Raw genomic sequence first — 72,089 nt, 5'->3', positions numbered from 1 at the left:
CTAACAAAAAACAACCAAAGGGACAATCGTTGTCACATATCCTGTACGGAGTGTTTACGAAAATGAAGATCTTATTCCAGTTCGGAGTGTATACGAAAATGAAGATCACATTCCAGTACGAAGTGTATGCGAAAGACGAGAAATTATAATAATACATGGTGTAGCTAGAAATTAGATACCAATGATTAATGTAGATGAATGAGGAAATAAACCACTCCTTGCGGACACGGACACGATAGACGAATCAAAACAGAAAAATCTGAATTAATTGGAATGAAATAAGAAAAATAAATAGACGAATCAAAACGAGATAAAAGAGAGAACAACACCCTTAGTTGACTGCGCAGATGAATGAGGAATGGAATCACTCCTAGGACACAGAAGGCCAATTGCAACACGAAATTTTGAATTAATTAATGTGGAAAGAAAAATTATTCAGCTAAATGTTTGATCGAGAGGAAAGATGTAGTGGAGGTGATGGATGAAAAGCAGGTATAATCGATAAAACCCCAGGTACTAAGCCTCACAAAACTATCTTATTAATAGAGTTCTTTTGATCAGACTAAAAAATGAGTCGTGGGGCGCGTGAAATTTCGATCAACAATCCCTTCCGCTCATATATATTAAATGCTATTTTTTTATTATACGCCGAATTTCATTTTAAGTCTTTTCAAAAGGCTCTAAGATCGATGAGAGAGAAGTGTGAAGAATAGTACCTAGGACCAATTACCCATATTACTTTTGTTACATCAATCATACACGAATCACCAATCCATATTCCCGATAAAAACAATCAACGTGAATATAATAGAGAAAATCTTGTGTTTTCTGCACGAGAAAAGCAGGAAGAACAACAACCATAAATTGACTACGAGGATGAATGAGAAATTTAATCACTCCTAGAGGGCTCAGAAGGTCAATCGCAACAGGAAAGTTTGAATTAATTGAAGTGAGAAGAAAAATTACTCAGCAGAATGTTTGATCGAGAGGAAAGATGTAGTGGAGGTGATGGATGAAAAGCAGGTATAATCGATAAAACCCCAGGTACTAAGCCTCACAAAACTATCTTATTAATAGAGTTCTTTTGATCAGACTAAAAAATGAGTCGTGGGGCGCGTGAAATTTCTATCAACAATCCCTTCCGCTCATATATATTAACTGCTTTTTTTTTATTTTACACCGAAATTCATTTTTAGTCTTTTCAAAATCCTTGAATGGTGGAAAGAAGTGTAAAACATAATACGAAGGACCAATTACCCATATTGCTTTTGTTATATCAATCCTACACGAATCACCAATCCGTATTCCCGATAAAAACAATCAACGTGAATATAATGGAGAAAATTATGGTATTTTCGTACTGGAAAAGAATGTCATAGATGATTTGAGAAGACCCACCAACAATTGGTTTCAATATAATAGAGGAAATCTTGTGTTTTCCGCAAGAGAAAAGCAGAGAGAAAAACAACCCTTAATTAACTACGTAGGTGAATAACAAAATGAACCACTCCTAGGGGACACAAAAGACAAATCAAAACGAGAAACAATGAGATAGAACAACACCCTTAGTTGACTGCGTAGATTAATGAGAAATGGAATCACTCTTTTAGAGGACACAAAAGAGGAGTTGAAAAAAGGAAGTTTGAATTAATTGAAGGGAAAAAAAATTATTCAGCTGAATGTTTGATCGAGAGGAAAGATGTAGTGCAGGTGATGGATGAAAAGCAGGTATAATCAGTGAAACCCCAGGTACTAAGCCTCACAAAACTATCTCATCAATAGAGTTCTTTTGATCAGACTAAAAAATGAGTCGTGGGGCGCGTGAAATTTCTATCAACAATCCCTTTCGCTCATATATATCAACTGCTATTTTTTATTTTATGCCGAATTTCATTTTTAGTCTTTTCAAAAGGCTCTAAGATCGATGAGAGAGAAGTGTAAAACATAATACCAAGGACCAATTACCCATATTGCTTTTGTTACATCAATCCTACACGAATCACCAATCCGTATTCCCGATAAAAAAAATCAACGTGAATATAATGGAGAAAATTTTGGGATTTTCGTACTGGAAAAGAATGTCAAAGACGATTTGAGGAGACCCACCAACACAATTGGTTTCAATATAATAGAGGAAATCTTGTGTTTTCCGCACGAGAAAAGCAGAGAGAAAAACAAACCCTGATTAACTACGTAGATGAATGAGAAATGGAATCACTCATAGAGGACACAAAAGAGTGAAAAGAGTGAAAAGAAAAAATATTCAGCTGAATGTTTCATCGAGAGGAAAGATGTAGTGCAGGTGATGGATGAAAAGCAGGTATAATCGGTGAAACCCCAGGTATTAAGCCTCACAAAACTATCTCATCAATAGAGTTCTTTTGATCAGACTAAAAAATGAGTCGTGGGGTGCGTGAAATTTCTATCAACAATCCCTTCCTCTCATATATATTAACTGCTATTTTTAATTTTACGCCGAATTTTATTTTAGTCTTTTCAAAATCCTTGATTGATGGAAAGAAGTGTGAAGAATAGTACCAAGGACCAATTACCCATATTGCTTTTGTTACATCAATCCTACACGAATCACCAATCCCTATTCTCGATGGAAACTTTCAACGTGAATATAGAAAATGTTTATAGACCAGGAAATGAGACTGAAAAGGAAAGGACTCCTTACAATTTATGTAAATGTCAATGATGATTTGAGACCCTCAACTAATTAGTTTTGATTTTATAAAATAGAGAAATTTTGGGGTATATGATTTATTGTGAAAGAACAACCCTATATCGACTACGTAGATTACAGAGAATATTGGGACGATGACAACAATAAGATAAGAGAGCCTAAAGCAAGTCCAACGGTTCCAATTTCAGAAGGAAATAAAATTACCTACTTCATGGGGGGATACAAAATTTGAATTAAAACAGGAAATTTTCAATTGAAAAAAGTGAAAAGAAAAGAAAAACCCATTCTTCAGTTCAGTTAAAAGATTTATAGGGACATTTTTTGCCTTCAATTATAATAAACTACTTTTATTTGTCTTGTAAATAAAATCAAAATAAGGAGTATCTTGAGGTTAAGCATTTCAATTGGTACATGATTATTGAAAATGGTTCAAAATTGATTGAATTTTGGAATCTAGAACATGTAGAAATGAATTAAGGATGTGCCCCATTCTTCCGGAAATGGAATAATTGATCTAAATTTAAGAGAGTTAATGCTTACATCCCAAGTACCTACCGGTTATCATAACATTCATCATCAATCTGGGGTATTGATTAGACTAAAATATGTATTTGTTAAAATAAAAAAAGAAATCTGAGCATTATTATTAATGGCAGTTAATACATATGAGCGATAGAGTATTGATATTAATTTCACGCACCCCACGATTTTAGTCTAATCGATACCTCAAACTGATGAAGAATATCATGATGATTTGTAGGCACATAGAAATTCGATCAAGATAAATGTTTTTGAAGAGTGAAATTTGAAATGATCAAAATGAGTTCGCTAAAACGTTCATAGATATTTTTTCATTTATTATTAAATAGGGTTGGAACTAAAGAGAATATTAAGTTATATAAAATAGAGAGCGGCAATAAATATCATGACCAATTTCGAAGATATCATTAATTTATGAAATGAAATTGTAAGTAGTTCTTGAGCCCCAGTAGTATTAAGATTATTTTGAATACATAAATATATATAGATAGCAACAATACGTATGTCCCATGAAAATGTTCAATATGATGAAATAAGCGGATATTTTGAGTTTTACGTTTACGAGATAATAAGACTGAACTGAAGAACTCTGGAATCGAGAATTTCGGAAAGATTCGAAGCCCTAATTGAATTTGATTAGTTTAAAAATAATACATTTCGAGTATTTTGCAGCACAGAAAACAAGAAACAAAAAACGAGGCTATGTGTATGACCGACCAACAATTTTGGAAAATTGACAAAACAATACTATTATTTACTCCCACTTTGAAAACCGGACGCATCGGCACAGCGACGAAATTGGAAACCCTTAGTCCAATTCACGTTGCCTCGATCCGATGCGGTGGTATTTCACCGGGCGATGCGAGTGGGTCACATCTACCACATCAATGGAGGATGAAAAGAAAATAATGGGACTGAAAAACACTCCGTAGAAAATTGGAAATTTCGAAATATGAAAATTTATATGATATCCTGAAAACATGAATGAATAATATACCTAGAGAATTTTTAGTTTGCAGCACAGAAAAAAAAATTGTTATTCACGGTTTGAGTTTGTAAATCTGTTTTTATGAAATTATTTATTATATGTGATATTTTTCTGTTTAATTAGAAAATCCTTTCTCTTCAGTTTTACCAATTATATAATACACAACAGTGAATATGAATGTTTTTTGACATTAAATTCCTCTATTTATCGGTATATAATAATCTCTGAAATGATGGAATAAATAATAAGAAATACTGAGAATCATAAATCTACTCTACTCTACTCTACTTATTTCTACTCTATTCTATTCTATTCTACTAACAAAAAAAAACCAAAGTGGCAATCGTTGTCCCCTAACTAGTCTCACCTATCCTGTACGGAGTGTGTACGAAAGTGAAGACCACATTTCGGTACGGAGTGTATGTGAAATTGAGATCACATTCCAATTCGGAGTGTTTACAAAAATGAAGATCACATTCCAGTACGAAGTATATGCGAAAGACAAGAAATTAAAATAATACAGGGTGTAGCTAGAAATTAGATACCAATGATTAATGTAGATGATTGAGGAATGAAACCACTCCTTGGGGACACCGACACGATAGACGAATCGAAACAGAAAAATCTGAATTAATTGGAATGGAATAAGAAAAATATTTAGCTGAATGTTTGATCGAGAGGAAAGATGTAGTGCAGGTGATGGATGAAAAGCAGGTATAATCGGTGAAACCCCAGGTACTAAGCCTCACAAAACTATCTAATCAACCTAGTTCTTTTGATCAGACTAAAAAATGAGTCGTGGGGCGCGTGAAATTTCTATCAACAATCCCTTCCGCTCATATATATTAACTGCTATTTTTTATTTTACGCCGAATTTCATTTTTAGTCTTTTCAAAAGGCTCTAAGGTCCATGAGAGAGAAGTGTGAAACATAATAACATAGCACCAATTATCCATATTGCTTTTGTTACATCAATCCTACACGAATCACCAATCCGTATTCCAGATAAAAACAATCAACGTGAATATAATGGAGAAAATTTTGGGATTTTCGTACTGGAAAAGAATGTCATAGATGATTTGAGAAGACCCACCAACAATTGGTTTCAATATAATAAAGAAAAACTTGTGTTTTGCGTATGAGAAAAGGAGGGAGAACTACAACCCTTAGTTGACTGCGTATATTAATGAGAAATGAAATCACTCATAGAGGACACAAAAGAGGAGTCGAAAAAAAAAAGTTTGAATTAATTGAAGGGGAAAAAGGAAAATTATTCAGGTGAATGTTTGATCGAGAGGAAAGATGTAGTGGAGGTGATGGATGAAAAGCAGGTATAATCTGTGAGACCCCAGGTACTAAGCCTCACAAAACTATCTTATTAATAGAGTTCTTTTGATCAGACTAAAAAATGAGTCGTGGGGCGCGTGAAATTTCTATCAACAATCCCTTCCGCTCATATATATTAACTGCTATTTTTTATTTTACGCCGAATTTCATTTTTAGTCTTTTCAAAAGGCTCTAAGGTCCATGAGAGAGAAGTGTGAAACATAATAACATAGCACCAATTATCCATATTGCTTTTGTTACATCAATCCTACACGAATCACCAATCCGTATTCCAGATAAAAACAATCAACGTGAATATAATGGAGAAAATTTTGGGATTTTCGTACTGGAAAAGAATGTCATAGATGATTTGAGAAGACCCACCAACAATTGGTTTCAATATAATAAAGAAAAACTTGTGTTTTGCGTATGAGAAAAGGAGGGAGAACTACAACCCTTAGTTGACTGCGTATATTAATGAGAAATGAAATCACTCATAGAGGACACAAAAGAGGAGCCGAAAAAAAAAAGTTTGAATTAATTGAAGGGGAAAAAGGAAAATTATTCAGGTGAATGTTTGATCGAGAGGAAAGATGTAGTGGAGGTGATGGATGAAAAGCAGGTATAATCTGTGAGACCCCAGGTACTAAGCCTCACAAAACTATCTTATTAATAGAGTTCTTTTGATCAGACTAAAAAATGAGTCGTGGGGCGCGTGAAATTTCTATCAACAATCCCTTCCGCTCATATATATTAACTGCTATTTTTTATTTTACGCCGAATTTCATTTTTAGTCTTTTCAAAATCCTTGATTGATGGAAAGAAGTGTGAAGAATAGTACCAAGGACCAATTACCCATATTGCTTTTGTTACATCAATCCTACACGAATCACCAATCCATATTCCCGATAAAAACAATCAACGTGAATATAATGGAGAGAATTTTGGGATTTACGTACTGGAAACGAATGTCAAAGATGATTTGAGGTGTCCCACCAACAATTGGTTTCAATATAATAGAGGAAATCTTGTGTTTTCCGCACGAGAAATGCAGGGAGAACAACAACCCTTAATTGACTGCGTAGATGAATGAGAAATTGAATCACTCCTAGAGGACACAAAAGAGGGATCGACACAGGAATGTTTGAATTAATTGAAGTGAAAAGAAAAATTAATCAGCTGAATGTTTGATCGAGAGGAAAGATGTAGTGCAGGTGATGGTTCAAAAGCAGGTATAATCGGTGAAACCCCAGGTACTAAGCCTCACAAAACTATCTCATCAATAGAGTTCTTTCGATCAGACTAAAAAATGAGTCGTGAGGCACGTGAAATTTCTATCAACAATATCTTTCGCTCATATATATTAACTGCTATTTTTTATTTTACGCCGAATTTCATTCTAAGTCTTTTCAAAAGGCTCTAAGATCGAAGAGAGAGGAGTGTAAAACAAAGTACCTAGGACCAATTACCCATATTGCTTTTGTTACATCTATCCTACACGAATCACCAATCCATATTCTCGATAGAAACTTTCAACGTGAATATAGAAAATGTTTGGAGTTTATAGACCAGGAAATGAGACTGAGAAAAAAAAGACTCCTTAAAATTTATGTAAATGTCAATGATGATTTGAGACCCTCAACTAATTAGTTTTGGTTTTATAAAATAGAGAAATTTTGGGGTAAATGATACATTTGTGAAAGAACGACTACATACTATATCGACTACGTAGATTACCGAGAATATTGTGACGATGACAACAATGAGATAAGAAAGTCTAAAGCAAGTCCAACGGTTCCAATTTCAGAAGGAAATAAAATCACCTTCTTCATGGGGGGATACAAAATTTGAATTAAAACGGAAAATTTTCAATTGATAAAAGTGAAAAGAAAAACCCATTCTTCAGTTCAGTCAAAAGTTTTATAGGGACATTTTTTGTCTTCAAGTATAATAAACTACTTTTGTCTTGCAAATAAAATCAAAATAAGGAGTATCTTGAGGTTAAACATTTCAATTGATAAATGATAATTGAAAATTGTTTAAAATTGATTAAATTTTGGAATCTAGAACATGAAGAAATAAATTAAGATGTGCCCCATTCTTCCAAAAATGGAATAATTGATCTATATTTAAGAGAGTTAATGCTTACATCCAAAGTACCTACCGGTTATCATAACATTCATCATCAATCTGGGGTATTGATTAGACTAAAATATGTATTTGTTAAAATAAAAAAAGAAATCTGGGCATTATTATTAATGGTAGTTAATACATATGAGCGATAGAGTATTGATATTAATTTCACGCACCCCACGATTTTAGACTAATCGATAGCTCAAACTGATGACGAATATCATGATGATTTGTAGGCACATAGAAATTCGATCAAGATAAATGTTTTTGAAGAGTGAAATGTGAAATGATCAAAATGAGTTCGCTAAAACGTTCATAGATATTTTTTCATTTATTATTAAATAGGGATGGAACTAAAGAGAATATTAAGTTATATAAAATAGAGAGCGGCAATAAATATCATAACCAATTTCGAAGATATGAATAATTTATGAAATGAAATTGTAAGTAGTTTTTGAGCCCCAGTAGTATTAAGATTATTTTGAATACATAAATATATATAAGTAGCAAAACAATACGTATGTCCCATGAAAATGTTCAATATGATGAAATAAGCGGATATTTTGTATGTTACTTTTACGAGATAATAAGACTGAACTGAAGAACTCTGGAGACGAGAATTTCGGAAAGATTCGAAGCCCTAAATGAAATTGAATAGTTTAAAAATAATACATTTCGAGTATTCCGCAGCACAGAAAATAAGAAACAAAAAACGAGGCTATGTGTATGACCGACCAACAATTTTGGAAAATTGGCAAAACAATACAATTATTTACTCCCACTTTGGAAACCGGACGCATCGGCACAGCGACGAAATTGGAAACCCTTAGTCCAATTCACGTTGCCTCGATCCGATGCGGTGGTATTTCACCGGGCGATGCGAGTGGGTCACATCTACCACATCAATGGAGGATGAAAAGGAAATAATGGGACTGAAAAACACTGCGTAGAAAATTGGAAATTCCGAAATATGACAATTTATATGATATCCTGAAAACATCAATGAATAATATAGAGAATTTTTAGTTTGCAGCACAGAAAAAAAAATTGTTATTCACGGTTTGAGTTTGTAAATCTGTTTTTATGAAATTATTTATTATATGTGATATTTTTCTGTTTAATTAGAAAATCCTTTCTCTTCAGTTTTACCAATTATATAATACACAACAGTGAATATGAATGTTTTTTGACATTAAATCCCTCTATTTATCGGTATATAATAATCTCTGAAATGATGGAATAAATAATAAGAAATACTGAGAATCATAAATCTACTCTACTCTACTTATTTCTACTCTATTCTATTCTATTCTACTAACCAAAAAAAACCAAAGTGGCAATCGTTGTCCCCTAACTAGTCTCACCTATCCTGTACGGAGTGTGTACGAAAGTGAAGACCACATTTCGGTACGGAGTATATGCGAAAGACAGGAGAGTAAAATAATACAGGGTGTAGCTAGAAATTAGATACCAATGATTAATGTAGATGATTGAGGAATGAAACCACTCCTTGGGGACACGGACACGATAGACGAATCAAAACAGAAAAATCTGAATTAATTGGAATGAAAAGAGAAATTATTCAGCTGAATGTTTGATCGAGAGGAAAGATGTAGTGCATGTGATGGATGAAAAGCAGGTATAATCGGTGAAACCCCAGGTACTAAGCCCCACAAAACTATCTCATCAATAGAGTTCTTTTGATCAGACTAAAAAATGAGTCGTGGGGCGCGTGAAATTTCTATCAACAATCCCTTACGCTCATATATATTAACTGCTATTTTTTATGCCGAATTTCATTTTTAGTCTTTTCAAAATCCTTGATTGATGGAAAGAAGTGTAAAACATAATACGAAGGACCAATTACCCAAATTGCTTTTGTTACATCTATCCTACACGAATCACCAATCCGTAATCCCGATAAAAACAATCAACGTGAATATAATGGAGAAAATTATGGTATTTTCGTACTGGAAAATAATGTCAAATATGATTTGAGGAGACCCACCAACAATTGGTTTCAATATAATAGAGGAAATCTTGTGTTTTCCGCAAGAGAAAAGCAGAGAGAAAAACAACCCTTAATTAACTACGTAGGTGAATAACAAAATGAACCACTCCTAGGGGACACAAAAGACAAATCAAAACGAGAAACAATGAGATAGAACAACACCCTTAGTTGACTGCGTAGATTAATGAGAAATGGAATCACTCTTTTAGAGGACACAAAAGAGGAGTTGAAAAAAGGAAGTTTGAATTAATTGAAGGGAAAAAAAAATTATTCAGCTGAATGTTTGATCGAGAGGAAAGATGTTGTGCAGGTGATGGTTGAAAAGCAGGTATAATCGGTGAAACCCCAGGTATTAAGCCTCACAAAACTATCTCATCAACCTAGTTCTTTTGATCAGACTAAAAATGAGTCGTGGGGCGCGTGAAATTTCTATCAACAATCCCTTCCGCTCATATATATTAACTGCTATTTTTTATTTTACGCCGAATTTCATTTTTAGTCTTTTCAAAATCCTTGATTGATGGATAGAAGTGTAAAACATCCCAAGTACCTACCGGTTATCATAACATTCATCATCAATCTGGGGTATTGATTAGACTAAAATATGTATTTGTTAAAATAAAAAAAGAAATCTGAGCATTATTATTAATGGCAGTTAATACATATGAGCGATAGAGTATTGATATTAATTTCACGCACCCCACGATTTTAGTCTAATCGATACCTCAAACTGATGAAGAATATCATGATGATTTGTAGGCACATAGAAATTCGATCAAGATAAATGTTTTTGAAGAGTGAAATGTGAAATGATCAAAATGAGTTCGCTAAAACGTTCATAGATATTTTTTCATTTATTATTAAATAGGGTTGGAACTAAAGAGAATATTAAGTTATATAAAATAGAGAGCGGCAATAAATATCATGACCAATTTCGAAGATATCATTAATTTATGAAATGAAATTGTAAGTAGTTCTTGAGCCCCAGTAGTATTAAGATTATTTTGAATACATAAATATATATAGATAGCAACAATACGTATGTCCCATGAAAATGTTCAATATGATGAAATAAGAGGATATTTTGAGTTTTACGTTTACGAGATAATAAGACTGAACTGAAGAACTCTGGAATCGAGAATTTCGGAAAAATTCGAAGCCCTAAATGAATTTGATTAGTTTAAAAATAATACATTTCGAGTATTCCGCAGCACAGAAAACAAGAAACAAGAAACAAAAAACGAGGCTATGTGTATGACCGACCAACAATTTTGGAAAATTGGCAAAACAATACAATTATTTAGTCCCACTTTGAAAACCGGACGCATCGGCACAGCGACGAAATTGGAAACCCTTAGTCCAATTCACGTTGCCTCGATCCGATGCGGTGGTATTTCACCGGGCGATGCGAGTGGGTCACATCTACCACATCAATGGAGGATGAAAAGAAAATAATGGGACTGAAAAACACTCCGTAGAAAATTGGAAATTTCGAAATATGAAAATTTATATATTCTGAAAACATGAATGAATAATATACCTAGAGAATTTTTAGTTTGCAGCACAGAAAAAAAAATTGTTATTCACGGTTTGAGTTTGTAAATCTGTTTTTATGAAATTATTTATTATATGTGATATTTTTCTGTTTAATTAGAAAATCCTTTCTCTTCAGTTTTACCAATTATATAATACACAACAGTGAATATGAATGTTTTTTGACATTAAATCCCTCTATTTATCGGTATATAATAATCTCTGAAATGATGGAATAAATAATAAGAAATACTGAGAATCATAAATCTACTCTACTCTACTCTACTTATTTCTACTCTATTCTATTCTATTCTACTAACAAAAAAAAACCAAAGTGGCAATCGTTGTCCCCTAACTAGTCTCACCTATCCTGTACGGAGTGTGTACGAAAGTGAAGACCACATTTCGGTACGGAGTGTATGTGAAATTGAGATCACATTCCAATTCGGAGTGTTTACAAAAATGAAGATCACATTCCAGTACGAAGTATATGCGAAAGACAAGAAATTAAAATAATACAGGGTGTAGCTAGAAATTAGATACCAATGATTAATGTAGATGATTGAGGAATGAAACCACTCCTTGGGGACACGGACACGATAGACGAATCAAAACAGAAAAATCTGAATTAATTGGAATGAAATAAGAAAAATATTTAGCTGAATGTTTGATCGAGAGGAAAGATGTAGTGCAGGTGATGGATGAAAAGCAGGTATAATCGGTGAAACCCCAGGTACTAAGCCTCACAAAACTATCTTATCAATCGAGTTCTTTTGATCAGACTGAAAAATGAGTCGTGAGGCGCGTGAAATTTCTATCAACAATCCCTTCCTCTCATATATATTAACTGCTATTTTGTATTTTACGCCGAATTGCATTTTTAGTATTTTCGAAAGGCTCTAAGATCGATGAGAGAGAAGTGTAAAACATAATACCTTGTACCAATTATCCATATTGCTTTTGTTACATCTATCCTACACGAATCACCAATCCTTATTCTCGATAGAAACTTTCAACGTGAATATAGAAAATGTTTGGAGTTTATAGACCAGGAAATGAGACTGAGAAAAAAAGGACTCCTTAAAATTTATGTAAATGTCAATGATGATTTGAGACCCTCAACTAATTAGTTTTGGTTTTATAAAATAGAGAAATTTTGGGGTAAATGATACATTTGTGAAAGAACGACTACATACTATATCGACTACGTAGATTACCGAGAATATTGAGACGATGACAACAATGAGATAAGAAAGTCTAAAGCAAGTCTAACGGTTCCAATTTCAGAAGGAAATAAAATTACCTACTTCATGGGGGGATACAAAATTTGAATTAAAACGGAAAATTTTCAATTGATAAAAGTGAAAAGAAAAACCCATTCTTCAGTTCAGTCAAAAGTTTTATAGGGACATTTTTTGTCTTCAAGTATAATAAACTACTTTTGTCTTGCAAATAAAATCAAAATAAGGAGTATCTTGAGGTTAAACATTTCAATTGATAAATGATAATTGAAAATTGTTTAAAATTGACTAAATTTTGGAATCTAGAACATGAAGAAATAAATTAAAATGTGCCCCATTTTTCCAAAAATGGAATAATTGATCTATATTTAAGAGAGTTAATGCTTACATCCAAAGTACCTACCGGTTATCATAACATTCATCATCAATCTGGGGTATTGATTAGGCTAAAATATGTATTTGTTAAAATAAAAAAAGAAATCTTGGCATTATATTAATGGCAGTTAATACATATGAGCGATAGAGTATTGATATTAATTTCACGCACCCCACGATTTTAGTCTAATCGATACCTCAAACTGATGACGAATATCATGATGATTTGTAGGCACATAGAAATTTGATAAAGATAAATGTTTTTGAAGAGTGAAATGTGAAATGATCAAAATGAGTTCGCTAAAACGTTCATAGATATTTTTTCATTTATTATTAAATAGGGATGGAACTAAAGAGAATATTAAGTTATATAAAATAGAGAGCGGCAATAAATATCATAACCAATTTCGAAGATATGAATAATTTATGAAATGAAATTGTAAGTAGTTTTTGAGCCCCAGTAGTATTAAGATTATTTTGAATACATAAATATATATAAGTAGCAAAACAATACGTATGTCCCATGAAAATGTTCAATATGATGAAATAAGAGGATATTTTGAGTTTTACGTTTACGAGATAATAAGACTGAACTGAAGAACTCTGGAGACGAGAATTTCGGAAAGATTCGAAGCCCTAAATGAAATTGAATAGTTTAAAAATAATACATTTCGAGTATTCCGCAGCGCAGAAAATAAGAAACAAAAAACGAGGCTATGTGTATGACCGACCAACAATTTTGGAAAATTGGCAAAACAATACTATTATTTACTCCCACTTTGGAAACCCGACGCATCGGCACAGCGAATATTTGATCGAGAGGAAAGATGTAGTGCAGGTGATGGATGAAAAGCAGGTATAATCGGTGAAACCCCAGGTACTAAGCGTCACAAAACTATCTAATCAATCGAGTTCTTTTGATCAGACTAAAAAATGAGTCGTGGGGCGCGTGAAATTTCTATTAAAAATCCCTTCCGCTCATATATATTAACTGCTATTTTTTATTTTACGCCGATTTCCATTTTTAGTCTTTTCAAAAGGCTCTAAGGTCGATGATAGAGAAGTGTAAAACATATTACCTAGGACCAATTTCCCATGTTGCTTTTGTTACATCAATCCTACACGAATCACCAATCCGTATTCCCGATAAAAATAATCAACGTGAATATAATTGAGAAAATTATGGGATTTTCGTACTGGAAAAGAATGTCAAAGATGATTTGAGGAAACCCACCAACAATTGGTTTCAATATAATAGAAGAAATCTTGTATTTTCCGCACGAGAAAAGCAGAGAGAAAAACAACTCTTAATTAACTACGTAGGTGAATAGGAAAATGAACCACTTCCTATGGGACACAAAAGACAAATCAAAACGAGATATAATGAGAGAACACCCTTAGTTGACTGCGTAGAGAAATGAAATCAATCATAGAGGATACAAAAGAGGAGTCGAAAAAAGAGAGTTTCAATTAATTGAGGGGAAAGAGGAAAATTATTCAGCTGAATGTTTGATCGAGAGGAAAGATGTAATGCAGGTGATGGTTGAAAAGCAGGTATAATCGGTAAAATCCTAGGTACTAAGCCTCACAAAACTATCTCATCAATCGAGTTCTTTTGATCAGACTAAAAAATGAGTCGTGAAATTTCTATCAACAATCAACAATCAACAATTTCGAAATGTTTAGAATGTGGGACCCTGAATTTATCAGTAATTTGATTCCTTATTTTTGACAATCCAATTACTGTACATATACAAATAATAAAGTTGAAGCAGGAAATTTCAAATACCTAAATAAAAGTTGAAAGATAAACAAAACCGTTTGATCAGACTAAAAATTTGTCTTTTGGCGCGTTATAATTTCATCATTCTGACCGCTCAGAATATGAGTAAGTCATTTTTCATTTTTTCATTTTATCGTAAGCCTAAGTGGTGGAAAAAATATTGAAGAGTAGTTCAAAGGACTAACTACCCACACATATTGCTTGACTTTATTGACTATACATTAAAAAATTGCCTTGTAGTTTTCCAATAATTTCAAGTGAAATGACGACGCATTTCTATTGAGAAGAAAAATCATTTTATTGAGTAATTAGTTCTGTAGATTCGACCTACCAATTTTGAAAATTCGATTACATACAATATATAATAAAATTCCAAGTCATTATCCTTAAACCCTAGTACTTAGTATTTAAATTATTTTGTATATATGTTTATTGATATTACTACAATCATCAATCATCCATATATTTCAAAGAATTGCTGTGATAATAATAATCAAGTACCTATATTTTACCCTCAAATTAATAATTGAATATTTTTTATATGGTATTTGTAGTAGACTATTCACTGAAATTTAAATAATTACGTATTTGCTAGTTTTCGAATTTAATGAAGAAAAATTTCATGTTGTGATGATGACATAAAATGCCGAATCCATTGATATTGTCTGAAATGTTGTTATTCAAATCGAGAGGTCCATATGAATTTTCAAAATATAATAACTGAAAATTAAGTGAAATTCCGTGAATATTGTTATCTAATGCATAAAAAAATAACTTGAAATGGTTCATTTTTTTGAAATGGAGTAATTGAACAAAGATATTTCCTAGGTCCCGAGTAGGTACCTATCTACCGGTTATCATATCACTCAACATCAATTTAGGGTATTGATTAGACCAAAATATGAATTGGTTGAAATAAATAATGAAATCTGAGTATGTATTACGTAAATAGCACTTAATATATATGAGCGATAAAATATTGATTTAATTTCACGCACCCCACCCCACGATTTTAGTCTAATCGATACCCCAAATTGATGACTAGTATTGTGATAACTTAGAATAGAATATCTATCAAGATTAGTTAGATATTAGATAAGTTTTTGAAGAAAAAAATGAACATAAGGGGCTAGCTGAAATTTTTTTTCGATTCTACAAAAATTTGATAATTCAAAACAGTTTTCTATTGAGAAGAAAAATAATTTTATTGAGCAAAAAGAAAATAGTTGGGTAAACTCTACGTAAGTACTAATGGCATGACCAATTCAGGAAATCCACAATTTTTGCAAGTCGTTCTTCTTCGCCACTACCATCTAAATTATTTTTAATACGAATACTAATGTATATTGGCTAATATTTTAATAGAATATCACGTGACTCTAGTGTTTAATTTTTAGTCTGATTGAAACGATGATTGTTATGAATGATTAAATACAATCCCCTACCTTTCGATGATATACCTCTGGTGCTTTCATGTTTTTCTTGTTGTTCCTGCTGGTGTTTTCTTGTTTTTCTCACTGTTAATGCCACTAAACTACTTAAAATATCTACTAATTACCTTCCAGCTTTTAAATTTTAGGCTTGTGATTGGATGCTATTAACATCTGTATTCAAATTATTGTCAAGAGAAAATGTGTATTACATTACATAGACGTAAATTATCAACTAAACCAACAATTAAAAGTTCAAAATTAGAAAAAATTATAAAAGAGTTAATTTCATTGAATAGAAAGTAGGATGTCGATTCAATTTTCAATTTTATAAAAAATCGTTCAAGAGATTTTGGATCAATTAATTTTTATGAAGATTGATATTTTGTTTTCATAAGAAATTATTAAAATACAATGGTTAAAACTAAAAAAAGCGCACAACAGAAGATTATTGAACTCAAAGAAGTTGATTAATAATATTGGAAACCTGTCAATAATATTTTAAAAGCCAGAAAGTAATTTAATCCTAGCTACCAGTAATCATTAATCTTAAAATCTGAACTAAAAATTCGTATCATGTGTGATAATAATTCTTAAATACTGTTGATATGTATATGTATATGATTTTATATGTGTGGATTCGCACACCGCGATTCCTTTCTGATAGATGCCAATTATAAGATTACTAATAACTAGGATTTAACTAATCTCCCAAGTTCAGCCAATTTTTGATAACACAAAGTTTTCATTTTTTATTTAATTGGTATAACTAATTACACGTCAGCATTTTTTTTCAGGAGAAAGTAAAAGAAAACTACTTGTAGTCCAACGAATATATGATGGAGGAAAATAAATAATTTCTGTAAATAAAATTAGCAAAAACAAAGCGGGGGATTCTAATTGGAAAGCAAGACAAAAAGGATGTATGAAATAATGTGATAAATTCGAGAAAAAAATAAAAGTATATATGACCCGTTTGATAGTTGATAGAATTTCCAAATTTCCCACGATTTAATTTCTTGCCCTTATTAATGCATTAGAATGATGATGGGTATTTTCCAAAGAAATTTTGTTGAACTAAATATTTCCAAGAATATTTTATTAACCGTAAGTTATGTGTATGGGTATTGTATGGTTGTATGTAAAAAAAAAACTATAAAAATTAGTTGGGAGAAAAAATTGAATTGAGCGGCTCTCTCTTTAAAAGAATCATGTAGAAAGATAATAGTTCATTATTCGTTATCACTTATCTCATCACTCCTCATCAATCTAGGATATTGATTAGATTAAAATATGAAAAAGTCTTAATTATGGATTTTCAGCACAAATAATAAACGAAAATGATGTTTTTCATAAAGTTGTTGATAGATTGAAAAGGTACAATCTACAATAATAACAACTAATTATTATTAATTGAGAATAATTTGAAATATTTCATATAAATGGCAGTTAATATATACGAGCGATAGAGTATTGATATTAATTTCACGCACCCCACCCCATTTTAGTCTAATCAATACCCTAAATTGATGAAGAGCATTGTGATAATTCGTATAACTGATTGATATTATCCAAATTAATGGAAGCGAATAAAAGAAATTATTTATTCATTTTAAGATACACAACAAAAAAAATTATTTAATTATATTGGCTTTTGTCTTGGAAACTATCCTTGCTATATATGAGCATAGATAGGGATAGATAAGAAAAGAAACCCAAACAATTGAAACTTTTCTATATAAGAGAAGGATATAATGGACCAAATTAAATGAATATGTGACATTGATTCTTAATAGGAATTTCACGCTATCCCGGACCCCGAAAATAATTAATAGATTTCTACCTATTACCTACGATTATGGTATGGCTGGAACTTGGGAAGTGTTGTGATGACTGATACCTAAGATTTACCTAATCATTTTCCAACTTTTAAATTTAGTAATATATATAAGTATACGTAATTTCAAAGTTTTAACTAATTAAAGTTATTTTTAACAAGACAAGTCGGTTGACTTTTGTTTTTGATATAAAGTGGCTAGATCTAGTTATTTCTTAACGTTTTTGAGCGAATAAATATTCACTAATAATATTCATCTACATATTTAAGAAATATGCTATGCTTTCTAATAAAAAACTATTAAAATTAAACAGGTGAAAAGAATATAATAAAATAATATATAATATAATAAAATTTAATAAAAAGAATGAATTTCAAGTCAGAATATACTTGATTACCTTCTAGGTACTGATCATACCACGTCAATCTAAAGCATTGATTGGAAAAAAAAATAAAATGGCATTGAAATTTGAATCTAAAGCAAAAAAATGTAAATAGCAGTTAATTTGATATGAGCGTTATTTTCCTTTCATGTAAAAATCAAGCACAAGAGGATAAACCCCATTACACTCGAGTAGTTCGAGTGTGGTGCGCGCCTCGATTGTAGAGCTGATATTGGTTTGAATTTTAATGTAAATTGTATTGTTCGGAAAAACGTGCCTTAGTAGCTGATTCCTCAGGCCTGCACTTCTCCAAAGAAAGGAGTTCCGTTAAATTCCAAAGTTCCGGGCGTCTGCAGACGAGCTCGATATTCACGAGCCGCGTCCGTCGTCTTCTTCGCTTCCTATCCAGTTTGATTATTGATAGAAATTTCACGCACCCAACGAATTATTTCAAGTCTAATTGATGTCTTGGATTGAGTGGTACAATGATGCAATTACTCAAAGATACAAATAGAGTCAAACCGTAATAAACTGCGTATAAATTTTTAAAAGAAAATACCCCATTGAATATAAATGATTCGATAAGGTTAAACTTGAAAATATAAGAAAGTGTCAAATCTATTGAAAAGAGGACAATCATTATGTAGATAATATACGGACGTTGGAAAATAATTAGCTAGCATTCAAGTACCAGTCTCATAAACAACAATGTATGATTCTATTTTATTCGCATCAAAACATTCATAAAAAATTTATAAAGTTACCTAAAAAGTATTTTCCCGTTTAACAAAGAGGATGCTGTGTTGAGAAGCAAAGGGAAAGGAGCCATTTCTCAATACGATAGAAAATATTGATGTCTCATAAATAATGTCCGTTTCCAATATTCATTTCGTTTGTTAATAAATCATACTAAAAGAAAGCCTTAATATTCAAAATTAGAGCCGATCGTACCTAATCTATGGTTTTAACCCAACATTCAGCAGGATCTTTGAGAACTTAACATAAAACCTCATACTCTTGAATCAGCTGCCTACTATATACCTCGGCATAGATAACTCCGCCATCTGGAATAATTTCAATGTACACTTATCTTTCATAATTCCACCAGACATACAACAAGGCTATTCGCTTGAATCGATCTTTTTTTGCAGCGGGTTCTGGTAATTTTCCTTTGTCTAACCACTGATTTTCACGTTTTGGTTGTTTCGATAAATCCATTTTCAATCGCAAGAGCAATGTGTCTAAATAATCGATCATCTTTTGCCAAGATAAGGAGCTGTTTATACACATCTATTCCAAGTTTCGCTTGAATATCGGTTATACCTGTAGCACTATTCCATAACTTTCATAGATCCTAGCCAATGATTTCAAATGACGATATATGATATCTTCAGATGGCCTAAAGGAACCCGATACTAGCTTAATTTTCTCCTGCTTCTCTTGTAACCAGAATATTCCACGCAAGTGTACAACCTGAGCGCGATCCGATCGATCTTTAAGTATAAAATCGCCAATAAACAAAGAGAGAGTTATTGAAAAAACTAAAAAAAAGTCGCATTTTTAAAAATTGTAACGTAGGAATTTTGATACATGAAAACAGATTGACTACTGCCCGTAGGCATTGGTCAGGTCCAATGGTCCATTGGTTACTATACAACTAGAGCTTCCGGAGTTTGCCAATAGAAAGAAAATCAGGCCAGGCCTTACACCAGCATCCAAAATTAATCATTTGTTGCGTCGTATCGTATCAAATCGTACAGCCATGATACTGCAAAATCTTACAAAAGCCTCAATGTACAAAATAAAAACTCGTCGAAAATCATCACCTCAAATTTATTCCCACTCCGTCTCTGATATAGAAATAAATGTCCACAAATATCCAAGATAAGAAATGAAAGCGCCTATGTGCTTACATAGATTTTAGGAAACAAATATTTCAACAAACTTTAATCAAGAAGGGCAAAATACTTTTTAGATGACTTTATATATTGTTCATAATCATGCGGATAACTCAAAAAAACTTACCTGTTGATCGGCCTGCTAATATACGCCGTTGATATTTCTACTGAGACATGTTGATCACGATAGTGTTCGCGGCACAACACTTTGTTCGATTAGTCATTCACTCGATCGTGAATGAATCAAGACCGGTACGCGGGTTGTAACTTATTATTTTGTTTTCCAATTTTATATAAATTATGTTGGTACCTACTTTATCAGATCTCCTCAATTATAATCAAGCTTTCAATTTATGTATGTTAAATAACTTGAATGTTTATATCCAATTTTATTACATCTTGGAAAAGTGATCGATTTGGATTTCGTGTACAAATTTTCTAGAAAAATTTTTTTACCCCGAAAACTTGAAAATATAATCAACAAAAAAATATGTTTGTTAACTTTATCAACTGAAAAATAGTGAATACAGTCTAACCTTAGTATCAGTTTGTACCTGAATTTATTTCCCACATCGAAAGATTAAAATGCCAAGTTTTTATATAATTTTGAAGTATTAAATGTTTGTGTATCCATGTGTAGCTAATTAAAATCCTAACTCAACCTAATAAGAAATAAGAATTTAATAATTAATAATATTAATAAGAAATTAATATAATATATATTAATATAATATTAATATAATAATTAATAATTAATTAAATTATTAAATTAAATTAATTAAATAATTAATAATTAATAAGAAATTAATAGAGAAGACTAAATATCAATTATATTATTGGTCAATTGTTATTAATTCCTAAAATGGTGTACCCCGTGATTTAATTTCTTGCCTTTATTAAAGGCACTAGAATTATGATGGATATTTTCCAAAGAAATTCTGTTGTGATAGAGCAGAGTATTTCCAATATGTTATTAATAAGATGTGTGTAAGATGTAAGAAAATTATAAAAAGTAGTTGGAAATAAAGTTGAATTGAGCGGCTCTCTCTTTAAAAGAATCCTGTAGAAAGATAATAGAGTTTATTATTCGTTATCACTTATCTCATCAATCTAGGATATTGATTAGATTAAAATATGAAAAAGTCTTAATTATAGATTTCCAGCACAAAAAATGAACAAAAATAATGTTTTTCATAGAGTTGTTGGTAGATTGAAAAGGTACAATCTACAATAATCACAACTAATTATTATTAATTGCGAATAATTTGATAGATTTTATGTAAATAGCAGTTAATTTATACGAGCGGTAGAGTATTGATATTAATTTCACGCACCCCACCTAATAAATACCCTAAATTGATGAGGAGTATTGTGATAATTCGTATAACCGATTAATATTATCCAATTAAATCGACGCGAATAAAAGAAAGTGATTATTTATTGTGAGGTGAACGAATAAAATTTCATTTATCGAGACACAATTAAATTGACTTTATTTTGGATGTTGTCAGATAGAGAGCTTTGCTTGCTGTATGGATTCTGGGTATTGGAATTGATGAAGATAGAAACCTTAAAAATTGAGCATTTCTATTTAAAAGAGGGATATAATGAACCAAATTGAATAAATATGAATAGAAATTTCATGCGCCCAAGTCTAATACTATTGATAATGTGATTTTACTCTAAGATGCGTGTGACTGTTACCTACAACTTTTCGATTCAGTTTAAACTTTCGATTTCATGATTGAGCAAAGTTTCTTTAAATGTTAGGAATGAAAACCCAAATAAATTCAGAAAAAAGTGAAAATTAATCTGAGATTTTTCAAATAATTAAGTAGTAGGTCATCATGAATTCTGATTACTATGTAAATAACAATGTGACCATAGGAACGGTCGACGACTACGCGCGAATAAACTTTCTATTTCATTTCTAATATGAATCAAATTTTGAAATTCAATGTTTAATAAAGATAATTTAATTTATCCCTCCTTTGTGTCTGTATATTATCTTGTGTGTGTGTGTTTGTGTTCTTGGAGTTGAGACCTTACCACCTAACAAATTTTTAAGAGTTCGATTCATTACAAAAATTTACTAATCGATCATATTTCCAAGCCTTGAAAATATAAGGAAAAACTGAAAAGTTCCATTGAAAATAAAAAATAATCATGATATAAAAAAATGTGATGAAAGCCAGATAATAATTGAGTAGAAAGTAGATAGGTACAGTAAGTTATTCATAAATGCGACAGAGCATTAATAAATCTGTTTCAAGTCAAAAAATAGTTCTTTATAAAAATCTTATTTGTTTATAAATTTTTAGCTGCGAAATTTTCCATAGTGTGTTTCGCTCGATATCTAGCATCTAACTAATCATTTTTCGGTGAATGTCTTGTGGACGAATCTTAAAAACTTAATGATTTGAATTATTTAAGAATTAGCTAGGTCCTAAGTAACTAGTCGAAATTTAACCCTTGATTAGACTAAACCGTAAGATAGTGCATCTTTATTTAATATATATATGTATGTATATATGGATGCAGTTATTGAGGCCTCTAATTGAATATTGCAATTAATTATCATAACTGCCTAGTTTGCCATTGGTTGCTTCAGAGACAGATCCTAATGCCTTCTGAGTATATATTTCAAGTTAATCAATTAATGATTGTATGAATAATAATAAAAGTTTTAAAAATTAAAAATGAAAGATTAAATTTGCCAAATTTCTTGAAAAAGATAATTTTGATTAATAATTAATATTAACGAAATAGTAGGTCATAAAGAAATCTGTGTGTAATGTGTAAAAAATACCGGTGTGACCTAATAAGAGCGGTTGGATCGTTGATAGAAATTTCATGCACCCCACGATTTATTCTCTAGTCTAATCAGAGTCTTGATTGGAAAATTAGTGCGATGATTATTTATTACCAAAAGCAAATTACCAATTTGCCAAGTTGTTGAACATGTATTAGTTTTGGAAGAAACAACGCTAACAATTATTACTCTGTCGCAATTATAAATACAGTACGTGCATAAAAAAATAGGACGTGCATCATTTATGAACTTTGTGAATATAAAACAAATTTTCAAATTTATTTCAACATAATTTGAGAGGTTAATTGTTAATAGAAATTTAATCTGTCTAATATAAATCCCAAATTTCTCCAATATTTGAATGACAACTTCAGCAATGTCAGCGATAGGTGGTTAGGTTTCTTCTGCGATCTGCCATATTTCGTCCAAAGCTATTCTCGGATTTTTCATCACAAGCCGCTATTTATCGTCTTCAATCTTTTAATTAATTCATTCTCCTCATTTATATGAAAATTTGCGTAAAAAAATGAATTAAACAGGTTCACCCTCCCTCATTCACATTTTTCTTCCTTAGATTCCAGTTTTTATTCCAAGATCCTAGTCACGTTTTTCACGCCACGACATGCTAAAAAACTTGTTTCACATGCTATACCCTACGGTAAATGTTACGAAAAATGATGATAAAAAAACTTCCATTATCTTCAAGTCCGCACAATAGAAAGATGGAAGCTATAGACCGGCTGAAAACTGTTAACCGTCGAAACGAGACGTCACCAGACACAATTACCCGACTATGCACCTAAAAATCAAACAAGTACCACCACCAGCAGCTCAAAATCCAGAACGGCCTGTCAGTAAAGAAACGCAGTCAATGAATTTTTTTGCAGAGAATGATGCACCGGCCCAACCACAACAAGATGTCGCCATTTTTTCTCCAATATTTGAAAAACAAGTTCAGTTTTTTCTAACGATAGATGGTTGTTTTTACTGCGATCCGTCATATTTCGTCCAAAGTTAATTCTCGGATGAATTTATCACAAGCCGCTATTTATAGTCATTATCTAGCCTTTTAATTAATTCATTCATTCATTTATATAAAAGTATAACTTACTGCACCCCAATATTTTATGATATATCCCAAAATTTTTTATGTATAATAAAAATGGTCGACAAGAATTTCATAACACAAGTGAGACATTAATTTTTAAAATGGAAATACCAGTCTAATAATAAAAAAAATATTCATTAATCCCTAATACCAAGGACTTTCCAATAGTTTAATTATCCCTATTTTTATTGGCTAGCAGGTAGGTAATTTTATAAAGGGGCGGATAAAATCAGTAAATTTTATGGCCGAAAAGTACCTGAACTGTATTATTCAGAATAATAAACATAAAAATAACATTAAAAATTAGTATTTTGTTGAGTTTCATAGTAAGCGGTTCTTTTCTGTTCATTATGCAAAAAGTGAATATAAAGACGAAAGTGTCGAGTCAAACGCGCCGCAGTTCATTTATGGTGAAAATATGTAAGATTTAAAAAAAGTGAAATAATTTTTTTCAATAAATATTTTACAAATGAATATGATTCTGAAAACCTTAACTTAAGTGTTACTATTATTTATTTTTTTCATATTTTCCATTTTATCACAATATGCTATTCATTCTTGTGTTACTTCAAAAACATTTTTTTGTCGACCATTCTAATTATTCATATTCAGCTAAATTTTAAACATTAGTAAAAAAAATAGAAACTATAGAAATTAAACTCAATATAGGGAATTTTTTTACCAATCAATCTTGGACGGAAAAAACTATAAAAATCAAATTGAACATTTCTATAACAACCACCTCTCAAAAATAAAAAAAAATATATTAAAAATGCAATATGAGACAATTTCTGAATTAAGAGAAAATTTTGAATTTGTGAATTTACTTCTGGATTTGGATACAAGAAAATAATAAATTTTAATAAATTCTAACGATGGTTTAGAAAATATGTATTCTTAAGAAATTTCATACAGATATTATAATGAAAAAAATTGTAAGAACTCAAAACGAAGATGACAAGATCTTCTACGGGAAATAAAATGTATGCAAGTATACAGTAACAATGAATAACTAATTTCAAAATAACAATTGGAAATCTGGAATAATTATACAGTGAAAATTTAACATTTATCCACAAAATTGCACTTGAAATTTAAATATAAGAAAATAATTGAAGATTGGAAAAAAAAATTAAATAAAAAAAAAACAATTTTAAAATATCACAATTCCAGAAATAAAAAAATTAAATAAGTCCAAAAGATAAAAATATATCCAGAATATTATTTGAGAAATAAATTTTATATTCACAAAAATATTAAACATCAATAATACAAAAATGAAAATAGTAAAGACAGAAATTACTTACATTTGTAAATGATGCACTTCACAATTCACAAAAATTTTCAAAAGGATTTTGAATAATAAGTTACAACGTAAGCTTAAGCGCCGCTAAAATTTATAATGTAATGACATACAATGGATGAAAACGACGTTTTTATAACAGAGGCCCTTCTTCCTTCACCCAACTTTGTTCTCGGCCAATCGAAACAAGGGTTCGAAAGATGTAGCCAATCCCAACAAAGCGACCAGAACATGTGGGGTGGGGCATTTTTCATTCTTCTTAGTATTTTTGTGGTGAAAGGTTCAAAATTATGAACACCAAGACCGTTTGTCCCAAAAATTAATAGAGAATATTCTACCTTTCAAAAATTTAATTTTATAATATTCTACATTGAAAAAAAAACAGTGTATAATAATTTTATAATTCAATTAAATGTTTCGGAGTTTACGTTAGATATTTATCACATGATTTTATATCTTCAAATTTCAAATTTTTAAGTCGATAATGGAAAAGAAGGATGAACATTTATACAAATGAAGTAGCTGTCGATATGAAGATTGGGAAACTTAATTTTTTACACAAGTTTGCTTCCTATTTGATGGACTTTGGAAAATTTCCATTTCGTGAAAGGTATTTATTATTATTACATACATACTTTCTTCTGTTAACTTCACCAGAGAATATTAAAAAAGAATAGAAGAAATGGAATTTTACTTTCGAAAAATTCAATTTTATAAAAATTTGTTTTAGAAAAAAACCATGTAAGATTTACTTTGAAAAATTTTTCCAAGTCGTTTATATGATAAAATAGTCTAGAAAATGATTTTTTTTTCAAATTATTATTAAAAACATGGAATATTGGTTTCGAAAAATTCAATTTTATAAAAATTTGTTTTAGTAAAAAACGATGTATAACTGAAAATTTTTTCCAAGTCGCTTATATGATAAAATAGTCCAGAAAATGATTTTTTTCAAATGATTATTAAAAACATGGAATTTTAGTTTCGAAAAATTCAATTTTATAAAAATTTGTTCTAGTAAAAAACGATGTATAATAACTTTCAAAATTTTTTCCAAGTCGCTTATATGATAAAATAGTCCAGAAAATGATTTTTTTTTCAAATGATTATTAAAAACATGGAATTTTAGTTTCGAAAAATTCAATTTTATAAAAATTTGTTCTAGTAAAAAACGATGTATAATAACTTTCAAAATTTTTTCCAAGTCGCTTATATGATAAAATAGTCCAGAGAATGATTTTTTTTCAAATGATTATTAAAAATATGGAATTTTAGTTTCGAAAAATTTAATTTTATAAATTTCTGCATAAGAACAAAACAGTGTATAATAATTTTATCAATCAATTATCAAAGTAATCCACAGATCCGAAATTTACAATATTTTATATTTTTAAATTTCAGGTCCAGTTTGGGAAAGAAAGACGAAAATTTATAAAAAATGAAATAGCTGTTTTTTCACACAAGTTTGCTTCCTATTTGATGGACTTTGGAAAATTTCCATTCCGTAAAAGGTATTTATCATTATTACCTACATACTTTCTTCTATTAACTTGATCAGAGAATATTAAAAATAAACAGATTCAGTGTTTTTTTTAAATGATTGATATATATTAGAAATAATTTACGTTTGAAAAAATTTTCCATTTAATTTAATTAACTTGAGCAGAAAACATTCAAAATTAAAAAAGAAACAGAAGCAGTTTTCTTTTTTTAAGGGTTGATATGACTTAGAAACAATTAACGTTTGAATAAATTGTTCACAGTCGATTATAAAATAAAATGTCCAGAAAATATGTTTTTTTTTTCGAATTATTATTAAAAAAATGTAATTTTCATCTCGAAGAATTCAATTTTATCAATTTCTGCATAAGAACAAAACAGGGTATAATTATTTTATCATTCAATTATTATCAAAGTAATTCACATATTCGAAGTTTACAACATTTTATATTTTTAAATTTCAGGTCCAGTTTGGGAGAGAAAAACGAAAATTTATAACAAATGAAGTAGCCATCGATATGAAGATTGCAAAACGGAATTTTTTACACACGCATACAAGATACAATAATTATCACACACATACTTTCAATTTACTTAACTGAAAAAAACAAACATAAAAAGACAAATTCATACGAATATTATTCTCCAGATATCTATAATTTTTTTTATATTTGTAAATTTAATTTGTAAAAAATTTATTACATAAAAAATTTTTTTTTCAGACAGGTTAAGTTTTGGAAAGAAACGTGACACAGAAAAACAATAATAGAAAATAGAATTTTACATGTATTCATATATTCCTCGTGCAGCAGCATTTCCATTTTAGAAACACATATATTTGTAATTTAAAATACATATTTGTTACAAAAATTGAAGAAATATGTTTTATTGTTATTTATTCAACAATCACCTTCCTTTTGGCAAACCGCTTTATCGATTCGCACACTATATATTTTTCGTTTCGTTAACGGGTTAAAATTTCGCGTCGAATCGCGCACAAACACCTAAAACAAAAAAAAATAAATTCAAATCTTCCATTTTTTAAAATTGTTTGAAAAATAACCTGAGCGTTAATACGAAATCAAATAATTATAATACATAGATATTATGTTTTTTTTTTCAAAATTTCCGTTAAGCAATTTATTTAATCTATTTTGATAGACATTACATTTTGTCATTAGAGTTTTTGTTGTAATATCTAGTTGAATTAATTACAGAGCGTTCTTTTATTTACCGACGATTATTATATAAATTTACCCACACCTCTCAAAGAACTAAAAAAAACCTCATCCTCATGTTTTTATAATTATGTTTCGCTTGTTCGAAATAATTTCAAATTATGGACCTCAAAGACATCTAATAAAAAATGTTTTTGATACGTTTTAAAATGAACCCCTAATATTCAAATTTTTAGCTGCATTGGCACACCCTGTATATCAATATAATTTTATATCAGATACAAAGAGAAGTAGGCACTTAAAAAAAATGTTTTCTACTGAAATTATTACTGAAAAGTAATGAAATACAACTTTTCAATAAGAGGTGGCGCTATTGGGTATTCGACCATCATCAACAGTTCGAAGAGTGTTTTTCAATTTTTAGACTTTTCTATTTACATTTTCTTCATAATTAAATCATTAACTCAATAAAAAATATGTTTCTACACTTCGATACAACTTTAGTTTTAATGAAAAAATAAATTAGTGTGAAAATAGCGGACGCCATCTTCCTTTCAGTTTTGTAAATAGGTGACAAAAAGTCGAGAGCCGAGACATACGAAATAGTAGAAATTAATATTAAAATAAGCTCAGTATGAGCTTCTCTGTAAAGATGGCGTTGCTAGTGCTAAAAATCTACACCAAAAATTATTTCATTATTTCTTTAAACTTTTCATAATAGGTAATTGGTTTGTGGTTATTAAATTAAGAAAATCCAAAATTTTGAAAAATAAACCGTCAAAACTTAAAGCTGTGGAAGCTGGAAAGAAAACTTTGTATTCCAAAAGCATAATACGAATAACCTTCCTAGCCTTCAGATCTGGCATCTTTTGAATCTTATGAAATTATAATATAATTTCATTTATCATCGTGTAGTTTAAAATAAGTGAAAAATTCGTCCCGCTCTTGCTCGCTCGCCGAAAGGAAATTTCCATGATAAATAAAACAAGGAAAATTATAATTGGTTCTTGGTTATTACAATAAGAAAATCCTGGATACAATATAAACATCATAATCATTAGAAAATAATAAGCATTCTCAATATACATCTAATAAGTAACACAAATGAAATCATTTCAATGAAAACTACGAAACTAACTGAACTTTCATTTCCCAAAATTTAACTTTTGTCAAACTGTTGATGGGATGGGTATCTTAAATTTTTATTTTGCCTTTATAATATATAACAATTTAATTTGGTGTAGAGATTATAAATATACAAATCCTTTCTTGGTATTCTATTGCAAATGAAATTTTTTTTACTGTATTTTTCAAATGATAACGCTTTGCAGTAGCATTGAAAATATGAAAGCTACTACAGAAAGTTCGTATGAAAGTTTTACATAAAAGAATATTGTTGCAATCCAAATAGAGTCATAGAATTAATTGATATATGAAATTGTCCGAAGGAATCTTGAATATTTGAAATAATTTTAAGTTCACTATAAAAATTTCTTATAGAATAACCATTGTTTTCCTGAACATATAACTATTGGCTAAAATTACTAATCAGGGAATAGGATTTCATATTATAATACATCTTGAGTGATTTTTTGAAAAAATTGAGAGAATGGAGCACGAAGAGCAACATTGGTGTTGCCGTATATACAGGATGGTTAGCAATTATATTTCAAAACATAATAGTAAAAGAATGACAGTATAATATTTATGCTGTGATTTGAAAATATTTCAAAAATATTATGTGGTCCTCGTTCCTATCTTAGTATCACAAAAAAAAGTTTTCGCATCATTTTTCTTTCAAAAACTTACGAAAATATGGTATGGACACGTATATTCGAAACTATCTGTAACAATTTTCGGAAAATTCATAAACGGGAATTTTCCGTGAAGCTCGTTTTAATTGATTACCACTAAGATTACATCAAATTTGTTTTTCGCGCTACCGCATGTTTCAGTTTTTATAAGTGAATTTACATTCAAATTATAAAGAAGAAAATGGTTATTTTCCATATAAAGATACACCTCCATAATAATTCGGGAAATTTGAGGAAACCCCGCTTTGTATTAAACTTTATCAGAATTGTTTGTACTTTCATATCTTAGTTTTTCCTACTACTTTGTTTTACAGCCTTATTTTCAATTAATGATTACAAGTAATTTCAAATAAATATATTATTTGCTTGGTGAATGTAGAATTTGGACACATTAGTATCGGGCGGTTATCGTTCTTAAATAACGATTGAGAGGATATAAAATTTTGTAAAATAATAAACATGAAAGGATCAAAAAGGTTCCATCGAACGTGATGTTTCTAGAAAATATATAATTTTACATTTCGGCAACAATAAAAGTATAATAAAGTTGCATTCCCTGAAATAAGAAAAAGGAAGTCCATCATAAAATATTAAATTCTTTTAACTAAATAACGACATCAATAGAACGAACCTACCCGTATACTAAAAATAATTTTGGGTATTTTTGCAAACTCTGAAACGTGTATTTTTGAATATGAAATTTTGTAAAATAATAAACATGAAAGGATAAAAAAAGGTTCCTTTGAACGTGATGTTCCTCGAAAATAAATAAATTTAAATTTCGGCACCAATAAAAGTATAATAAAGCTGCAATCCCTCAAAATAATAAAAAGGAAGTCCATCATAAAATATTAAATTCTTTTAAATAAATACCGACATCGATAGAACGAATCTATCAGAATACTAAAAATAATTTTGGGTATTTTTGCAAACTCTGAAATGTGTATTTTTGAAAAAAATGTACAAGACTTTTATTAAGGATCATTGAGAAATAGCATTACTTGATCGTAATAAGAATACTTTTATTATTGATTTATTGACAATTAATTTGATTTGATATGGACATTTTGGACAGCAGATCATGTGTATAGGGTGAGTTACATGTTATAATTCAGTTGTTTCTAGTAAACAAACTGTGCACAAATTCAGAGTTTATTCATAATACGGTATATACCAAAATTAGTTGAACAAATGAAACATATGAATCACATTTTTTAATTTTACACGGAAACTAAAGTCAACTCTGAGAAAAGTTTCGTTTACCATCAAGTTTAAAAACAAAGAATTGAGAAATTTTTACCAATAGAACAAAAAAATCACGAGAGGACACAGTTAGGTAATTACAGAGTAATTTATATAAGGGACAACGAGAGAAGAGTCCTTAATTGATTCACAAGAAAAATTAAAAGATGGGCTAAATACTTTGAAGGAATTTTGAATGGAACAGGAAGAACATTGTGGATCTCGTGAAGGAAACAACAATAAAGACATATCAGTGTGTGGTGCAGTAGTACAGCTAAGAGGTGGTGGAATATGTCCAATATTAAAGAAGAAAAAAACGAGGTGTGATGAAACCGAATTTTCATTAATAGAAATATTCGAATAGTTGTTTGAATACAGAGTGTCCTTGTATGGACAATAATTAGGAATTCAATGCTGAAATATACAAGAATTTTTGTTTCGAGATTACTTCTAGTACAAATAACATTCATTATTTTCAACCATTCCAAAGTTTCTCGTCTCCCTGTAAATCTAAATAACCTACATATTTTCTAATTTATTCTAATTTCGTATAACCAAGTTATCCTAGTTGTAAATAAGTCATACCTATCTCTCAACTGATACTCCCTGTATACCTTTATTATCATTATCAATTTTCGTTTATTAGTAATAAACCCTCAACATGTATAGTTATTTTGGTATTATTACGAGTATGTATCTAGAATACTGCGATTTTAAAATTTCTCATAGTGTAGGGTGGTCGTTATCTCTTTAAGAATTCTGTTAAACGTAATCTCATAAATGCCAAAAATAAGATTGAAATGTAAATACACAATTCTTCGAACAAAGACAAAGCATCCAAGAAGGGGCTGCACGGTCATTTTTCGTTATCGGTATTAAACCCTCGATATAATGTAAACAAACTATTCTACAAACAGATAAAAAAGGTTCCTAAACTGCACCGCACGTGTTGTTTTTCAAATATATTATACCTCTTGTAAATTCTCGATAACCAATGTAGAAAAATAAATGAAGGATACTTTTAACAAAAAAAAAGGGTGTAATGATGGTTCATAAATGATAAAAGATTTCTAAAATAAACATACCAGACTCCATAGTAGTAAACCATTAAAAACATTGAATTCTAAACAATCTACCTACACCTTAAGAATTTCTTATAGAATAACCATTGTTTTTATGAACATAAGATGGTTAAAATTACTAATCAGTAAAAAAGAATTCATTCAGATTATAAAAATCCTTAAGTAATTTTTTGAAAAAAATGAGAGAATTTTCCAAAATGAGGTTTAATTTTATGATCTTTGAGTATAAATCTTGCTTGGATACTAATTATACAGAGCGTTCATTACTTTTCAATAATAATGTTTGAAGATGGTATAAAAAAAATTAGTAATTTAACTTACTATGCAAATATTTTACGAAGTTAATTTGATACGTAAAATCATTTGTACTCACATAACTTTGTCCACATAGGAAAGCCTCCATATCCATTTTCCTTTTCCATGATATCCATCACTTAAAACCGATTCGCGACACAGCGAAATCGATACCGAAAATTACGAATCACTTTTCCATATCGCGGCGGTTGCCTACCTCATTTATGACATTCATCACACAATCATCTCATTAACCCAACAGATTTGTTCTCAAAGATCAGGAAAATCTCAACAGATTACTCGGAAAGTCATTTGAATGGAAATCGCATCTTCAAGTTACTCAATTATCTAATTATCATTTATATTGATCAGAAGGATCCATGTACTACTATTTCGAATCAAAGTGAATTTGAGGTGTATTCGAGAAATTCTATCATATGATTATCATCATAATTATTCATCAAATATTTACTGGACTTAAATGTGTTACAGTAAACGCTGAAAAGAATTGATCAATCCAAAATAACAACGTCAAGATTTTATTTGATCAGTATCATATAATGAGAAAAATTAGTTTTAGTCATAAATATTAACAATCTTCTGTTTGAATGTAAGGGAGTAGTCGAAATTTGGATATTTGTTAAAACTTTCTGAATGTTAAAAAAGTTATTCAAAAATAAATTCAATCTATTTTTCTTCAATAATTAAATCTGTAACTGTATTAATCTCAACAAAATATTCTTAGGATTCCAAAAAACACAAAAACCAACAACATCTGATCAAAGTTCTGCTCACTCAATAAATAACAAAAAAAATCATTTCAATCAAAATTTGATGCAATAATTCGGACCGAAAATTTCAGAAAAATTTGAATAAAAAGTTTTAATAACTGATTTTAGTATTTCCTTCATACGAGGTACATCCACAATTTAAGTTCCTTTTCTAACCTATATTTCGAATAGTCATAGGGGATGAAATTTTGGTATCTTACGATACCCCTAAGCAAATTTCGACACCTCGACAACTCATTTCCACCGTTTGCTCCGACGTTTTGCCGTTTGATTTAGGCACATGCGTGGAAATTAAGAAACAGGGTAAACTCCGAGGATTACTGTCAAATGGTTTTTGTTTTTTTTTTCACGATAATGCCCCATCTCCCACTGTGACGTGACAAAAAAACCGCTCCAAGAATTTGGCTGGGGTGTGTTTGATCATCCTCCGTATAGCTCGGACCTCACTCCTACCGACTTTCATCTCTTCTTATACCTGAAATCTCTCGCTAAAAGTTGAAACGAGCCGGAAGAAAAATTTTCGAAACTACATAGAAAATTAGGTTAACAGCATGAAAAATATGTTTTTTGACCTGCTCGTATGTTCTTTTATAACCAAATGGAACTTTCTTAGTGGATATTCCTCGTATATCATATTGAAATTGTGTTACATTCAATTTTTGGGAAAAATATCAATTTATCAGCATATATTTTGGAATAATGGATGGAGAAAAATTTATTTGATTTAAAATATTGGAAAATTTCATCGTACGTTTAAATGAATTGAATTATCTAGCAGTACCAAGTAGAAACGTAAAATATGTCGTTTGAAATATTTGTTATGAAGAATGGAAAATCATTTTTTTTGTTATTTATCCAACAATCAACTACTTTTTGGCAAACCGCATTATGAAACGTGTCCTACACTTACCTTTCGTTTCGTTAACGGGTTAAAATTTCGCGTAGAATCGCGCACCAACACCTTAAACAAAAACATGAATTGTAATATTTTTTCTAAATACCCTTGCAATTAAAAAAGTACAAAAAAATCATGCAAATAGATTGTGTCCCTTTTATTTATTCACGTCAAACCATTCAATCAAACACTATATTTATAAACAGATTGCCCCTGTATGTATAATAAATGAAAATTATGTAACAATATATTCAGAAAAAAACTTTTATTACTTCTTAAATCTGTCAGCCACTAAAGTTTTCCCCCTCGTAAATATCAAGTCCACAATTTTTAGATGGTACCCGGTATTATAAATTCAAAGTTATATTACCCAAGATGTTGTAATTTATTCGACTTGAGTGAGTTAATTATAAAAGAAAATTATATCAATAAAATCAAATTTTCAAAATGAACTTCACAAAAAATATCCGTGTTGCAAGCAAAAAAGTAAAAAATCACCTAAGTAATCACATTTGTCGAATTCGCCTTCGTGGTTTTCAAGTTAAACAAAATATAACAAGAAAACTTCTCACGGAATTCCTACAAAATTATACAAAATCATTCCCACTAAAACGATATTTTTTGCTTCGCTTCCGAATTCCAATTATACAAAAAATTCCTTTTTTGTTTCAAAACTTGATTTTATTAGTTTTTTACAACTAAAAGTAATTTTTTTTTATTTTTTGTTATTTAACAGAAGCGAGGACTACATTATTTTATTTCTGAAATTATTTTTACCAAAATTTTTTTACCAATTATGATATACAGGGTTTTTCTCAACTATTTGTATTTTACGATATAATATTAGAAAAATACCAATCATATATATATGTTTTCTAGTAGTTTTCCAAAAAAAAAATTCCTTTCTTACAAACACATTTTTTTGTAAATGCTTTGCAAAGTAGATTATATATATAGGGTGAGTCTTCCGGATTGATCACATTTTTTGAGGAAATGGTAATAATGACGGTTTACAAAAATTTGTAGCAATTTTCTTATAAATTTAACGTATAGGGAATACTAAAAAAAATTACACAATGATAAATTCCAGTATGATACATTCGAAAGAAGAAAAATAGTGAGAATTTCAATTTTGGGCTCACTTTGTATATAAAATAACAAATAATTACAATTTAATCGACTACGATGATATTGCATCATATCAAGAAAGTCAGTTAAACTCTTTTACTTAACTTACAATAAGTTACAGAGGGTTCTTTTATTTACCAACATCTCATATAAATTTGAATACAACTCTCAAAGTACTCAAAAAATTTTGATCTCATTTTCGTATTAAAACGACCCCCTAATACTCAACTTTTTAAAAAAATTGGCGCACCCTGTATATCAATATAATTTTATAGTGGAAACAAAGAGAACTAAACATTTAACAAACAATGTTTCCTAATGAAACTAATACTCAAAATTTATGGAGCCGAACTATTCAATAAGAGATGTCACTATTGGGCATTCGACCTTCAACCACTATTCGAAGATTATGGGATTCAATTTTTTAGAAGTTTCCATTCATATTTCCGTGATGGTGGACACATTATTCAATAAAAATATGTTTCTTCACTCTAACACAATTTTGGTCTTAATAAAAAAATAAATTGGTGTGAAAATAACGGACGCCATCTTCCTTTCAGTTTTATAAATAGGTGACAAAAAGTCAAGAGCTGAGACATACGAAATAGTAGAAACTAATATTGAAATGAGTTCAGTATGAGCTTCTGTACATAGATAGCGCTGCTAGTACTAAAAATCTAAATCAAATTCACGTTTTGGAATTTTTGTAAATAGAATAAGTGACGCAGTTTGTTAATTTATGTCTCGAGTAAATAATAAAGATTTCAAGATAAATTTTCGCCTTTCCATTTTGCAAATCCATTCGAGAGTATTTCGTTACTCGGTTAAATATATACGTAGAAGGAAGTCACCACAGAAATTTCCATATCTCAAATTTTTGAACTTTTTTTTATTTGAAGAACTTCAAATGCAAAATTTTTGAAAATAAACCGTCAAAAGTAGAGGGTATGAAAGCTGCAAAGCAAACTTTGGTATTCCAAAAGCATAATACGAATAATCGTCCAGTCTTCAGATCTGGCATCTTTTGAATTTATAATATGATTTCATTTATCATCGTATAGTTTGAAATAAGTGAAAAATTCCTCACACTCTTGCACGCCGATTTCCAAGAAAAATAAAACAAGAGAAATTTCAATAATTTCATAATTTCGTCCCCATTATTAATTGTCAATAAGTACAATATAAATTTCATCATCATCATGGAAAAAGACAAACATTTTCATTACACACAATTATACAAAAATGAAAATATTTCAATGATAACTAAGGTTTAATTTGCCACGTATCAACTAATTTCTATAGATATATCACCCTATTGTATAATAAAATAAAAAATATTTAAAACGCCGTTTTAGTTGAAACAATTCTTAATCTTTTCTTTTCTTTTCAAAACTATAGATTCTGAGAGAAACATAAATACAAATTTGATAATAAAGAAACTAAAAGTTACTATTTTCCGCAATCTTTACGATTGCACGAAATTTCTCTGCCTACTGAAATTCCAAATAAATAAAACTCAATTTAAGGTCTCAACATTGTAGTTGTGATATCTCCAAAAAAAAGGTGGAGTGAAAATAATGTTTCATCACTAAAATGCATCTTACTTTTATACAATCATCTCCTATATATTATTATTATTATTAATATATGTAGATTAGAAGTACTTGAAACAATAAAATAAAACATTTTAGCAAAACCTAGACACATGGTAATTTACACAAAACTGACTCATACTTTTCATGTCGAGTTGAAAATTTGAACAAATAGAACATTTCGTCTAAAAAAATTATCATATATTTGTTATGTTCAATTACTTTCGGGACATCCTATTTGCCAAACAAAAATATACATATTCTACGTCTTCGTTTTTCGAATTAGTCATTTCATTAGTGATTACAAGTAGGTACATGAAAATGTTTATTAAGTAAAGAAACATCGTAGAATTTATATAGTGTTAAATTTATTTCAAGTTTAAAAATTTCTATTTCATTTTCTACGCAGTAATAAATAAAGCCTTTATCAAGTGCTAAATTTTGGATACATTTAGAATATGAATAACAAAAGGAAACATCTAGAAGAGGTATATCAGTTTGCTTAAATAAACAAAAAAGGGTGGTTGGTTTTCGAAGATATATAATACCTAATTTCACTATAGATCATTGGAACAAATAAAAAGTAGGTAGTAGAGGGTTATTTTTCAATAACACATTTATATTCTTGATATAACAAATGTAGCAAAAAAAACTAAATTCTTGGAAGGATAAAGAAAGGGTCTGAGAAGGTTCCACAATTTATCAAAATATCGATCATAAATATTACATTTGGACTATAAAATAAACATAAGATTTTAAAAATAGAATAACAATCCCTCGGAAGATATTGAAATATCAAATCTAAAAAATATCTTCCACCTACCTACGAATTATTGTACCCCGAGAAGCTCATACAAGAAATTAAATAATTGAAAAGTGAATATTGAAAGTTTTGACTGAACAGTTTTCAAAATGCAAATCAGTCACCTGAAAAACATTCTTGATAATTTCATTAGCTCAAAATTTTTTCTATTTGAAAGAACAAAGATATTGAAGCAGCAAAGCACTAAATTCAAACAACAAATTATCCTCTCTTTCCTATACCTACCAATTATTGAACAAGACGAAAAAATACCAGAAAAAAAATATTTGAAACCTTCACTTGGAAAATTTTCTATGAAACAGAAAACTCAATTATTAGATTAGTAACAACTCTTTAGCTAATTATGTATTGAGTATCTATCAATCAAAAAAAATATGTGAAAAACGATTAGATTAAGTTTGTTTTATTAAAAGATCCCCAGTTTAATGCGCTTGAAATTTCAAAGATCCAAAAGAATGGCCGCATATTACCGATATATAAAAGAAAATAGTTTTCACTTCATAATCTGAGACCAAATGACAAGAAATATTTAAGGTAGTATATTTAAAATCAAATAAATAAGACAAAAAATCACTCACCAGTTGACAAATGAGGAAATTACCATCTTGGTAGTTGAGAATTTTCCGGGTATCCATTTTCACCACACAATATTGTATTGAAACACGGAAAATTCTTTTAATGTTTATTTTCGATCCGTTCCACGAAAATTTTAAAATAAAAACTATTTTTTATCGATATACTGAAAATTTCCAAAGTTTCCAATAAAAATTTTCAACATTAGTCACAACTAGAAATCCAAAGATTTTTTTGTCGTTATTAATCAAACAAATCCGGTATCTCTGTATTTTATTTATCTAATAATAACTATTTTGTACTACAAACGAAATAAGGTATGTTAATATTAATATCTATATATATTTTTATATGAAAAAACACATTACAGTTGAAAAGATTTGGCGTGAACAATAATTGCGTCGACTTACAAAGATGGCCGATAAGCTGTCTAGACAGACAAGGATAAACGAACTTTTTGATGCTATATTTTAGATAATCGTTTATTTAATGTTCATAAGTAAATCAATGATTTACACAAGTTCAAATTATCTGAAGAAAATGCTAAATTTTAATTACTTAGCTTTCCATAAAATGTAATACACTGAAATCGTTTATTTCCCTGGAAACTTAACTGGATAAATCTCGTTAATTTTTACATTGAGAGAATTATATCTTACCTATATCAATAAGAAAATAGTTTTCATTTCACAATCGAAAACAAAATTACACGAAATTTTACGATTAGAAAATTTAGCATCAAATATGTCTGCCCGAATTTGTAATACTGTCAAAGTTTCATTATCTCAATAATTAAATGCATTGTTTAAAGCTTGTGACTTCAACATTCACAGTGCGCAAGTCAAAAACAAGTCTAGACATTCGCAAAGAATTCGAATGGGGTCAATGAACTGAGAAGATGTAAAGTTTTGATTTATTAAATAATAAGTAATTAAATATTATATATTTTGTTATATAATTTCCATATTGAATAAAATAGTGTTTTCAAAGATAAAATAAATAAAGCAATATAAAGCAAGATATATTTTTAATAATATTTCTAAGAAAGTTTTAAATAATTATTGATAATAGATATAATATATACAATAAAATATGGCATAGATTTAATTATTACAATTCACAATAACTTAATATTAATAAATGACTATATAAGTAGAATTTATGGGCAGCAGACAATAGTAATTTCCTTTTGTGAATCTGTATACTTTTAAAGTTTTACGACATAGCTTCGTTTTTGGAATTAGTAATTTCATGAGTGATTACAGGTACACGAAAATTTTTATATTAATTAAGGATCGTAGAATTTGAAACAATGTTACTGAAATTTATTCTAAGTTCCAAAAAATTAGCTGCATATGTATAAAGACCAAATCAAAACATTTTTGTTATCTTGATATTGAGAATTCTGTGATTTAAAACTTCCCATAATGTAGGGTGGTCCTCATCCTATTGAACGTTATATTTCCTATGAATATCAAAAATCGATTCCAAATGTAAAGTAAATAAAAAATTCTTCAAACAAAGACAAAGGTAAGTAAGAAGGACCATGCACGTATAATTTTTCGGAGTTTCCAGTAATAAACCCTCAATATATATTGTATTATTTTAATTAATTATCGAGAATACTGGAAATTTCTCATAGTGTAAGGTGGTCCTTAACTCCAAATTAAATAAAACAATTAGAGAGAATCGTAGTGAACGTTATTTTTCCTTACGCCATATCTACGTTTTTTAATTAGTAATTTTATTATTGATTACAGGTAGGCGTATGAAAATGTTTATTAATTGAAGAACGTAGAATTTAAAACAATGTTATTAAGATTTATTTGAAGTTCCAAAAAATAGCTGCATATGTATAAAGTACAAAACAAAATATTTTTGTTATCTTGATATCGAGAATTCTGTGATTTTAATATTTTCAGTTCCTATAGTGTAGGGTGTTCCTTATCCCCAAATATATTTCCTATGAATATCAAAAATAAATTCGAAATGTGAAGTAATTAAGGAATTCTTCCAACAAAGATGAAGTCGTCTAAAAAGGGGCTGCACGGTCAATTTTCGTTATCGGTATTAAACCCTCAACATGTATAGTTGGTATTTTGGTATTATTACGAGTATGTATCTAGAATAATGTGATTTTAAAATTTCCCATATTTGGAGCGGTCCTCATCCCCAAATTAGACAAACATTAACAAAGGATTTTGCCGAACGTTATTTCATATATATAAAAAAAATACATTCCAAATGTTAGGTAAACAAGAAATTCTTCGAACAAAGACAAAGGCATCCAAGAAGGGTCTGCACGGACATTTTTTGTTATCGGTATTAAACCTTCGATATAATGTAAACAAACTATTCTACAAACTGATAAAAAGTGTTCTAGAACTACACCGCACATGTTGTTTTTCAAATATTTTATACCTCTTGTAAATTCTCGATAACCAATGTAGAAAAATAAATAAAGGATACTTTCAACAACAAAAAAGGGTCTAATAATGGTTCATAAAAGATTTCTAACATAAACATACCAGAATTAAAATATTTGGAACCCTGAAGTTTTTTTTGGTACAGTTTATTCAAAAGTAATGCTTTGTAGTTATCGAACTTGGTGGGCTTTTATATTCTTTTTCCAATTACTATCGATCTGCATTCGAAATTCTTTATACATATACTTGTTAGAATTTGCATTTTGGAGAATAAATATTGCGATGTCGAGTAAATAACACTCAACTTTGTTGAAAATTCGTAAGAAAATTAAATTATTATTTTAGAATCAATCAATTTTTATACAAATATGAAGAAAAATGCTTTAGTTATTCGATTGATAAGAAGGGAAAGAATTTTTTGTGTATAAAATGTGAAAAGCGATTCTAAACAAATGAAGGGGTGATGACAAAAAGTTTATTAAATGAAGAGATAATTTCTAACAGTAACTGTTTCATTGGAAAGTCATATTTTCTCCGTGTATTTATCTTACAGAATGATTTGAGATTATTTCTATATTGTTTTCAGTAAATAAAAAGTGTGTACAAATAATTGATTCGGCACTAATACAAAATGATGATGGTTATTAAAAAAATGATCTCTATTTCCTCCAAAATAAACACCCCCACTTTGTAACATAGCTGCAATAATATAATCAACGATTTTCTCTAAATTGGATTTGAATGGAAGAAGAAGATGCTTTATTAAACCACTCAAAAGATCTCCAGTTTGTGAATCCTCGAAACTTGATTAATTAACATATTGTTTTTACAAGTTTAAACAAACTTAGAGTTTAACAAGAAAACAATTACAAATTAGAGAAGAATTTTTGAGACTTATATTATTTTGGAGAGACGGTAAAAATATCAGCATTTTCTCAAAATTTGATAATCAATACTGCCAAATATGATATTGAACTATTTTCTTTCGGCCAGCTCTGTACAAAATGTAAAACGGTCCGAACCCATAATATTTATTACTTTATTATTTTGTTATCTGTACATTTTGAATGGGTCTTATTGGAAAAATCCATATCTTTACCTACTACTACAGCAATAAAACATCTGGTTCACAGATGTGAGAATATTTTTTCGAAAGGGCGTAATGGACTATAACTATAGAAGCCTACGACATTTTTTACAAATTATTAATATGAAATATAAACTTATTTATTTACAAATGTTAACAAAAATGAATTTTGATAGTGCCATGTCTTGATACTAGGACAACTAGTTTCATAATTTTGAATATACTTAAAAGAAAAAGATATTTCGATTAAATATAGATGGAACCTAAATTCACCACTCTTCGAATACAGAGTGTTCTTGTGTGAACAATAATTAGAAGTTAAATGCTGCAATATACAAGAATTTTTGTTTCGAGATTACTTCCAGTACAAATAACATTCATTATTTTCAACCATTCCAAAGTTTCTCGTCGCCCTGTAAATCTAAATAACCGACATATTTTCTAATTTATTCTAATATCGTATAACCATGTTACACTATCCTTTTCTAACCTATATTTATTTTCCACAAATAATTAGATATAAGTCTTATTTCTAAACTGTTACTCCATGTATAAATTATTATTATTATTATTATATGTAAAAAATCAATCAATAAAATCGTAGCTTTCGATAAAATGTAATTTACTGAATTCACACAAACTGGATGGATTAGATGGATAATTCTTGTTAATTTTACATAAAGAGAATTATATCTTACCTATATCAATAAGAAAATAGTTTTTACTTAACAATATAAAATGAAATTACACGAAATTTGACTAATAGAAAATTTACATGTCTACCCGAATTAATAACAATGTTAAAATTTCACTATTTAAATAATTAAATGCATTGTTTAAACTTATTGATGTCAACATCGGTAGTCAAAAACAAAGCCACGCCACGAATACGAGCATCAAAGAAAAACAAATCACTTTTAATGTTTATTTCCAATCCGTTTCACGAAAATTTTAAAATAAAACTATTTTCTATCGATATACTGAAAATTTTTAAAGTTTGCATTAAAAATTTTCAACATTAGTCACATTATTAAAACTATAAATCGAAAGATTTTTTTGTCGTTATATATATATATATATATATATATATTTATATGAAAAAACACATTACAGTTGAAAAGATTTGACGTGAACAATAATTGCGTCGACCTACAAAGATGGCCGACATGCTGTCCAGACAGACAAGGATAAACGAACTTTTTGATGCTATATTTTAGATTATCGTTTGTTTAATGTTTATAAGTAAATCAATGATTTACACAATTTCAAACTATTTGAAGAAAATGCTAAATTTTAATTACTTAGCTTTCGATAAAATGTAATACACTGAATTCGTTTATTTCCCTGGAAACTTAACTGGATAAATCTCGTTAATTTTTACATAAAGAGAATTATATCTTACCCATATCAATAAAAAAATAGTTTTCACTTCACAATCGAAAACAAAATTACACGATATTTTACGAATAGAAAATTTAGCATCAAATATGTCTGCCCGAATTTGTAATACTGTCAAAGTTTCATTATCTAAATAATTAAATGTATTTTTTAAAGCTTGTGACTTCAACATTCACAGTGCGCAGGTCAAAAACAAGTCTAGACATTCGCAAAGAATTCGAAATGGGACAATGATCTGAGAAGGTGTAAAGTTTTGATTTATTAAATAATAAGTAATTAAATATTATATATTTTGTTATATAATTTCCAAATAGAATAAAATAGTGTTTTCAAAGATAAAATAAATAAAGCAATATAAAGCAAGATATATTTTTAATAATATTTCTAAGAAAGTTTTAAATAATTAGTGATAATAGATATAATATATACAATAAAATATGGCATAGATTTAATTATTACAATTCACAATAACTTAATATTATTAAAAGGCTATATAAGTAGAATTTATGGGCAGCAGACAATAGTAATTTCCTTTTGTGAATCTGTATACTTTTAAAGTTTTACGACATAGCTTCGTTTTTGGAATTAGTAATTTCATGAGTGATTACAGGTACATGAGAATGTTTCTTAATTAAAAAACGTAGAATTTAGAACAATGTTACTGACTAAAACAATTTCAAGTTTCAAAAGAATGGCTGCATATAAATCAAAACATTTTTGTTATCTTGGTATTATTTTTGATTGTTTATCGAAAATACTGTGAATTGGAAATTTCCCATGGATGGGGGGTGGTCGCCATCCCCAAATTAGATAAACAATATCAGAAAATATTCTATTAAACGTTATGTTTCTCAGGAATATCATAAGAATAGCTGCATATGAATCAAAACATTTGTGTTATCTTGGTGTAGGGTGGTCCTCATCTCCAAATATCAAAAAGATTCTATTGAACGTTATATTTCCTATGAATATCAAAAATAAATTCGAAATGTAAAATAAACAAGAAATTCTTTCAACAAAAACAAAGACATCTAAGAAGGTGCTGCAGGGGCAATTTTCGTTATCGGTATTAAACCCTCAACATGTATAGTTATTTTGGTATTATTACGAGTATGTATCTAGAATACTGCGATTTTAAAATTTCTCATAGTGTAGGATGGTCCTTATCTCTTCAACAATTCTGTTGAACGTAATCTCATAAATGCCAAAAATAAGATTGAAATGTAAACACACAATCCTTCCAACAAAGACAAAGCATCCATGAAGGGGCTGCACGGTCATTTTTCGTTATCGGTATTAAACCCTCGATATACTGTAAACAAACAAATGTAGAAACAGATAAAAAAGGTTCCTAAACTGCACCGCACGTGTTGTTTTTCAAATATTTTATACCTCTTGTAAATTCTCGATAACCAATGTATAAAAATAAATGAAGGATACTTTCAACCAGGGTGTAATGATGGCCCGTAAAATATATCTAAAATAAACATATCAGACTCCATAGTAGTAAACCATTAAAAACATTGAATTCTAAACAATCTACCTTCACTATAAAAATTTCTTATACAATAACTATTGTTTTTCTGAACATATGATGGCTAAAATTACTAATCAGTAAGAAGGAATTCACTCAGATTATAAAAATCCTTTGAAACAATTTTTTGAAACAATTGAGAAAATTTTCCAAAATGAGGTTTAATTTTACGATCTTTGAGTATAAATCTTGCTTGGATACTAATTATCTATAGCGTTCATTACTTTTCAATAATGTTTCAAGATGGTAATATTATAAAAAAAAATTAGTAATTTGACTTACTATGCAAATATTATTTAAGTTTATGATTTAGAGTTAGGAAGTTAATTTGATACGTAAAATGATTTGTACTCACATAACTTTGTCCACATAGGAATGCCCCCATATCCATTTTCCATTTCCATGATTTCCATCACTCAAAATCGATACGCGACACACCGAAATCGATACCGAAAATTCTTCAAAGTTTGGGAAAATCTCAACAGATTACTCAGAAAGTCATTTGAATGGAAATCACATTTTCAAGTTAGTTAATTATCTAATTATCATTTATATTGATCAGAAGGATCCATGTACTACTATTTCGAATCAAAGTGAATTTGAGGTGTATTCGAGCAATTCTATCATATGATTATCATCATAATTATTCATCATTTATTTACTGGACTTAAATGTGTTACAGTAAACGCTGAAAAGAATTAATCAATCTAAAATAACAACGTCAAGATGTTATTTGATCAGTATCATATAATGAGAAAAATTAGCTTTGGTCATAAATATTAACAATCTTCTGTTTGAATCTAAGGGAGTAGTCCAAATTTGCGACATATTCTGAGTAATCTGAGTAATAATTTAGAGAATAAACTTGCTTTAAACACGAGTGAATTATGAATTTTATGCTCAAATGAAATATTTAAATTTAACTTCACATTTCAAAAGATCCCTAAAGATTTCGAAAACATTGTTTAGTAAATATAATTGGATGTTTGTTAAAACTTTATGAATATTAAAAAAATTATTCAAAAATAAATTCAAACTATTTTTCTTCAATAATTAAAATCTGTAACTTTACTAATCTCAACAAAATATTCTTAGAATTCCCAAAAACACAAAAACCAACATCTGATCAAAGTTCTGCTCACTCAATAATTAACAAAAAAAATCATTTCAATCAAAATTTGATATAAAAAAATATAAAATAATTCGGACCGAAAATTTCAGAAAAATTTGAATAAAAAGTTTTAATAACTGATTTTAGTATGTCCTTCATACGAGGTACATCCAAAATGTAAGTTTCTTTTCTAAGTTGCAATAAAAACCTATATTTCGAATAGAATAGGGGATGAGATTTTGGTATCTTACGATAATTATGTAACAATATATTCAGAAAAAAACTTTTATTACTTCTTAAATCAGTCAGCCACTAAAATTTTCCGCCTCGTAAATATCAAGTCCACAATTTTTAGATGGTACCCGGTATTATAAATTCAAAGTTATATTACCCAAGATGTTGTAATTTATTCGACTTGAGTGAGTTAGTTATAAATGAAAATTATATCAATAAAATCAAATTTTCAAAATAAACTTCACAAAAAATATCCGTGTTGTAAACAAAAAAGTAAAAAATCACCCAAGTAATCACATTTGTCGAATTCGCCTTCGTGGTTTTCAACAAAATATAACAAGAAAATTTCTCACGGAAAATTTGCTTTTTCACTAAACTTGCGATTCTCAAATCAAAATTCCTACAAAATTATACTAAATCATTATCACTAAAACGATATTTTTAAATAAAATTCTGTTCGCTTCCGAATTCCAATTATACAAAAAATTTCTTTTTTGTTTCAAAACTTGATTGTTGTTGTTGTTTACAACTAAAAGTTTTAAGATTTTTTGTTATTGCGAGGACCACATTTTTTATTTCTGAAATTATTTTTACCAAAATTTTTTTACCAATTATGATATACAGGGTTTTTCTCAACTATTTGTATTTTACGATATAATATTAGAAAAATATCAATCATACATATGTTTTCTAGTAGTTTTCCAAAAAAAATTCCGTTCTTACAAACACATTTTTTTGTAATTATTATATCTACAGGACGTCTCCAAAATAATCAATTAAACCAATTAGACGATCTTTAACTAATGATTGAACCATTCTAAAAGGATTCTGATATATCATGATATCAAATTAATTTTACCAATTCGTGTATAAAAGTTTTTTTTATCTAGTTATTTATTTTTGTCTTTTAACATAATATAGATCTTGAAAGAGTTACACAAAGTGTACCAAATAATAGTTGATGTCATTAAAAATTATATTTTGAAATTATCCCGAAATATACAGATTGTTCCAACCCCTTTACAAACCAAACATATTAAATTGATAGATAGGAGCCCTTTATAGTATACCGGATTGACCACATTTTTTGAAGAAATGGTAATAATTAGGGTTTACAATAAATTTTAGCAATTTTCTTATAAATTTAACGTATAGGGAATACTAAAAAAATTAACACGAAGATAAATTACAATGTGATACATTCGAAAGAAGAAATATAATGAGAATTTCAATTTTGGGCTCACTTTGTATATAAAATAACAAATAATTACAATTTAATCGACTACGATGATAATGCATCTTATTAAGAAAGTCAGTTAAATTCTTTTTCTTAAATTACAATTAGTTACAGATAAGATAATTTCAAAATATGGACCTCAAATACAACTAATAAAAAAATGTTTTTGATACGTATTAAAACGACCCCTAATACTCAACTTTTTAACAAAATTGGCGCACCCTGTATATCAATATAATTTTATAGTGGAAACAAAGAGAACTAAACATTTAACAAACAATGTTTCCTAATGAAATTAATACTCAAAAATTATGGAACCGAGCTATTCAATAAGAGATGTCACTATTGGGCATTCGACCTTCAACCACTATTCGAAGAGTATGGGGTTCAATTTTTTAGAAGTTTCCATTCATATTTCCGTGATGGTGGACACATTATTCTATAAAAATATGTTTCTTCACTTTAACACAACTTTGGTCTTAATAAAAAAATAAATTGGTGTGAAAATAACGAACGCCATCTTCCTTTCAGCTTTGTAAATAGGTGACAAAAAGTCAAGAGCTGAGACATACGAAATAGTAGTAACTAATATTGAAATGAGCTCAGTATGAGCTTCTGTACATAGATAGCGCTGCTAGTACTAAATATCTAAACCAAATTCATGTTTTGGAGTTTTTGTAAATAGAATAAGTGATGCAATTTGCTAATTTATGTCCCGAGTAAATACTATTGATTTCGTTACTCGGTTAAATAGATACGTAGAAGGAACTCACCACAGAAATTTCCATATCTCAAATTTTTGAACTTTTTTTTATTTGAAGAACTTCAAATGCAAACTTTTTGAAAATAAACCGTCAAAAGTAGAGGGTATGAAAGCTGCAAAGCAAACTTTGGTATTCCAAAAGCATAATACGAATAATCGTCCTAGTCTTCAGATCTGGCATCTTTTGAATTTATAATATGATTTCATTTATCATCGTATAGTTTGAAATAAGTGAAAAATTCCTCACACTCTTGCACGCCGATTTCCAAGAAAAATAAAACAAGAGAAATTTCAATAATTTCATAATTTCGTCCCCATTATTAATTGTCAATAAGTACAATATAAACATCATCATAGAAAAAGACAAAAATTTTCAATACACACTGTTAGAATATATGGAACGCAACCAATTTTTATTTAACTGTCAAATGTTGTTAATGTAAGTTGACGTCTGTCAATAGATCTAATCAATCTTGCTCTTTTATGTGTAAGACTGAAATTACAATAAATTGTTTGTATTGAAAATCATATCAGTTATTATTTTCAAACCACGTAATTTTCCATTATGGTAGCAGAGCGTGGTTCTGTGGAAATAACAGACGACTGAAGAAAGTGATTATACAACTGTTAAAATTAAGTTAAGTAATTTGGAAGTTATAATTCTCGTTAAACTTCATCCTCAAAATGGGTTCAAATTTGTTTAATTTGGAAAAACTAGTCGGGAGAAAATTTTACCACTTGGAAATTCACTATGAAAACATATTTACAGCATGAGGATTTGTGGTGTTGTATCGAACCGTCTGATAACAAACCAATTGAAGCAAGTAAGGATGTAAAGGCGAAAGACAAGTTGATTTTACTTCTGGACCCTCAAAATTATGTTCATGTTCAAGATTGTTTAACTGCAAAAGAGGTATGGGAATGTTTACAACAAGCTTTTGATGATAAAGTGCTCACGCGAAGAGTTGGCTTACTAAAAGACTTGATAAATTCTACATTGGAATCTAGTAATAGTGTTTAAGAATATGTGAGCAAGATTATGAATACTGCTCACAAGCTGCATAACATCGATTTTGACATAAACGATGAATGGCTTGGTACTTTGATGCTGGCAGGCTTACCATATGAATAAAGCCCATGATTACGGGGCTTGAGAGCTCAGGCATTAAAATAAGTGCTGATTCAGTTAAGTCTAAGTAATACTCAGCAAGTTAAAAACAGAGGACCAAGATGCTATAATTGCAATAAATATGGTCATTTTGCTAAACTATTTAAACAACCAAAGAAGTTAGCGAATAAAGGAGAAGGTTCAAGTTTTGTAGCTGCTTTCCCAGTAACTGTTAAACAAAATGTGAGTGATAAATGGCTAATAGACTCAGGAGCATCTTTGCACATGACTTGCAGAGATGACTGGTTGTATAATGTCACTGAGCCAACTGTGAAAAGTGTTACTGTGGCAAACAGAGAGCCATTAAATGTAAAAGGAGTTGGATGTGTGGACATTCAAATAAATCAGAAAGATAAAATACAAGTTAAAAATGTACTGTTTTTTCCTGGTTTAGCTGCCAATCTCCTTTCAGTCAGCACAATCGTGAAGAATGGGCATAATGTTATATTTTATGACAAGGGATGTGACATTCAGAATGCTAAAGGAGAGGTAATCTGTAAGGCAGTATTAAAAAAATAACCTATATGTTATGAACATAAGTGGAGAAGAGGTTCATCTGATTTCAAGTGCTGTGAATTCTAATGACACTTGGCATCTGGGAATGGGACACTGGAATTTTTCAGATATTAAGAAACTGCCAAATTGTCTTGAAGGTGTGTCTTTGACTTCAGACACAGGTAATGTGATCACATGTATTTATTGTTGCGAGGGAAAACATGCTCGGTTGCCATTTAAAAATGTAGGTTCAAGAGCAGTAAGACCACTTGTACTAATACATTCTGATTTATGTGGCCCTATGGAAAATATTTCATATGGAGGTAAGAAATATTTTATAACTTTCATTGATGACTACACACGAATGGTACATGTGTATTTTCTTAAAGATAAAATGAGTGTACCTGATACGTTCAAAGATTTCAAGTCAAAAGTAGAGAATGAATTGAATTGTATAATTAATAGGTACGCACAGATAATGGTAAAGAGTACTGTAATAACAATTTTGAGAAATTTTCAACTAATCATGGTATAATTCATCAGACATCTCCGCACACTCCAGAGCAGAATGGCTTGGCAGAACGAATGAACAGAACACTAGTGGAGCGAACAAGGTGTATGTTGTTTTATGCCAACCTGGAGAGGAAACTATGGGCTGAAGCTTTGGCAATTGCTGTGTATATTGTAAATAGATCTCCTACAAAGGCTTTGGAAGGTAAAACACCTTATGAACTGTGGAAAGGTAAAAAACCCAATTTATCTCATTTAAAGATTTTTTTTCTGTTGCTATGGTACATGTACTAAAAAAAAAAACTTCAAAAATGGGATAAAAAATCTGAGAAAATGTTGATGGTAGGTTATTGTGAAAATTCCAAAGGATATCGATTAATAAATCCTTTAACACATAAAATAGTAAAAAGTAGAGACATAACTTTTATTGAGAAGTATACTGAAGATAATAATATACTTATACCTTCCAATGTTGAAGTTGCAGACATGGATGTACTGGGATGTCATCTGATATTCAAAATCAAGAAATACACATTCAGAAGTCATCAAGTAAGGAATTGAATGAACCTATAAGTAGAAGCGAAGACTCACTTGGAAAGTTTTCTATGAAACAAAAAACTCAATTATTAGTTTAGTAACAACCCTTTAGCTAATTATGTATTGAGTATCTATCAATCAAAAAAAAAAAAATGTGAAAAACGATTATATTAAGTTTGTTTTATTAAAAGATCCCCAGGTTAATGCGCTTGAAATTTCAAAGATCCAAAAGAATGGCCGCATATTACCGATATATAAAAGAAAATAGTTTTCACTCTATAATCTGAGACCAAATGACAAGAAATATTTTAGGTAGTAAATATAAAATCAAATAAATAAGACAAAAAAATCACTCACCAGTTGACAAATGCGGAAATTACCATCTTGGTAGTTGAGAATTTTCCGGGTATCCATTTTCACCACACAATATTGTATTGAAACACGGAAAATTCTTTTAATGTTTATTTTCGATCCGTTCCACGAAAATCTTAAAATAAAAACTATTCTCTATCGATATACTGAAAATTTCCAAAGTTTCCATTGAAAATTTTCAACATTAGTCACATTTTTAAAACTAGAAATCGAAAGATTTTTTTGTCGTTATTAAACAGATCTGGTATCTCTGTATTTTATTTATCTAATAATAACTATTTTGTACTACAATCGATATAAGGTGTTTTAATATTAATATCTATATATATTTTTATATGAAAAAACACATTACAGTTGAAAAGATTTGACGTGAACAATAATTGCGTCGACCTACAAAGATGGCCGACATGCTGTCCAGACAGACAAGGATAAACGAACTTTTTGATGCTATATTTTAGATTATCGTTTGTTTAATGTTTATAAGTAAATCAATAATTCACACAATTTCAAATTATCTTCAGAAAATGCTTAATTTTAATTACTTTGAAAATATTAAAAAAAATTAATAAAACCTATGCTTTCCATAAAATGTAATACACTGAAATCGTTCATATTCCTGGAAATTTGAATTGGACAAATCTCGTTAATTTTTACATAAAGAGAATTATATCTTACCTATATCAATAAGAAAATAGTTTTCACTTCACCATCGAAAACAAAATTACACGAAATTTTACGAATAGAAAATTTAGCATCAAATATGTCTGCCCGAATTTGTAATACTGTCAAAGTTTCATTATCTAAATAATTAAACGCATTGTCTAAAGCTTGTGACTTCAACATTCACAGTGCGCAAGTCAAAAACAAGTCTAGACATTCGCAAAGAATTCGAAATGGGTCAATGAACTGAGAAGATGTAAAGTTTTGATTTATTAAATAACTAATTAAATATTACATATTTCGTTATATGATTTCCATATTGAATAAAATAGTGTTTTCAAAGATAAAATAAATAAAGCAATATGAAGCAAGATATATTTTTAATAATATTTCTAAGAAAGTTTTAAATAATTAGTGATAATAGATATAATTCATACAATAAAAAATGGCATAGATTTAATTATTACAATTCACAATAACTTAATATTATTAAATGACTATATAAGGAGAGTTTATGGTAGTAGTAATTTCCTTTTGGGAATAGGTATACTTTTAATGTTTTACGACATAACTTCGTTTTTCGAATTAGTACTTTCATTAGTTATTACAGGTACATGAAAATTTTTATATTAATTAAGGATTGTAGAAATTGAAACCATGTTACTGAAATTTATTCCAAGTTCCAAAAAATAGCTGCATATGTATAAAGTACAAAACAAAATATTTTTGTTATCTTGATATCGAGAATTCTGTGATTTTAAAATTTTCAGTTCCTATAGTGTAGGGCGGTCCTCATCCCCAAATATATTTCTTATGAATATCAAAACTAAATTCGAAATGTGAAGTAAATAAGAAATTCTTCCGACAAAGATGAAGTCGTCTAAAAAGGGGCTGCACGGTCAATTTTCGTTATCGGTATTAAACTCTCAACATGTATAGTTATTTTGGTATTATTACGAGTATGTATCTAGAATAATGTGATTTTAAAATTTCCCTTATTTGGAGTGGTCCTCATACCCAAATTAGACAAACATTCACAAAGGATTCTGCCGAACGTTATTTCATATATATATATAAAAAAATATATATTCCAAATGTTATGTAAACAAGAAATTCTTCGAACAAAGACAAAGGCATCCAAGAAGGGTTTGCACGGTCATTTTTTGTTATCGGTATTAAATCCTCGATATAATGTAAACAAACTATTCCACAAACTGATAAAAAGTGTTCTAGAACTACACCGCACATGTTGTTTTACAAATATTTTATACCTCTTGTAAATTCTCGATAACCAATGTAGAAAAATAAATAAAGGATACTTTCAACAACAAAAAAGGGTCTAATAATGGTTCATAAAAGATTTCTAACATAAACATACCAGAATTAAAATATTTGGAACCCTGAAGTTTTTTTTGGTACAGTTATTCAAAAGTAATGTTTTGTAGTTATCGAACTTGGTGGGCTTTTATATTCTTTTTCCATTACTATCGATCTGCATTCGAAATTCTTTATATACTTGTTAGAATTTGCATTTTGGAGAATAAATATTGCGATGTCGATTAAATAACACTCAACTTTGTTGAAAATTCGTAAGAAAATTAAATTATTATTTTAGAATCAATCAACTTTTATACAAATATGAAGAAAAATGCTTTAGTTATTCCCCATACCCATAATATTTATTACTTTATTATTGTGTTATCTGTACATTTTGAAAGGGTCTTATTCGAAAAATCAATATCTTTACCTACTACAGCCATAAAAACGAAATCGAGCAATAAAACATCTGGTTCACAGATGTGAGAATATTTTTTTCGAAACAGCGTAATGGACTATAACAATAGAAACCTACGACATTTTTTACAAATTATTAATATGAAATATAAACTTATTTATTTACAAATGTTAACAAAAATGAATTTTGATAGTGCCATGTCTTGATACTAGGACAACTAGTTTCATAATTTTGAATATACTTAAAAGAAAAAGATATTTCGATTAAATATAGATGGAACCTAAATTCACCACTCTTCGAATACAGAGTGTTCTTGTGTGAACAATAATTAGAAGTTAAATGCTGTAATATACAAGAATTTTTGTTTCGAGATTACTTCTAGTACAAATAACATTCATTATTTTCAACCATTCCAAAGTTTCTCGTCGCCCTGTAAATCTAAATAACCGACATATTTTCTAATTTATTCTAATATCGTATAACCATGTTACACTATCCTTTTCTAACCTATATTTATTTTCCACAAATAATTATATATAAGTCATATTTCTAAACTGTTACTCCATGTATAAATTATTATTATTATTATTATATGTAAAAAAATCAATCAATAAAATCGTAGCTTTCGATAAAATGTAATTTACTGAATTCACACAAACTGGATGGATTAGATGGATAATTCTTGTTAATTTTACATAAAGAGAATTATATCTTACCTATATCAATAAGAAAATAGTTTTTACTTAACAATCTAAAATGAAATTACACGAAATTTGACTAATAGAAAATTTACATGTCTACCCGAATTAATAACAATGTTAAAATTTCACTATTTAAATAATTAAATGCATTGTTTAAACTTATTGATGTCAACATTGGTAGTCAAAAACGAAGCCACGCCCCGCCACGAATACGAACATCAAAGAAAAACAAATCACTTTTAATGTTTATTTTCAATCCGTTTCACGAAAATTTTGAATAAAAAACTATTTTCTATCGATATACTGAAAATTTCCAAAGTTTCCATTAAAAATTTTCAACATTAGTCACATTTTTAAAATTAGAAATCGAAAGATTTTTTTGTCGTTATTAAACAGATCCGGTATCTCCGTATTTTATTTATCTAATTATAACTATTTTGTACTACAATCGAAATAAGGTATTTTAATATCTATGTATATATATATATATATATATATATATATATATATATATATATATATATATATATATATATATATATATTATATGAAAAAACACATTACAGTTGAAAAAATTTGGCGTGAACAATAACTGCGTCGACCTACAAAGATGGCCGACATGCTGTCCAGACAGACAAGGATAAACGAACTTTTTGATGCTATATTTTAGATTATCGTTTGTTTAATGTTTATAAGTAAATTAATGATTCACACAATTTCAAAATATCTGAAGAAAATGCTCAATTTTAATTACTTTGAAAATATTAAAAAAAAATTAATAAAACCTATGCTTTCCATAAAATGTAATACACTGAAATAGTTCATATTCCTGGAAATTTGAATTGGACAAATCTCGTTAATTTTTACATAAAGAGAATTATATATTACCTATATCAATAAGAAAATAGTTTTCACTTCACTATCGAAAACAAAATTACACGAAATTTTACGAATAGAAAATTTAGCATCAAATATGTCTGCCCGAATTTGTAATACTGTCAAAGTTTTATTATCTCAATAATTAAATTCATTGTTTAAAGCTTTTGACTTCAACATTCACAGTGCGCAAGTCAAAAACAAGTCTAGACATTCGCAAAGAATTCGAAAGGAGTCAATGAACTTGAAGATGTAAAGTTTGATTTATTAAATAACTAAGTAATTAAATATTACCGATATATAAAAGAAAATAGTTTTCACTCCATAATCTGAGACCAAATGACAAGAAATATTTTAGGTAGTAAATTTAAAATCAAATGAATAAGACAAAAAGTCACTCACCAGTTCACAAATGAGGAAATGACCATCTTGGTAGTTGAGAATTTTCCGGGTATATACTGAAAATTTCCAAAGTTTCCATTAAAAATTTTCATTATTAGTCACATTTTTAAAACTAGAAATTGAAAGATTTTTTTGTCGTTATTAAACAGATCCGGTATCTCTCTATTTTATTTATCTAATAATAACTATTTTGTACTACAATCGAAATAAGGTATTTTAATATCAATATCTATATATATTTTTATATGAAAAAACACATTACAGTTGAAAAAATTTGGCGTGAACAATAAGTGCGTCGACTTACAAAGATGGCCGACATGCTGTCCAGGCAGACAGGGATAAACGAACTTTTTGATGCTATATTTTAGATAATCGTTTATTTAATGTTCATAAGTAAATCAATGATTTACACAAGATCAAATTATCTTCAGAAAATGCTTAATTTTAATTACTTTGAAAATATTAAAAAAAATTAATAAAACCTATGCTTTCCATAAAATGTAATACACTGAATTCGTTCATTTTCCTGGAAACTTTAATTGGACAAATTTCGTTAATTTTTACATCAAGAGAATTATATCTTACCTATATCAATAAGAAAATAGTTTTCACTTCACCATCAAATAGAAAATTTAGCATCAAATATGTCTGCCCGAATTAGTAATACTGTGAAAGTTTCATTATCTAAATAATTAAATGTATTGTTTAAAGCTTGTGACGTCCACATTCACAGTGCGCAAGTCAAAAATAAGTCTAGACATCCCCAAAGAATTCGAAAGGGGTTAATGAACTGAGAAGATGTAAAGTTTTGATTTATTAAATAATAAGTAATTAAATATTACATATTTTGTTATATGATTTCCATATTGAATAAAATAGTGTTTTCAAAGATAAAATAAATAAAGCAATATGAAGCAAGATTTATTTTTAATAATATTTCTAAGAAAGTTTTTTCTAATTAATGATAATAGATATAATACATGCAATAAAACATGGCATAGATTTAATTATTACAATTCACAATAACTTATATTATTAAATGGCCATATAAGTAGATGTTATGGGCAGCAAATAATAGTAATTTCCTTTTGGGAATCTATATACTTTTAATGTTTTACGACATACCTTCGTTTTTCAAAATATTTGTTATCTTGATATCGAGAATTCTGTGATTTTAAAACTTCCCATAATGTAGGGTGGTCCTCATCCTATTGAACGTTATATTTCCTATGAATATCAAAAATCAATTCCAAATGTAAAGTAAATAAAAAATTCTCCAAACAAAGACAAAGGTAAGTAAGAAGGACCATGCACGTGTAATTTTTCGGAGTTTCCAGTAATAAACCCTTAATATATATTGTATTATTTTAATTAATTATCGAGAATACTGAAAATTTCTTATAGTGTAAGGTGGTCCTTAACTCCAAATTAAATAAAACAATTAGAGAGGATCGTAGAGAACGTTATTTTATTATTGATAACAGGTAGGCATATGAAAATGTTTATTAATTGAAGAACGTAGAATTTAAAACAATGTTAATAAGATTAATTTCAAGTTCCAAAAAATAGCTGCATATGTATAAAGTACAAAACAAAACATTTTTGTTATCTTGATATCGAGAATTCTGTGATTTTAATATTTTCAGTTCCTATAGTGTAGGGTGGTCCTCATCCCCAAATATATTTCCTATGAACATCAAAAATAAATTCGAAATGTGAAGTAAATAAGTAATTCTTCCAACAAAGATGAAGGCATCTTGTATTATATAGGTAATCAATTATATATTTATTTCATAGCTATCCCGCAACCTTTGTACGAGTCAATTAAAAGTTACAATTAATTGGCTCAACAGGCATGGGTGGTTGAGGCCAGTGTTTTGGACTTGAGAAAAGACGAATCATACTTTAAACCTCCTGATCCTTTATCCATTGAAGGAAGCCTAGCTGATAACTGGCAAAAATTTTAACAAAAATTCCAAAATTTTCTGACTGCTACAAGTTTAAGCAATGAAAATGATGAAAAAAAGGTTCTATTGAATTTAGTTGGTGATGATGGTCTTGATTTATTTAACTCTTTTGATCCCAGAAAACTCTTGATAATGTTTTGAAAAAATTTAGAGATCACTGTGAACCAAAGAGAAATGTTATATATGAAAGGTTCTTATTTAACAGTTTAATGCAAGAAGAGGGATAAAGTTTCGATAGTTTTCTGACAGAATGGGGAATTCTCCTCAATTTGGGTTTTTGTATTAAATGAAAGTTTACATCAAATAACTATAGATTAAATATAAATTAATTTTTAATTCACTCTCTAAATACCTAAAATAATTATTAGAAATGTTGGTTTTTAAACTTTAAAGCGTTTTGTTGCTACAGCACATGTTGGCAACAGCGCTTTAGCATGCCTTCTCCGAGACAGAAACGGAAGATCCCAAAAACACAAACAAGACAGAGAAGGAAATGAAACAGCTGTTTATGGAATACATGTGGTCCTATGCCGTAAATAACCTAACTTTTTGTTACGGTTGTTGTTGTTGCGGTATGGAGTGTTGCGGTTATACAAGTTAGTTTAGTTGTGATTTTTGCGAGTTTATTGTGAATTTTATGACTTATTAGTGGCTTATTTAAATTTTATGACTAGATACAAACATTATAATATTATTTCATTCCCTCATTGAGAGTAAGTTTAAAAATTAAAGAATGTAATGTTGATTTTTATACAGTTTGTATTTTCAGGATAAATAATCAATATTTCAATATGAAAAAGCTGTGTTTTGTACCTTCATGTTTAAATTCATCGGAAAGTACACCCCATAAATTATTTATATTTGTTCCGAGAAACCCAGTAGTGAGAAAAACTTGGTTTGATGCTGTTGGGCGTACATTAGTAAAAACAACATCATATTGTTGTGAAGATCATTTTAATGTAAGTAATACAACATATTCAATATTGTGTTTATTGAAAATACTATAATTTCAGTTAAAAGAAGATTCTATAGACTGGGAAAAGTCCACGTATTAAAATTGGCATCATACCTCATTTATTTCTACAAGATAGTTGCAAAGATTTCAGTTTTACACAACTTCAACAAAAACAAGAAATATCATCTGAGGGTGAGGAAAATACTGAACTTGAACATCCATGCATCTCAACTACATTTAAAAATAATAGAGATGAAATGTACTTGGAGACATTGCCATCTACTTCTTCTAGTACTTCTTCATGGTTACAAACTAAATCTAGTGAAGAACAATTTAACAGTGATCTAAGTGAACACGAGGAGCAAAATGTAGACTTTAAAAATTTTAGTGAAAAAACAGAAATCCTTGCGATTGAAATGCACCCTTGATTTTATTTAGGTTTAACTAGTGAAGTTTACTATTTAGTGAAAATTATATATATTCATCAGAAAGAGATGTACTAGTAGTTTTGAAAAAGGTTAGATTAAACAATATATTTTTTCGATTAGGTTTGGATTATTGAGATTGTACTTTTATTTTTCCTATTAAACTTACTATATATTGCTGTTTGTTTTTAGGTGTATATACATATTTAACTCTTTTTGAGATAAGTTATGTACAACTAAAAAACGAGAATACAACATTGTGAAACTATTTTATTTATAAATCCTAGTTAACTTTGGAAATACGTATTTTTTCCAGAATAGTAAACTATTTTCAATTAACTCGTTACAATAAATTTCATTACACGTAACATTATGTATATGAATTTTATTATTTGTTTCAAATTCTGGATCTGCAACTGCAAAAATTGCTTTAGTCTTCTTACACATTTTCATTAGCAACTGCATCTGACCCATGTATTTTTCAATAATTTTTCCATCCTTGACAAAATTACTTATACTAGTCAATGGACATTTCACTTCTAGGACTGCATCACTTGAAATGGCATCAGGCGAGGCTCCAAAGACTGGTAACATATTATTTAAAACAAGTCCACATTTCGTTGTTTCAATTCCACATATATTTTCAATGCATTTTATAACCCCGTCTTCTAATTCTAAGCCTCTCTCCATGGCTTTTGTCTGCACAATTTTTGTAGCACCAAAAATTTTCTCGAGTAAAGAACCTTCTGTTTTACACCGGCTTGCCTCATAAATCTTCGAAGCTGTAATTCGACCAAATCTTAATTCATACCAGTATATATTTTTGGACTGGTTTCTTGTAGCCTCTGAAGCAAGTGCACAATCATTTGCATCCATTTTTTTTTAACAGTACTCTAAGAAAAATTCTGGAGTTATGTCGATATCAGCATTTTCTATTTGACAATGAATAAATAGCTGGTGTAACGATAAAGTAGGATACAAAGGACCTCTATCCATATTTAGTAACAAACTATCTATGGATTTTCCTTTATTATGTTATATTATTGTTCCTTTTTAATTGCACATATCCAATGGCAGAATCTCCATATGATTGTCTTGCTGATCTAAAACCAAATTAAAAAAAACATTCAGTATATGAAAAAGGTATTTATTTGCAAATAAACTAAAAATACTAAGTTTATTAAATATTTTAATATGCTATATTAAAAATGATTTCTTACCTCATGTGTTTTTTTCCACGTGATTCCACACTTATATAGTTTGCATTTTCAACAAAATAATTTGCTATCATTTCTGAAGTAACACGGGGTAAATTGCTTGAATCAGCTTTAATAAAATCAGTTTCAACCTTAGCCATTTTCACAGTATTACACAACTATTTTCACTATTTTCAATCTTTCACTTTGATAACTACAAAATTCATCAACAAATATGTAAACAAAAACTTAAGGGTATATTTATATATGTTTATTAAAATACAGGGCTTGCTTGCTTTCTTTGTCGTTTTAAGAGTAACAGAAAAGGAAAGACAAAGTAAATAATCAAATGACCAATCAGATTATAGATATAATTATGTCTACCTACGTTATTCAACCAATTAGAATTGAGAACAAGTATCACACCTATGCGAGGTTGCCAAATATTGAACTAGAAACAACACGCTTTAAAAATTAAATGTCCAATTTTTTTTATCAAATTTAACAGGGTAGACATTTCTTTTTATAAAAAGTACCGAATATGTGTCGTCTAAAATTCGTTGAACTTTCATTATTTGTAATAATTTAATATGACTTTGGTTATAGGAGAATTCCCCATTAAGAACAGCAGGAAAAACAACTGGTTATTGTAATTTATTAGAAGAATTCATAAGAGATAGGATAGTGATGGGCATCTACAACCAAAGCACTAGAGAAGAATTGTTAAGAAAATCTGATTCCGGTCAATTTATATCACTCGATCATGTTGTTAAAAGATACCCAGTAGATTTTGAGGGTCTTGGTTCTTTTCCTAGAGAACATCACATTACTTTAAAAGAAGGTACAGTTTCGGTAGTTCAACCACTTAGACGGATTCCAATTGCACTGCATGATCGTTTAAAACTTAAGCTTGATGATCTTGAAAAACAAGGTATTATAAGGAAAATTGATAAGCCGACTGAATGATTGAATCCTCTGGTGATAGTTGAAAAGAAAAATAAGGATTTACACTTGTGTCTTGACCCAAAATATTTGAATTTAGCAATAAAACGAGAAAGATTTTTGATTCCTTCAGCCGAGGAAATAGCTGTTAAACTTAATAATAAAGAATATTTCACAGATTTAGATATGAAAGACGGTACTTTCAAATTCGAATTGATGAACAAAGTCAAGAATATTGTGTCTTTTGAACACCCTTTGGAAGGTATGCATTTTGTCGTCTACCTTTTGGAATTTGCTCAGCCCCTGAAGTCTTTCAAAAACAAAACTATGAAATATTTGGTGACATTGAAGGTGTAGGTCTTTACTTTGATGATTTGATTTAAACTGGCAGTAATGAAAAGGAACATGATAATAATTTACGGTTAGTTTTGGAAAGAGCACAAAAATATAATATAAAATTTAATAGAGACAAAATTCAATTTAAATCTAGAAGTGTTAAGTTTATGGGTCAAATTTACTCAAAGGAAGGTGTCAAACTGAACAGAAATTATGTGAAACCGATTCTAGAGATGCCAAAACCCGAAGATAAAACTGAACTATTAAGAATATTAGGCATGGCTAAGTATTTAGGAAAGTTCTTGCCCAACATGTCGAAAATAACAGCTCCACTTAGAAATTTGACCAGGAATAATATTGATTGGCAATGGACTAAATTGCATGATGAATCTTTAACTAGACTTAAAGATACATTAACCAATGCCCCAATTTTGTCATTTTTTTATTCAATAAAACCTATAGAAATAGACGCCGACGCTTCCAAGGACGGTCTAGGTGCTTGTCTATCTCAAGAATGTCACCCAATAGCTTTTGCATCCAGGAGCTTAACCCCCTGCGAGCAAAAGTATGCGCAGATAGAGAAAGAGATGCTGGCGATTGTGTTTGCTACTCAAAAGTTTCATTATTTTATTTTTGGATTTGATGTGAAAATCAACACTGATCATAAACCCTTGGAAGCGATCATGAAAAAAGATCTAGCATCTATTTCTTCCCGCCTATAAAGGATGAGACTCCGCTTACTAAATTATAAAATAATTGTGAATTACAGTAGATATCTAATGCGGGTTCAAGAATGGTAATAGGGAAAATATGTGTATAGTCGTAACGTAACGTTTGATATTAATTTTTTTTTTAAATAAAAATTGTCGAACCATCGAAGCTTGTGTTCGTATATACAGCAGTCGCCGACCTTATCGATTCCGCCATTAAGACACAACGATAGAATTGACTTGCGTCTCGGGGCAAGAGCCAGGGAGCCTGAATCGGGTGGCGCCGGCAGTTGTCGGTACCTGTCGGCTCAGATCTGTCTGGCGCGCACTCACTCAAATCAAAGGGGGTACGGCTGGTTGTCTGCGTGCACGGGACTTTGACACTTTTTGACTTAAAAATTATTTCCCTTCACATTTTATGCAGACTTAGGACTGCGGTATGCTTAAAAAATTTTTTTGTTTGGTTTTTAATCAAATTATATGAGAAAATTAACAACTGGTCGTGTAAAAAATGAACACTAAAAGATGTCACAAACCAAATTTATTCTTGGCATTAAAGTTCTCACCGCATCCAGAATGTGGTCGTAAGGGATGTTCTGTGCAATTTTTTTAGCTAGTTCCTCGCGTTCCGAATTATTGAGTCTTAATCGACCCAACTCGTTTTGGTGGCCCACGTGAACATCTCGGAAAACGACATGGACTCGACAAAAACCTTTTACTTTGATGTGTATGTCAGTTCCGCGAGATTTGAAAATACCGTCACGGAAACACTGAAATGTCATTTTTTCAATGTTCTCGGCAGTTGAGTATGACCCGTATTGTTTTACGAACATACTTCGATCGGCACTTTCAGTTTCAACTTTCCATTTTTGGAATTCATTCGCACTAGCAAAATTCAATTCGCGAGTTTTGTCTGTCAGTTGATGTTGGAGCATATAATGTTGGAACATATTGCTCCGTTTCTCACACGAAAAATTACACAGCACAATTTATTGCAGAAGGGTTTTTGTGGGCTTTATCCTCGTGTTCTTTAAATTTATCACCTCTTCCCGTTGAAAAATTACACTTATTACACTTGAATTTATTAGCCGATTCACCCCCATTCACCCGATTCACTAGAGAACTGTCCTTCCCAGGGTCAAGTCGTCTGTTAATGAAAAATAACAGATTATAAAAATTATATAAGTAAAAATTATGGGCAGCAAATAATAGTAATTTCCTTTTGGGAATCTGTATACTTTTAATGTGTTACGACATATCTTCGTTTTTGGAATTAGTAATTTCATGAGTGATTACAGGTACATGAGAATGTTTCTTAATTAAAAAACGCAGAATTTAGAACAATGTTACTGACTAAAACAATTTCAAGTTTCAAAAGAATGGCTGCATATAAATCAAAACATTTTTGTTATCTTGGTATTATTTTTGATTTTTTATCGAAAATACTGTGAATTGAAAATTTCCCATGGATGGGGGGTGGTCCCCATTCCCAAATTACATATAAACAACATCAGAAAATATTCTATTAAACTTTATGTTTCTCAGGAATATTAAAAATCAATTCGAAATGCAAACTAAATAAAAAATTCTTCCAACAAAAACAAAGGCATCTAAGAAGGTGCTTCACGGTCAATTTTTGTTATCAGTAATAAACCCTCAACATGTATAGTTATTCTGGTATTACCATCAATTATTTATCTAGAATACAGTGATTTTAAAATTTCTCATTGTGTAGGGTGGTCCTTATCTCTTTAAGAATTCTGTTGAACGTAATCTCATAAATGCCAAAAATAAGATTGAAATGTAAACACACAATCCTTCCAACAAAGACAAAGCATCCAAGAAGGGGCTGCACGGTCATTTTTCGTTATCGGTATTAAACCCTCGATATAATGTAAACAAACAATTATACAAACAGATAAAAAAGGTTCCTAAACTGCACCGCACGTGTTGTTTTTCAAATATATTATACCTCTTGTAAATTCTCGATAAATATAAATAAATGAAGGATACTTTTAACAAAAAAAGGGTGTAATGATGGTCCGTAAAATATATCTAAAATAAACATACCAGACTCCATAGTAGTAAACCATTATACAATAACCATTGTTTTTCTGAACATATGATGGCTAAAATTACTAATCAGTGAAAAAGAATTCATTCAGATTATAAAAATCCTTGAGTAAATTTTTGAAAAAATTGAGAAAATTTTCCAAAATGAGGTTTAATTTTAAGATCTTTGAGTATAAATCTTGCTTGGATACTAATTATCCAGAGCGTTCATTACTTTTCAATAATGTTTGAAGATGTTAAAATCATAAAAAAAAATTAGTAATTTGACTTATTATGCAAATATTATTGAAGTTTATGATTCAGAGTTAGGAAGTTAATTTGATACGTAAAATCATTTGTACTCACATAACTTTGTCCACATAGGAATGCCCCCATATCCATTTTCCATCACTTAAAATCGAATCGCGGCACACCGAAACAGATACCGAAAATTACGAATCACTTTTCCATATCGCCGCGGTTGCCTGCCTCATTTATGACATTCATCAAACAATCATCTCATTAACCCTACAGATTTGTTCCCAAAGTTTAGGAAAATCTCAACAGATTACTCAGAAAGTCATTTGAATGGAAATCACATCTTCAACTTACTTAATTATCTAATTATCATTTATATTGATCAGAAGGATCCATGTACTACTATTTCGAATCAAAGTGAATTTGAGATGTATTGGAGCAATTCTATCATATGAATATCATCATAATCATTCATTAAATATTTATTTTATTTCTGAAATTATTTTTACCAAAATTTTTTTACCAATTATGATATACAGGGTTTTTCTCAACTATTTTTATTTTACAATATAATATCAGAAAAATATCAATCATATATATGTTTTCTAGTAGTTTTCCAAAAAAAATTCCGTTCTTACAAAAACATTTTTTTGTAAATAATTTGCAAAAGATTATATATATATAGGGTGAGTTTTCTGTTTTTGAGATATAAAAAATATTCATTTTCGTAGCTTTTTAAACATCAATCACGGTTACAATCTAAACTTATCTACAGGACGTCCCCAAAATAATCAATTAAACCAAATAGACGATCTTTAACTAATTATTGAACCATTCTAAAAGGATTCTGATATATCATGATATCAAATTAATTTTACCAATTCGTGTATAAAACTTTTTCATATCTAGTTATTTATTTTTGTCTTTTATCATAATATAGATGTTGAAAGAGTTACACAAAGTGTACCAAGTAATAGTTGATGTCATTAAAAATTATATTTTGAAATTATCCCGAAATATACAGATTGTTGCAACCCCTTTACAAACCAAACATATTAAGTTAATAGAAAGGAGCCCTATAGTATACCGGATTGACCACATTTTTTAAAAAAATGGTAATAATTAGCGTTTACAATAAATTTTAGCAATTTTCTTATAAATTTAACGTATAGGGAATACTAAAAAAATTTACACGAAGATAAATTACAGTGTGATACATTAATTTACAAAAGTTACAGAGGGATCTTTTATTTACCTACATCTCATATAAATTTGTATACAACTCTCAAAGTACTCAAAAAATTTTAATCTCATTTTCAAAAAATTATGTTTAAAGCTTTCAAGATAATTTCAAAATATGGACCTCAAATACAACTAATAAAAAAATGTTTTTGATACGTATTAAAACGACCCTCTAATACTCAACTTTTTAACAAAATTGGCGCACCCTGTATATCAATATAATTTTATAGTGGAAACAAAGAGAAATAAACATTTAACAAACAATGTTTCGTAATGAAATTAATACTCAAAATTTATGGAGCCGAGCTATTCAATAAGAGATGTCACTATTGGGCATTCGACCATCAACCACTTTTCGTAGTGTATGGGATTCATATTTCTGTGATGGTGGACAAATTATTCAATAAAAATATGTTTTTTTGGTCTTAATAAAAAAATAAATTGGTGTGAAAATAACGGACGCCATCTTCCTTTCAGCTTTGTAAGTAGGTGACAAAAAGTGAAGAGCTGAGACATACGAAATAGTAGAAACTAATATTGAAATTAGCTCAGTATGAGCTTCTGTACATAAATAGAGCTGCTAGTACTAAATATCTAAACCAAATTCACGTTTTGGAGTTTTTGTAAATAGAATAAGTAACGCAATTTGCTAATTTATGTCCTGAGTAAATATTATTGATTTCGTTACTCGGTAACTTTGAACTTTTTTTTATTTGAGTATGAAAGCTGCAAAGCAAACTTTGGTATTCCAAAAGCATAATATGAATAACCGTCCTAGTCTTCAGATCTGGCATCTTTTGAATTTATAATATGATTTCATTTATCATCGTATAGTTTGAAATAAGTGAAAAATTCTTCACACTCTTGCACGCCGAAAGGAAATTTCCAAGAAAAATAAAACAAGAGAAATTTCAATAATTTCATAATTTCGTCCTCATTATTATTTGACAATAAGTACAATATAAACATCATCATCATCATAAAAAAAGACAAAAATTTTCATTACACACAATTATACAAAAATGAAAATATTTCAATGATAACTAAGAAAATAACTGAGCTTTAATTTGCCATGTATCAACTAACTTCTATAGATATATCACCCTATAGTATAAAAAAAAATAAAAAATACTTAAAACGCCGTTTTATTTGAAACAATTCTCAATCTTTTCTTTTCTTTTCGAAACTATAGATTCTGAGAGAAACATAAATTCAAATTTGATAATAAAGAAACTAAAAGTTACTATTGTCAGGGTGATAATATCTTTACGATTGCACGAAATTTCTCTGCCTACTGAAATTCGAAATAAAAAAAACTCAATTTAAGATCTCAACATTGTAGTTGTGATATTTCCAAAAAGTACAATATAAAAATCATCATAGAAAAAGACAAACATTTTCATTACACACTATTAGAATATATGGAACGCAACCAATTTTTATTTAACTGTCAAATGTTATTAATGTAAGGTTGACATCTGTCATTAGATCTCATCAATCTTGCTATTTATTTTATGTGTAAGACTGAAATTACAATAAATTGTTTGTACTGAAAATCATATCAGTTATTATTTTCAAACCACGTAATTTTTCTTTATGGTAGCAGAGCGTGGTGGCGTGGAAATAACAGAAGACTGAAGGAAGTGATTATACAACTGTTAAAATTAAGTTTAGTAATTTGGAGCTTATAATTACAACGTGCTTCTCGTCAAACTTCATCTTCAAAATGGGTTCAAATTTGTTTAATTTGGAAAAACTAGTCGGAAGAGAAAATTTTATCACTTGGTAATTCAGTATGAAAACATATTTACAGCATGAGGATTTGTGGTGTTGTATTGAACCGTCTGATAACAAACCAATTTAAGCAAGTAAGGATGTAAAGGCCAAAGCCAAGTTGATTTTACTTCTGGACCCTCAAAATTATGTTCATGTTCAAAATTGTTCAACTGCAAAAGAGGTATGGGAATGTTTACAACAAGCTTTTGATGATAAAGGGCTCACGCGAAGAGTTGGCTTACTAAAAGACTTGATATATACTACATTGGAATCTAGTAATAGTGTTGAAGAATATGTGAGCAAGATCATGAATACTGCTCACAAGCTGCGTAACATTAATTTTGATGTAAACGATGAATGGCTTGGTACTTTGATGCTGGCAGGCTTACCAGATGAATACAAGCCCATGATTATGGAGCTTGAAAGCTCCGGTATTAAAATAAGTGCTGATTCAGTTAAGTCTAAGTTAATACAATAAATTAGTACATCAAAGTCAACAGTCTTTTATACAAATTATAAGAAATCCAGAAGTAATTCTCAGCAAGTTAAAAACAGAGGACCAAGATGCTATAATTGCAATAAATATGGTCATTTTGCTAAACTATGTAAACAACCAAAGAAGTTAGCGAATAAAGGAGAAGGTTCAAGTTTTGTAGCTGCTTTCCCAGTAACTATTAAACATAATGTGAGTGATAAATGGCTAATAGACTCAGGAGCATCTTTGCACATGACTTGCAGAGATGACTGGTTGTATAAATTCACTGAGCCAACTGTGAAAAGTGTTACTGTGGCAAACATAGAGCCATTAACTGTAAAAGGAGTTGGATGTGTGGACATTCAAATAAATCAGAAAGATAAAATACAAGTTAAAAATGTACTGTTTGTTCCTGGTTTAGCTGCCAATCTCCTTTCAGTCAGCACAATCGTGAAGAAAGGGCATAATGTTATATTTTATGACAAGGGATGTGACATTCAGAATGCTAAAGGAGAGGTTATCTGTAATGCAGTATTAAAAAATAACCTATACGTTATGAACATAAGTGGAGAAGAGGTTCATCTGACTTCAAGTACTGTGAATTCTAATGACACTTATCTGTGGCATCTGCGAATGGGACACTTGAATTTTTCAGATATTAAGAAACTGCCAAATTGTGTTGAAGGTGTGTCTTTGACTTCAGACACAGGTAATGTGATCACATGTATTCATTGTTGCGAGGGAAAACATGCTCGGTTGCCATTTAAAAATGTAGGTTCAAGAGCAGTAAGACCACTTGTACTAATACATTCTGATTTATGTGGCCCTATGGAAAATATTTCATATGGAGGTAAGAAATATTTTATAACTTTCATTGATGACTACACACGAATGGTACATGTGTATTTTCTTAAAGATAAAATGAGTGTACCTGATACGTTCAAAGATTTCAAGTCAAAAGTAGAGAATGAATTAATTGTAAAATTAAAAAGTTATGCACAGATAATGGTAAATAGTACTGTAATAACAATTTTGAGAAATTTTTAACTAATCATGGTATAATTCATCAGACATCTACTCCGTACACTCCAGAGCACAATGGCTTGGCAGAACGAATGAACAGAACACTAGTGGAGCGAACAAGGTGTATGTTGTTTTATGCCAACCTGGAGAGGAAACTATGGGCTGAAGCTTTGGCAACTGCTGCGTATATTGAAAATAGATCTCCTACAAAGGCTTTGGAATGTAAAACATCTCATGATCTGTGAAAAGGTAAAAAACCCAATTTATCTCATTTAAAGATTTTTGGTTCTGTTGCTATGATACATGTACCAAAAGAAAAGCGTCAAAAATGGGATAAAAAATTTGAGAAAATGTTGATGGTAGGTTATTGTGAAAATTCCAAAGGATATCGATTAATAAATCATTTACCACATAAAGTAGTAAAAAGTAGAGACATAACTTTTATTGAGAAGTATACTGAAGATAATATACTTATATCTTCCGATGTTGAAGTTGCAGACATGGAGGGCCGGTAAGCCAGTAATAGCACTGCTCCTACCAGTAATGGGATGTCATCTGATATTCAAAATCAGGAAATACACATTCAGAAGTCATCAAGTAAGGAATTGAATGAACATATAAGTAGGAGCGAAGACTCACTTGGAAAGTTTTCTATGAAACAGAAAACTCAATTACATATTAGTTTAGTAACAACGCTTTAGCTAATTATGTATTGAGTATCTATCAATAAAAAAAAATATGTGAAAAACGATTAGATTAAGTTTGTTTTATTGAAAGATCCCCAGTTTAATGCGCTTGAAATTTCAAAGTTCCAAAAGAATGGCCGCATATTACCGATATATAAAAGAAATTAGTTTTCACTCCATAATCTGAGACCAAATGACAAGAAATATTTTAGGTAGTAAATTTAAAATCAAAATAATAAGACAAAAAATCACTCACCAGTTCACAAATGAGGAAATGACCATCTTGGTAGTTAAGAATGTTCCGGGTATCTATAATTTTCACAACACACAATATTGTATTAAAACACGGAAAATTCTTTATCCGATTATTGTAAACACGACACGAATACGAACATCAATCCGTTTCACGAAAATTTTAAAATAAAAACTATTTTCTATCGATATACTGAAAATTTCCAAAGTTTCCAATAAAAATTTTCAACATTAGTCACATTTTTAAAACTAGAAATCGAAAGATTTTTTTGTCGTTATTAAACAGATCCGGTATCTCTGTATTTTATTTATCTAATAATAACTATTTTGTTATATTATTTTAATATTAATATCTATATATATTTTTAAATGAAAAAACACATTACAGTTGAAAATATTTGACGTGAACAATAATTGCATCGACCTACAAAGATGGTCGACATGCTGTCCAGACTGACAAGGATAAACGAACTTTTTGATGCTATATTTTAGATTATCGTTTGTTTAATGTTTATAAGTAAATTAATGATTCACACAATTTCAAATTATCTGAAGAAAATGCTTAATTTCAATTACTTTGAAAATATTAAAAAAAAATAATAAAACCTTAGCATTCCATAAAATGTGATACACTGAAATCGTTCATTTTCCTGGAACTTCAATTGGACAAATTTCCTTAATTTTTACATAAAGAGAATTATATCTTGCCTATATCAATAAGAAAATAGTTTTCACTTCTCAATCGAAAACAAAATTACACGAAATTTTACGAATAGAAAATTTAGCATCAAATATGTCTGCCCGAATTTGTAATACTGTCAAAGTTTTATCATCTCAATAATTAAATGCATTGTTTAAAGCTTGTGACTTCAACATTCACAGTGCGCAAGTCAAAAACAAGTCTAGACATTCCCAAAGAATTCGAAAGGGGTCAATAAACTGAGAAGTTGTAAAGTTTTGATTTATTAAATAATAAGTAATTAAATATTACATATTTTGTTATATAATTTCCATATTGAATGAAATAGTGTTTTCAAAGATAAAATAAATAAAGCAATATAAAGCAAGATATATTTTTAATAATATTTCTAAGAAAGTTTTAAATAATTAGTGATAATAGATACAATAAAATATGGGATAGATTTAATTATTACAATTCACAATAACTTCATATTATTAAATGACTATATCAGTAGAGTTTATGGGCAGCAAATAATAGTAATTTCCTTTTGGGAATCTGTATACTTTTAATGTATTACGACATATCTTCGTTTTTGGAATTAGTAATTTCATGAGTGATTACAGGTACATGAGAATGTTTCTTAATTAAAAAACGTAGAATTTAGAACAATGTTACTGACTAAAACAATTTCAAGTTTCAAAAGAATGGCTGCATATAAGTATAGGTTGTGGGCAGCAAATAATAGTAATTTCCTTTTGGGAGTCTGTATACTTTTAATGTTTAATGTTTTACGACATAACTTCGTTTTTCGAATTAGTCCTTTCATTAGTTATTACAGGTAGGTACATGAAAATTTGGTAATTATACACTTTCGCGGTCACCTGGTTTTTTGGCTCGAGAAAATCGAAAAATGGATGGATTTTAATGATCTTGGTCTCAAAATGTTCCATTTTACGGCGGATTTATAAAAAAATACGAAAATTAAAAAAAATAAATATTTTTCACAGTTTCATTACTTTAAATACAAAAAAAATGACTTTTTACATATAATCCTTCGTAACTGTTTCTGACGTCGTGGAATCAAGTTCGTATATTTTTTTTCGCAATTTACATAAAAAAATGAATATTTTGAAAAAAAAATTTCAAAAAAGTTAATTTCATGAAACTAAAAAAATTTCGTCCCCTCCTAACATGTTCTTAATTTCCATTATTTTATTATCTATTTCCCTTTCCTCCTCTCCCGTTGTTGTTGTAATTTCTCCCTCTTTCTTTTCCTTTTTATTTTATATTTCTCCCTCGACTCTGCTTTCCTCCCTCTCCCTTTTTTTTCCCCGATTCCGATCCAAATATTATTTTCTTAAGCAGCGCCCCCTCGCTACTTTCGTCTCCTCCTGTTTGTTGTTTTTTCACCTCATCCTTCTCCTCTTTCTCTTCTTCCAGTATCGTTGATTGTGCTATCCTGTCCGTGCTTCTTCTTCTTCCTCCTCCTTTCTTAAGTCTAATTTAAAATTGTATAGATAAAATGAATCTTAATCTAATTTGAAAAGTATCTAGTTTAAAATTG

The 72,089-nt window shown here is 29.3% G+C and overlaps 2 long non-coding RNA genes across 3 annotated transcripts; one reads left to right on the top strand and one right to left on the bottom strand.

The window, feature by feature from the left end:
* Nucleotides 1-26,654: 26,654 nt before the first annotated feature.
* On the bottom strand, nt 26,655-70,536 carry LOC130902284 (uncharacterized). Its single transcript, XR_009060378.1, has 5 exons — nt 70,450-70,536; nt 69,848-70,036; nt 55,549-55,604; nt 32,580-34,252; nt 26,655-27,894 (listed from the first exon to the last, which is right to left on the bottom strand). It is a non-coding gene; the product is annotated as an uncharacterized LOC130902284 (long non-coding RNA).
* LOC130902282 (uncharacterized) lies at nt 56,612-60,114 on the top strand. Of its 2 annotated transcripts, none has more exons than XR_009060375.1 (3): nt 56,612-58,228; nt 58,285-58,474; nt 58,529-60,114. It is a non-coding gene; the product is annotated as an uncharacterized LOC130902282 (long non-coding RNA). The 2 variants fall into 2 exon arrangements; XR_009060376.1 differs by having other exon boundaries at nt 58,272-58,474; nt 58,529-59,109.
* Nucleotides 70,537-72,089: the final 1,553 nt, after the last annotated feature.

Source organism: Diorhabda carinulata, chromosome X, assembly GCF_026250575.1.
Source record: "Diorhabda carinulata isolate Delta chromosome X, icDioCari1.1, whole genome shotgun sequence".
NCBI lineage: Eukaryota > Metazoa > Arthropoda > Insecta > Coleoptera > Chrysomelidae > Diorhabda > Diorhabda carinulata.
This window is presented reverse-complemented; position numbering and strand designations above follow the sequence as displayed.